Raw genomic sequence first — 72,089 nt, forward strand, 5'->3', positions numbered from 1 at the left:
TTACATGACCTGTCCACGTCCATTTCTTCTTCTTAATTTCTACTAATATATCTTTAACACCAGTTTGCTCTCTGACCCACTCCGCTCTCTTCTTGTCCCTTAATGTTACGCCTATCATTTTCCGCTCCATTGCCCGCTGAGTCGTTCTCAATTTAAGTTGAACCCTCTTAGTGAGCCTCCAAGTTTCTGCCCCGTAGGTGAGTACCGGTAAGATGCAGCTGTCATACACTTTCTTCTTCAGCGACAACGGTAGGCTGCTATTCATTATCTGAGAATGTCTGCCATATGCACCCCACCCCATTCTGATCCTTCTAATTATCTCTGCCTCATGTTTGGGATCTGGGGTCACAACTTGGCCTAAGTAGATATATTCGCCTACCACTTCCACTGCCTCGCCACCTATCTCAAACTGCTGTGCTGTCCCGAGGTTATTGATCAGTACTTTAGTTTTCTGCATATTAATTTTCAGGCCCACGGTTCTACTCTGTTCGCCCAGTGCGGAAAGCATGCTTCGCAATTCGTCCCCCGAGTTACTTAGCAAGGCAACGTCATCAGCAAATCTGAGGTTACTGAGGTATTCTCCATTAACCCTTACTCCCACCTGTTCCCAATCCAACGTTCTGAATACTTCTTGTAAGCATGCTGTGAATAACATTGGAGAGATTGTGTCTCCTTGTCTGACACCCTTCCTTATAGGTATTTTACTGCTCTCCCTATGGAGGATGATGGTAGCTGTAGACCCACTGTAGATATCCTCTAGTATTCTTACATAATGCTCATCTACCCCCTGGTTTCGGAATGCCTGAATGACTGCTAGGGTTTCGACCGAGTCAAATGCTTTCTCATAATCTATGAAGGCTATATATAGGGGTTCAGTATTATCAGCGCACTTCTCTATCACCTGATTGATCATGTGAATATGGTCCATTGTTGAATAACCTTTACGGAACCCTGCTTGTTCTTTAGGTTGACTGAAATCTAAGGTTGCAGAGATTCGGTTAGCGATTACCTTGGTAAATACCTTGTAGACGACTGACAGTAAGCTGATCGGCCTGTAATCGGCAAATCCTTCATGTCGCCTTTCTTATGGATTAGGATGATGTTCGCGTTCTTCCAAGATTCCGGTACCATTGCGGTCACTAGGCATTGCGTATACAGGTTTGCCAGTTTTTCAAATACAATTCCTCCGCCATCCTTCAAGAGGACTGCTGTTATCTGATCCTTTGCCCCCTTTCATTTCTTTCAAAGCCTTCCTTACTTCTTCGGTCGTTACTGGTGGGATGTCTATCTCCTCTGAACTGCTGTCTCGTTCGGCATTATCCTGTATGTCCCGGCTACTGTACAGATCCCTATAGAACTCCTCGGCCACTGTGACTATTTTATCCCTATTTGTGATGACATTGCCTTGCTTATCCTTAAGTGCATACATCTGATTTTTTCCAACGCCAAGACGTCTCTTCACTGCTTTCAGGCTACCTCCGTTCTTTACAGCGTATTCGATCCTCTCCATATTATACTTCCGTATGTCAGCTGTCTTACGCTTATTGATTAACTTCGAGAGCTCGGCTAGTTCTATTCTGTCAGCTGCGGTAGAGATTCTCATGGTTTGCCGTTTCCTGATTAGATCTTTCGTCTCCTGTGAAAGTTTATCAGTATCCTGTCTAGCCATATTGCCCCCGACTTCTATTGCACACTCCGTGATGATGCGTGTAAGGTTGTCGCTGGCTTCCTGTGTCGTATGCTCGGCTTCCTCGTTAATGGCGGAATATCGGTTCTGCAGCGCGATCCTGAATTCTTCCAGTTTACGTCTTACTGTTAGTTCGTTTATCGGCTTCTTTCGTACTAGCTTGTTGCGGTCCCTCCTCAAATCTAGCCTAATTCGAGATCTTACCATACGGTGGTCACTACACCTTACCCTTCCGAGCACTTCCACATCCCGCACGACGCCAGGGTTATCGCATAATATGAAGTCTATTTCATTTTTTTTTGTCGGATGTCGGTAAGCAGGGCTAAAGACAGATATAAAACCAGTCCTAAAATGAGCTGGAGACACCCATAGGAACGTCGATGCGAATACCTATTGATATAACCACACATAAGCAAAAGGCACCCATAGAGATGTGGAAAAGAAGAACTTAAGACAGTCATAGTACCCTCTATAGAAGACGCTAAAGACACCTATAGAAATTTCAATACGAATAGCTAAAACAGCCATACAAATGCGTATACCTGAATGGGCCAAATAGCCACAGGCATCCATCACAAGGATTTTTATAACCGGCCATACGACAGTTTTGTATGGGTAGTGTAAAACCAGCTCTAAAATTTCATTGTAAGCGGTGTTTCAGTATTAATCAATTCACTACTAAGGCAAGATTTTCATTTAGGGAAGAGATTTGTTACAAAGAAGAGCAGCGGTATACTTTAACAGAAAGCAGTTAATTGGCATTTTAGCTCCATGACTGTAAAGCATTTGCGGAGCTAGTGGAGCTTTCTGCTCAGAATAAGCGATAGCCAGCCGTACTACGTTGCGAACGATATCTGGAGCAGCTGGCCTGCCGCAGTCATCTTCCCACTGTTTTTGTTGCTTTTTATTTCATTCTCTCTTAATCCGAGTCGCGCCACAATGAAACAATCCATGCTAGTTGTGTCAGGTGTGACTGAATCCAGAGCACCCGCGGCGGTGGTATAGTGGTTAGCATAGCTGCCTTCCAAGCAGTTGACCCGAGTTCGATTCCCGGCCGACTCAAGTGTTTTTTTTATCTTTTGCATGTGAAGCGCACTTCAGCGTAAAGTCGTAGGTTCTAGAGCATTGGCATTGTTTTCCGAGCGCCCCACGGAAAGTCATAACTGGAAAAGTTAAGGCGACGAAGTTCCAGAATACTTCCTTACAATGATAGGTCAAAATGCGCCCGCCCTCTCACGCTAATGGCCGGAGGTTCAGTGACAGTGTGCTGTTGTGCCGGAGGACGCGGGTCCGATTCCCGGCCGTGGCGGCCGCTTTTCTGAAGGAGGTGAAAAGCAAAAACACGCGTGTGTACTAGATTTAGGCTCACGTTAAAGGCGTTCAAAATTAATCCAGAGCCTTCCACTACAGCACGCCTGATAGCCTGCATTGCGTCAGCGCTTTAAACCCTACAATTAAATAAAAATCAATCAGTGACATTCTTGAAGGGATGCAGGATCGATCCAGCCTGCTGTGGCGGTTTCTCTAATTAAGGCCAGAAGCGAAAGTGCCCGTGTGTTAATGTTTAGGCACCGTTACAGATTCTCAGCTGGCACAAAACTAATCTGGAGCCCTCCCCTACAGCGCGCCGTAAAAGTCAGGTGAAGCTTCGGCACGTAAAACCACCAAAATTGACGAATATTTTCACCTCCTCGGTTTTAGTAGCGACATACACCGTGCTATTTTGGACGAATTATGCTGCTATCATAAATCCACCATTTGTCGTACGGCATCTCATGGTGTTATCCTCAGCGCTCATTGCCATTTTAAATCTTCGACCCAGGGGACACAGTTATTCCCACGGGGCACAGTTAATGAAAAAAAATTCCGCCATCTCCACGAAGTGAATGATGATGAGAGGGGCGAAGCAAAAATGCTTTTCGCTGAAACCGTGAAGCATTCGCCCACACATCATATAAAGACTCGACACGTCAAGCTTTCACGCCTCCGTTGACAAGCCAGTCGACGACGTTGAGGCCTGGGGTGGTTATGCAGGGGTTGTTTTGGACGATGAGAATCTCCATGGGTAAGTTCGCGAATTCTGTGTGTGACATTTTAGCCACCTTGACCGTCGCCTTCTGCAGAGCGTCTTGTGTCGTGTACCCTCGGTACGTTTCTTGAGCTCGTAGGCGACGAACGACAACCTCTTCTTCTTCCTCTTCTCCTTGTTGGGTAGCAACGAACGCGTTGAACGTTTTGACCTCTTCGGCCAATCCTTGGTTGGCCAATTCCTAGGGGGATCCTGCCACAATCATAATTAATGTGCCGTGCCGTATACAGCAGCAACTAGGGACGGGATAGGGCCCGAGCAAGAGGAGCTTCACCCTTAAAAGCAGATCGCAGTGTCGACGTTGCTGTCACGATCGAGCGCAGCAGAAGAGGAAGGGAAGATCTCTACGCCCCTTAATTAGTACGCGGAATATCTGTTTAGCCCGTCATCCCTAACATCTATAGCCAGGCCCCAACGAAGGAGAGGAACGGAGCGCCGATGTGGGTGTGCGCGCTATCCATCCGGACCCCGAAAGGGTGACTGTTTGGTGCGGTCATCTTTGGATGGCCCTCCGGTTGAACTATGCCCTGTTCTATATATAGTAGTACGAGGAAGGATCCGTACCAGTAAATGCCTAGCAAATATCCGGGAAGGGTAATCTTTAATTTTTGAGAATATCTCTGTTGGAAAACCCCATGTTTTCTAGCATTAGGAGATTGATGGAATACCCTGGAGAGTACGAAAAAACTGAAAAACGCTGAGCTGGACGGCACCAACGCGGGGACCGCAATTACCAGCATTAGGAGAGCGACGGAACACGCTGGAGAGAACGGAAAACACTGGAAAACGCCAAGCTGAACGACAGCATCGCGGGTAGGTTGCTAGAAAGCATCGAATAACACGGGTACGTTGCCTCTGGGGACTGGGCTTCAGCCAGCGCGAAAGGGATAGCACGAACGGGATAGGGCAGTCTCATGCGCTGCTGGGCTGGACACGAGAAGGCCGCGCGCTGGTTACGTGGTCGACTGGTTGTATTTCAGCGCCGCGACCGACGCAGATGCTCCGAAACTTAGTGTTTGTGGTCCGTGCGGTGCCGCAAAGTCCAACGTTTTCAGCGTGCGCTGCACGGAAAGAATGCTGCGTGCGAGTGACGATCATCTCGTTCACTTGCATTGCAGGCGTCTATTGTAATAAAAGGTCGTTGTATTGCTGCTATTAGCATTCCGGCCGCTTTTGAAAAAACCTTCGCTACAAATTTGCAATTAACAACGCAGGTTAGCACAAATCACGGTAATGTTGGAACATCTAAGCGTAGCCCGTAACCAAACAAATGGTTAAATAACATTCACAAATGCCTAGGGTTCTTTGAGGGAATTTCAGTTGAATATGTTGTACCACAAAATATTCTTTGATAAACGAATCAGGCAATAAGGATAGCCCGTCGGCAAAACGGACGGTAAAGGACAAGCAAGACGTGCATTTTGTAGATGGTAATTAATGCAGTTTACAATCTGACATGCGGTTTTGGGCGTCTTTGAGAGCCCCATTTTTTGAATCGGCGTGCTGTTTTTTTTTTCTAGCGAGCACCCTTTTTATTTTAACGCGAACGATGTGTCCAATCAAGTTTGACTAGTGAAAATAAGTTTTTAAAACCATCTAACTATTTTTTAATATTTGCCGCTGCCTGTGTAAAAAGATAAGAAATTGCACCAGGGAACTCATTGCATTAACAAGACAGTTAAAAAATAAGAAACGTAGAAAGAAAACGTGCCCCTTCGATCTAGCCCGGCCGTTCGGAAGAAAGTTCGGGGATGCATCGCCCTGTCGCGCGACAGCACTCGCGGGGTGGGTGAGCCCAAAGTACTATGAAATGAGGTGGGTAGGAGGGGTCGCGGAACAAGTTCTCGTCATCGCCAGGGGAACACTTTGTTCTCTCCCGCTTTTCGCCTTTCGGTCAAAATTTGACGTTGCCTGCGTGGCTTAGTGGCTCGTTTATGTTTCACATCTGTGCTGTGTACTTAAAGTTACACGTAACGTTTTGGTAAAAACATGCATCTTATGTCTCCGGGAAGTGTCAGCAGCAACATGTAAAACTACGGAAGCTGTGATAAAAGCAACAACAGTGGTCCAGATTCCAAGCATCTCGAAGTGAGGACTCCTCGGGCGAAGACAAACCGTGGTGCCTTGGATTATTGGCACTTTGATGCGAGTGAATACGACATATCCCAGAGGCAGCGTGATTCGGAATACGTGCGATGTGCTTCGACGATCTAGTTAAATTGCAGTCAACCCTGCGTGACTTTGGCAGATGTCGTGCGCGCGTACTGTTCGACATAGTGCTGACCAACAGAGACGTGCGCTCTTCACCACAGGATACCCTTCCAGGCCTTGCTGTACGAATGCATTATCAACGAATCAACGTTCACCAAGGAACGGAATCCAGCTAAGGATTGACTGTCTATTATAGTTTTCTAGCGTTCTTTCACGTTTTGTTTTTAAATAAAACAGATGCAAGAAATGTTTGTTTACTTGTGTTTTAATTACCCAAAGAAATATAAGGGACCACTTTTCGAACGGTTATTGTCGATACTCGTTTTTTTTGCTATCAGGGAGAATAAATTTTCTTTCGAACCGATTGAGCGCCATGATAGAACAATGCAGTCACAGAGCGAAATCAGCTGAAAAGTGCAGAAATGAGTCTAGAGAAATTTTGTTGTGCTACATATTTTTCTGTGAATCCTGTTAACAGCCATGTGGGTTTGTAATTACACGGCTTTAAAGAAAAAAGGTCTAGTGCGAGCATCGGCCACGCTATCCGTTGGAGACGGCTTGGTCTCCGTCGTGTTCCAGCGTTACGTTCCAGCGCGCGCCGGGTCCACGCGTTTTCGCATCCGGCGTGTTCCAGCGTCCAGTGTCCGGAGCGCTCCAGCGTTCCCGCGCCCGCCGTATTTCAGCGTTAGGTATTCCCATAATCAGGGGAACGCTGGAGGCGGAGTTCTAGCACCACTGGATTTTCCGATAGGGATGCTCATTTAAAACAGGATTATAATTCCTGTTTTAGGGCGCAGCCCTATGGCACCAGGAACGTGGGTTTCGCCGGCGCAGACATTCGCGTAGCCGAGTGATCGTACGAGCCACTTTGGCAGAAAGAAGACGGAGAGGAGCATCTGGCAAGATTTTGATGAGGAGGGCGGCACTAGATGCTATGGCGCCATCTCACAGAGCTTCGTCACTGCTCAGTATGTCTCATTGCCTCCCTCTAACACCCACCGTTTGTGGCTCATCCGACCCACGTGACATTTGCACGGGACGTTCAAAGAGGATTTGCAACAGCATGCTCAGCGGCAGGGAACTGCTTCCGGATAAAGGGCAGGGTAGCGCGCGCTGATCATGCGGTCACTTGCTGAGACGCAGTAAATATGCTTCGTGGACGAGAAGATTGCAGTTCGCTTTGCTCAACAATATCGCATTACGGCGTATGATAATCGTCATTTGATTTTTCTGAATATGATGAGGGCGAGCTCACATTACCCTGCTTCCGCTGTAGATTTCGCCAGCTCAACTTGCATATGCGCCGGGCGGGTCTTACTTCCTCCACTCTTTGTGCTGTTTGTTGGGAATACGAGAGAAAAAAGCAATTTTTAGGGGCGAAGCTCCTCTTGCTCGGGCCCCCTCCTGTCCCTCGTAGCGCCGTGTACATACCGCTGATGATGATTGGGGCAGGATGCTCCTAGGGATTGGCCAACCAAAGATTGGATGAAGAGGTCAAAACGTTCAACGCGTTTGTTGCTACCCAACAAGGAGGAGAGGGCGAAGAAGAGGTTGTCGTTCGTCGTCTGCGAGCTCAAGACTCTTGTTCGGGCCCTGTCCGGTCCCTCATTGCTGCCATACACGGCGGAATGATGATGATTGTGGCAGGATCCCAATAGGGATTGGCAAACCAAAGATTGGCCGAAGAGGTCAAAACGTTCAATGCGTTCGTTGCTACCCAACAAGGAGGAGAGGACGAAGAAGAGGTTGTCGTTCGTCGTCTGCCAGCTCAAGACACGTACCGGGGGTGTGCGACACAAGACCCTCTGCAGAAGGCGACGGCAAAGGTGGCTAAAATGTCACACACTGAATTTGCCAACTTACCCATGGAGATTCTTATCGTTCGAAACAAGCCCTACATGATCACCACAAACATCGAAGTCGTCGACGGGCTTGTGCTCATAGCGATGGGAAGTCTCAAGCTTTGCGAGCAAGGAGTGGTAGTCTTGACGCGGCGGCACACGGTTTCGATTCCACGACTGTGTGGCCGCGACGGGAGGTACGTGGCGCACTTCCCACTGCGCTACAAACCGAGACGCGAGCATGGCTATGAACGCGCCTGATGTTTTTAGATGCAGAGAATCTGATTCACTCGCCTTGTCCCTCCGGCGTCGTCGTTGTCGTCGTCGACATTGTCCACCCCTCACGCATTCTCCTCGCCGCGCCAGCTGCGCTCTCCGCCGCTCACCCCCTCTCCTCTCCGATCGCGAACACTCTCTCGCGAGTGGCATTGGATTGGATTCAATTGGATTGGCTTGAATTGGATTGGCTTGGCTTGGCTTGGCTTAACTTGGCTTGGATTGGATTTGCATTGGATTGGATTAAAGTGGATTGTGTTGGATTCTGTTGCGTCATAGCCGCAGCACGTTGCGTCATAGCGTCGGCAAACGCGCTGGGGCCGGCGCATGTGCAGTACTCTCTCTTCCGCGGTTTCCTCTCCTTCGGGCGCGCTGCGCATATAACCGGTGTGCCGTTCTCCGGCGAAGCAACACCCACGCTTGGCTCAGACACCTAGAGTCCACGCGGCTTTACAAGTACGCCAACGTCGTCATCGACTGGGACCGGCTTACGCAGTCCCCTCAACGTTATGCGCGCTATAAAACGCGGTCCCTTCGCCGCTCCGCCTATGCGTCGCATCTACACAGGGGTTCCCGCGAGGGGAGGTGGAAGTTTTTCACTCATTCAGATGATGCGCGCCGTCAAGAAGATCTGTAGCAACGTGCCGAGTCTTTATGTGGTATGTGGGCGAATATTTCACGCTTTTACCGATAAGCATTTTACCTTCGCCCCTCTCATCATCATACACTTCGTGGAGATGGCTAGATTTTTTTTTTTTTTGCATTGTCGTGGTTTTTCTCTAATGAGGTAATGTCAGTTTGTCGCGCCATTACAACGAGTTGGACTTCCTATAGCAATTCCCGTACTGCTTTCTTTTGTGGCCACTACCATGGTTAGTGTGAACGTAAACGAACTGTGAACGAAATGTGAACTGTGAACAACCATCAACGAACTGTGTGACACCTTCCTGAACATGGTGTCGCGTTGGTCACGTGTCTACATCCCTGTGAAGCCCAGCCATGCGGGGTCGCCAAATACTTTGCAGGCCCAACAGAATCACACTGTCAAATGGCACACCGTCCTCTCTATCTATGCGCAAAAAACGTATACCGTATGGGCTGAGTGGGAAATCTTTCCGAAGTATACTTTGGAGGACATCCCAAAGAAACACCGCGGCCAAACAATGAAGAAATGTATGTTCCACAGTTTCGTGTTGTTTACACTTGGAACAGTTGGTTCCCTACGGCGCTGAAAGCCCCCTTTCCTTCATCCAGGTTGCGACTCAAAGGGGATTAGTGTGCAATTTAATGGGGAATCTGCCCCAGGTGACACTTTCAGCGATACCAGTGGTGGAACTAAAGTATATAACGTATAGCCAGTTTACATTTTTATTTAGTCTTAGCATTTCATGCAGCTTAGATGACTATTTCTTGTATAGCGCTCGTCCAGCAGCACCCCCCAAATTCCCACAATATCTCATGAAGAGCGACTGTTTTCACTGAGCTAGTTCACCCAACGCAAGAAATGCTTTCCACACCCTGGTTTCGCGTCGTGCGACCAAATGGTCTCTTGATTTCATTTTATTTGTACCTATTTTCGCTTACTCTTCTCTCGCCTTCAGTTGGCCTCAGATATTTCTACTGGCGTACCAGACGACGAAGCCTCGCATTTGCGCTTGTGAGGACCCACCATGACTTAGAGCTTGCGAGAGTGTACAGAATAACAAACTAAATTCACGTTTTTCAGTCACGAACGTGTCGTGGCTTAGTTTCAACTGAGCGAACGAATTGCGACGACCCGCCGGCGTCCTGCCGAGTACACTGGACCGACTGATTCTGTCGGAGGGTCGGCGAGGCGTGCTGTGGCGCAGTTATGCCAAGCCATCTTGTTTTGACGTCATACGAAGCACCACAGGAAATCTGCAAGGTGAATGCACACAGGATGACAGCATTTTCGAAATAATTTTGTAGTGAATAATGTTGTGTAAACGCAGCGAGAGTGGTGGAAACGAAGGCCCGAGACCTAGGACAACTATTTGCGCTTGCAGCCCCGGAATGTTGACAAATCACTTGACAATTGGCCATGCATAATAAATGGTATATAAAATCATAATCGCGCTGTACTTATTTCTGTTCAATCTAAATGTATTACACAGTAAGTTGCGAACTTGCGTCTTCCTAGAAAGCAGAGTTCAGGAAAGGAGCTTTTGTCGGCGTCGTTCGAGCCAATTCTCTCCCTTGGCTCAGTGACTGAGGCGTTGTGCACCTGATCTCAAAGACCCGGCTTAAATCCCGGCCGTGGTGGCTGGTTTTATGAGGGACGGCAAAAGTGAAAACGCCCATGTGTCCAGACTTCGGGGGACGTTAAAGGTCTCCCGGTGGAAGAAATTAATCCGGATCGCTCCGCTAAGGCACGCCTCACAACCTAGGCGCAGCCACGCCGCGTTGGAAACCCCAATCAATCGAAGCATTGCCGTAGGCTGGCGTTCGTTGAACACCTCGCCAATGTGGTCTGCCCGTTTAGAAATGCATTCCTTTATTAAAGCAGCTTAGAAAGCTGATAATTCTTGAGCGGCACATCTGAATGTGTTCGCACATGGTATTCAGAGCTGTTTGTGCGTTGCCTCATAGGCTGCTGTCAAATGCGTCCAGTTTCATATTTTGTAAGAAATAGGGGGCGCCAGTAGTGCACCTAATAATTGCGGAGCTATAGACTGGAACACAATTCGTGTCGTGGCTTGGCTTCAGCTCTTGAGTACGTCCCTGACGAAGTAGTGCTGAGTATTTCCCTGAGTAGAGTACATCCCTGACGAAGTAGGTACTGACGAAGTAGTGCTGGCCTCTTCATTGCAGTCCCACTTCGATGGCCAGGACGTCCTTGCACAGCAGGCCTTCGCGGAGCATTCGCTGTTCCGACACAAGGACTGCGAAGGTGACCATCCCGAGGGCGGGTCTTGAGAACCAGTAGCGAGGCACTGTCAGCTCGGAGGACGAGAAGCTCTTCACCAGGTGCCTCTCGTTGCCGCAACGGTCGAGCAAACGCAGGAAAAAGTTGAACTTCTTGCCGCACTTGGTCGCGTGAAGAAGCTCGAGGCCGAACTGCACCGCGTCGCCCTCTTCCTGGCCAGCCGGGACACCCAGGCAGGCCACCAGGCGAAGCACGCAGAGAACACTGCCTTCGCGCTCGATGCCAAATGGCCCGCTGTATAGGCGAGGCTGGCCGTTTCGGCGGCTCTCCTCCTGCACCGGGATGCAAGACAGATAGATTAAGGAAACGTGCTATGCGCTATCCTTGTTGTAAGTGAGGAATGAATAAAAACGAAGTGATAAATGGTTGCCTTGGTGCATAGCACGTACTGGCAGGTATTGCGGGCCACGTAAGAACTGAGGAGCGTAGCGGCACTACTCGGTCGGAAGCAGCGAAAGCATCGAGACTGCAGCAGACGTTGTGACCAGTGTTCTCACATCCTCAGAACAAAAGTCGCCAGAAAATGGCCAAAAGTAGCCCCGGAAAGATGCCACCTAGAGCTCAACGTTCAAAAAGAGCCAGAAAGGTCGCCATTGTGAGCAAAAAGATGGTACCAATTTCTTGTCGATTCGGTGGCCTGCATAGAAAAAAAGGCAGAAAGTTGGAGGAGTAGCGGAGCTTGGAATGAATATTATTCATTTGCTACGGATCGGAGAAATAACAGTAGTTTTTTGTGTTCACCTAAAAAATATTTTACTTAAAGTAAATTATTCAAACAGTATGAATGATCATACAGCCTGAGTTCGCTGCACAGTTTTTCACCCGTTTTATTGCCTCCTTACTTTCCCGTACCTATTATAAATTGTCAAACATGCTCACCCCCCCCCCTCCCCACATGAAACTCAAGCGCTCTTGAAATGCCAATACATCACACCTCAAACTGACAGCGTTACTTGAAGTCTTCGACGCGATTCCTAAAGCAGGCGATCGATATCTAAAAAAAGGAACGTGTTTGGCATTGCGCTGGTAAGTAGCAATGTAGTACGTTGGAGCGTTCAGCGTCACTCTAACGCCTGGGGCCTTATTCTCCACTTTGCCATATCGTTCCCATTTTCTTGTTGGGAATGGCTTCTAGTTTCACCTTGACTACTGAAAAGCATTGGACGACCAAACAAAGCCCCCTTATCCGTATGCAAGGTGTGAGAACAGTGCGGAATTATATAATAGCAATCAGCGCTCAAGCGAGCCAGAAACAAGCCAAGTCGCCGCTCTAATATTTCAGTCGGTACGATCCTCTAAAAGTCGCCAGTTTGTGTGCGCCAAACTTACCAACCCTAGTACTGACAGTGGAAAGAAAAAGAAGCACGAAACGTAGGACACACAGCAAATACGAAAATCAACGCCAACCGCCAGGGGTGTGAGCGTCGAAGATAAAAGCTGGCTGTTTGGGTACCATGCTAGCAACAAGCGAAGCACGATACGCCTCCTTATTTCCCCCACGGAAGGAGTTCATGCCAACTACCCAAATGCTCGGGCTGAAGTGATTGAGATTTCCACACTGCCGGCTAGAGACACGCTGCAGATATGTGCGCAATGAGGAAGATTGTGCACTAGAAATTTCCTCCTGCCTCCACGAGGGCCATGGCGCGGACACGTGCATGGTTCTGAATCTGGATATATTAGGGGCAAGTACGGTTCCTAGCGAATGATCCTGCTTCACCTCTGCTGAGAAAACACACAATGTCACGTGTCTAAGCAACCCGCAAGTCAGCAGACGGCAATCATGCAGAGCAACACGCCGACGTCTGTAAAGATGAAGCCCTAAGATGCCCTGGTATGGATAATTCTGAAGAATTTTGGCAAGCTAGCTTAGGAGTTATTGTAGACACTTAAGTACAGTTTGCCTCTGCAATTTTACCTATTGCAGAGTGACCTCAGGTGTCATCCATACAGGTGGAAATAGCGTTACTAATATTTGCGTTCTGAAAGACGTGTGTCGTTCCGCGCACCACTACTAGAGCGGCGCATGTGCTCTGACCAAAGCGGCCCGGACCGGGTCGCATTCCCCGATGATCATTGTCAGTGCAAACAAACTCCAAACCTACCCCCAATCGCCTTCCCATCTTTTGAGCAGTGGATGGCTCGTCTGGTCGACCCGGACCTTGGACACCAGCAAAAACTGTTTAAGAGGGCCTAAACGGCAAGTCGCAGCCTGGGTATACCGGAATAAGGATGTCCTCCGAGGGACGAGTGCCCTGTCATCAGCACTTTCGCTCAATAAAAGTTTATTCTCCTCTCCTCAGAGGGAGCCACCTAGCATGCTCCGTCTACTCTGTTGAAGCCCGGAAGTGTCAGATACTGTATTTTTATGATTCTAACGCGCAGGTGGGCTTACGTAGGAAACTTTGGATAAAATAACTTCACGCTTTTTGTACCACGCAGATTTTAATTTGATTTTTGTAGGGGTTCGTGTCAATGGCACTGCTGCTGGCCGCTTTGAAGCCGATGTCTGCTTTGAACCTGGTTGTAACACGCACTCAATATTGAAGGCTCACTTTAGCAAAAAAAAGTGCGTGGTACGGTCGAGCAAACGCGGTACCTGTGGTACATTTAAGCATTAGAGAATAAAATGTTGAACAAATGAATCCACCCAGAATATCAAGTAATCGGGAGAAATAAAACGTGGAACTGCACATCTTTTGATTACGTTATTTAAACGCGGAAGCATTATAGCTTGCTTTTTAACGCAACATCATCTTCGTGCCCTAGTGTTCGCTTTTCTTGCATCGTTTTTGCTGCTTACTACACCGCAGGCCAGGCCAGTCGCAATTCTATACTAAGGCGCTACCAAGTTTTGTTACGGAATCTTCCCGGAACCGGCACTACAAACACTCCTTGTAACAGTAATGCAATTTTATAAGTACGTAAAAGCAATCCATAGCGCTCCTGCGTTCAAATTATGTCAGCATTTTGTTAAGTACGCTAGTGAAATTATCTTTCTACTGGTTTCGGTTGCACGGCTCGTATCAGTATACGATACAGTGTGTTCCGTAGGCATCCATCAGATTTTACGACTGCGTTATCGATGATAATTTCTTTAGATATAAACTGCTGCGCTACAGCACATTTGGTGAGACGGTACAATAATCAATCATAAATTAATTATACACCTTGGTACTGATACAAAGTAGAACAATTCCCCAGTTACCGACAGCCATAGATACTCGGCGTATGGGCCTGAATCGTTTACCTGTAAAAGAAATTTCTTTATATTTCGTTTCAGTTGCTGAGTTCTTCCTTACTGACAAAACAGAATTCCATTTTTGGCTAATTACGCTACTGTAAGAATTTTATAAAGTTCGTCTTTAGAATAAACAGATTTCAGATTTCGTATTATGGGGTTGATTGAATCCTTGGCGATAAGGCGCGCTGTAGGGGAAGGCTCCGGGTGAATTTTTAACATGAAAGTATTTTATGCCGGCTACAGCAAGATCTCACTGACGTCATATCTGTCCCGGAAGTGACGTTGCAACGATAAGGGAAATTGACGTGGCGGCGCCCGGATTCGAGCCCCCGACTCTCTCGCCACAAGGGGAGGTTCGTGGCGCTATGACCACAGCGCTATGAGCAGAGACGTAGCAGCTCTACGAACGCGCCTTATGTCTTTTACTGCGAGTCATACGATTGGTGCTGCCGCCTAGGAGAGGCGAAGTGAAGTAGCGCATCATGATGCTAAAGAGCGCCGACTGTTGGCGCCTCGATGCTAGCGCCTTCGTATACGTGGCACGCGCGTGAATTGAGGCACCCTCCGCTGTCGCTTTGTTCGCATGTTATGTGCTTCAAGCTGCTGTTTCTGTGCATGCCATTTTTTAAGTGCGAAGCGACCCCAAACCATCCACCGCCGGCGGCGGCGGCGGCGGCGGCGGCGTCCACAGTGCTCCTCTATATTTAAAAAATTCCGCCATCTCCCCGAAGTGAATGATGATGAGAGGTGCGAAGCAAAATTCCCCCGCATTTCCCCGAGGGGGAGAATGTGAAAGTGCGAATGCACGGTTGTCGGCCCGCTTGCGGCGCTTGCGCTCGGCCCCCGCAGCCCACCGCCTCGCCGCCTTCTCTTCCATCTCTTCCATCGGGTTTGTAGTATCACGTGTACACCACGCAGTTATCAAGCCGCTATAACGCCGCTGAGTCGCCAACGCATGCCGCTGACGACGTAGTTTGAATGCGTTAAAGATATAAGGCGCGTTACTGACACCGATATCAGCGTCGCGTCCGTGGCTTATTCGGTAGAGCGTCGGGCTGCGGCCCGCAAAGTCCTCGGATGGAAACCTGGCGCCGGATGCTGTTTCTTCTTTAAATATAGAGGAGCACTGCGGACGCCGCCGCCGCCGCCGACGCCGGCGGTGGATGGTTTGGGGTCGCTTATAAAGTGCGCACTTTATAAGCGACCCCAAACCATCCACCGCCGGCGTGGGGTCGCTTATAAAGTGCGCACTTTATAAGCGACCCCAAACCATCCACCGCCGGCGTCGGCGGCGGCGGCGGCGTCCGCAGTGCTCCTCTATATTTAAAGAAGACACAGCATCCGGCGCCAGGTTTCGATCCGAGGACTTTGCGGCCGCAGCGCGACGCTCTACCGACCAAGCCACGGACGCGACGGTGATATCAGTGTTAGTGACGCGCCTTATATCTTTAACGCATTCAAACTACGTCGTCAGCGGCGTGCGTTGGCGACTCAGCGGCGTTACAGCGGCTTGATAACTGCGTAGTGTACACGTGATACTACAAACCCGATGGAAGAGAAGGCGGCGAGGCGGTGGGCTGCGGGGGCCGAGCGCAAGTGCCGCAAGCGGGCCGACAACCGTGCATTCGCACTTTCACATTCTCCCCCTCGGGGAAATGCGGGGGAATTTTTGGTTTTGTTGTCCCGGAAAATACCGGTTATTCTTAAATGCATAGCATTTTAGTAACTCACAATGTCACGCGGCGTCGGCGCGCCTTGTCGTAGTCGGCAGGCGCGCCTTGTCGTAGTCCGCAGCCAGGCCACTAAACTATAATAGAAATAACAGTTTCCGGCGCCCGGTTTCGAACCCATGACGCCGCGGGCGGAACGCAAGGTGCCCGGCGCACTACCGACTGAGCCACGAAACCGACACAGATTTCGATGCACCGAACGCGCCTTATATCCTCACTCATTTCTGGTTTGTTTCGAAAGCGCCACAAGTTGTCCCGCGCCTCCGAAAGGTGGCGACACGGGTCCCGCGATCGAGAGATACGACTTGCCGGCGCACCCCCTCGGAAATGCTGTGCATTTAATCGTGCCCCTCGCGAGGGGGATGTCTTTTTTGTTTCTTGCGTGTTGGCGTACTCCGTCTGGCGGATTTAGGCTCCAGAACCCTTCGCGCAACAAGGAGATTTCTTTACAATTCAACTGCTCCTGTGAAGGCACCTTTCACTTTTATGCTTTACCGATTCCTATGAAAGGGGAATCAACCACAATTTTTTTATTTGAAGAATTTTGTTCCTCAATGATGGCGTCAGCGTTTGAGCAAGAATCACTGCAGAAAAGCCAACTATACACAGTGGATTTCACAAAATGACGATGATGATGATAGCCAAGGAACATCAAGCCCCTCAATAAAAAAACCTTTCTCGTGGTCGGAATCGAACCTGTGTCCCCCGCGATATGAAGCCGGCGTCTATCCGATACCGGCATTGCGACACTCTTGAATCAGTTTGTGTTTTAAAGTGTGACTCTAACTTAGCTTGCACGGTAGAAAGCGTGGGGTTTTAAATAGCGTAATACCGGCAATTTTATTTTTGATGGGGGGATCTCTAACGTGCACTCAAATCTCATCAAACGGCCGTTTTCGCTCATCTTGCCCACCTGAAATGCAGCTAACGCGGTCGGGATCCAACAAGTGTTGTTGGGCGCAGCTAAGCCACCGCTGCGGGCATTGAAAAAATGCATGTCCTACACGTAGGGGAAATCTAGGAAAAATTTACGTGCTACACGCATGCCGTCATGCGCTTGTGTTGTGCAGCGTACCTTAAGCCTCTGGTACCCCGTGAGGGCCCATCGGTAGGGCGCGTCTCTGGAGCTGCGGATGAGCGGGAGTTTCTGGAAGTAGATCTGGTTCAGTGGCGTCCACGGCTCCGCCTCGTCCAGCAGCCTCTGCCGAGACTCGGCGGAACGCTGAGCTTCGTGCAGGGGCGCCAGGCGGTCGCCGACTGCGGCGTCCAGTCGTGCGTCAAGAGACGTCTCCTGCGGTAGAATTGCGGCAATGAAAACACGGTTTCATAAACTTTGGAATGAGGCAAGTAAGTCTGGCGAGGCGCCCGAAACTGCGGTTTATGATTGACCGTTTCATCTGCAGACGTTTAAACTTATCAGGGGGGAAAGGTTTTATTGTACTCTTAATGTTTTGGTAATGATTGATCCTTTTCGCACTGAAGAATTTAATACAAGCGCAGACAGGAGGAAGGCAACGGCTGTTCCCCTCTTTGATTTGTTCTTTTTGCTGTGTGCAATTGCATTCATAGTAAAATATTTACACATTAAATGCTAGCCAAACCTGAATGTGTATTTTCTGGAACCGGGTGTTCTAGAGCTGCGAAATCTAAGAAACGTAGCTTTTGGCAATGGCCCCGAATGGTAGCTTTCTCATTTTTTGTCTCCACAAATTCCTTAATAATGATGCGACGTAAGCTTGTTATGTTTTCTGAGTTTAGAGTAAGACGGGGTCTATTTCAAAGAGCGTTTACAATCGAGCACATCAAGTCATATTGAAACGTTGGTTCTTGAAAAAATAAAATAAATCTAGAACTCATTACTCCTAACATAGCTGAAAGAATGTTTAGCAGAGTTAATGCAATGCTGCGAGTATATTCTTCACGCTTTGAATAAACGTTTTTTACAGTCCCTTATCCAACTGCACCCTACTTAGCGTTTTACCATACCCGATGCTATGCAGGCGGGAGCTTTTTATGGCAATAAATCCCGGCACGCAGGAAGGTTGATGCACCAGTAATGATATTCGGTTAGAAACACCACGAGGTGGGTAGGTTCGAATTTTCGGCACTAAGAACGCGGATTTCCCATAATGGTTGGCATTTAAGACCCAGACATATACAGGAACTGAGGTTGCGTATACAGTTGAAGCGTGATCTTGAGCAGCCTATTGCATTCTCCATTGACAAGATGTTCACTTCTTTTGATGACTATGGGGTGAACACGACACCACAAGATCCAATCTGCTACGTTGAAATCATCGCACAATATTTTTGTGGTGTCCACTTGGAAAGTTACAGCCTTCCATAAATGAGTGGGATATATGGAGATTTCAAAACGGAAAGAGCTTGACAGAAGAGCCCTTCTTTCCTCGCCATTATACACGGACAATTCATTCGCACGATGCACAACGGCGCTATCAGCTGCCAATTATTGGTTTGTCAGAGGTGTCATTACTACCAGAACATGAATAGGCAATGTCGTTTCCAAGAGCTACTTTTAGCAGCCAAGGATGCAGCCGGTGGAGTCACGTTTGCCACCATTACGACACCCTGGCGCAAAAAGTGGACATTTTTAAATTATCTCCTGTGTTATATTCAAGTAAAACCCCATTTCGTGGCTGGCATGAAGCTAATTTAGCAACCAAAGAGCAGTATTATCAAATTAAACACAAAATTTGCTTTCATGGCATCAGCCAAAATTTTTGTGAACACATACTTTGAGTATGCTAGCTTAACACCAGAGACACTCCGTAATGGTACACCCCATCCCTGCCGCCTCGATGTCCCTTCTGCGCTTTCCTCACACCCGCCAATCTCCAGAAACTAATTTGCACTGTCCGAAATTTACGCGTTTCAGAACCTTCAACCCTACTCCAAATGCCTCCTCCTCGTACATCGACCCTGGTACACTGGAACCCCCCACACAGACTTCAAATGCTCACTACTCTCTAGAAAGCGGTCTAGCGCGAGCAGTTTACAGCCGGGAGCCTTGTTGTCCTCACCCCACGTGGCCTCTTCCGCCTTCGTAAGGAGCCAACCAGCTTCAACTTCAACGCTTTATTTTCAAAATGTCCCAAGCTACGAAGATCCCACCGTCTACTCCCGCTTCCCCCACCTGACCTAGCGTTGTCCTGATGTAATAAATGCTCTCTCTCTCTCTCTCTCTCTCTCTATCTTTCATGGCCCCTTTCCAGGCATTCGTGTACCTGCTCGCAAAGCGTGCACCCACCTGTTGCTCAGTGAGCGCCTGCAACGCATCGTGGATGCGGGCCTCCAGGCTCTCGCGTTGCTGGCGCAACGAGTTGGCAAGTTCACTGGACAACTGCTCGAACTGTGCCCGCAAGCGTGACTGCTCCAGAAACAGCTGCTGCCTCGATTCAGCCGCCTTGCGGTACTCGGCGTCGGCACGCTCCAGACGAGTCCGCACATCTTCCTGCTCCTGCTCCAACTGCAAGTAGCGAAAGCATACTGATTAAGGCAATGGAAATATTGTCGCGTGGTTAACCCACGCCAGAGCACAGACAATGGTTATGCGGCGTTGCCTCATCGGCTGCACCAATCACCCAGAATGGGCGTGCGGCCCAAGCCGCTCTCATCCTCGGTAACGTCCCGTCCGGAAGAAGACGATGACAGAACCCGTTTTTCTCACGCACTCGTGGAAGACATGATCACGCACTCGTGGAGGACATGATCTGCGAGGGCGCAGTATATAAAAATGAAACCCCTGTTCAGTTCCACTTTATAGCTGTAGCATCGTGGCAATATGATAGGTTCCGATTCTTTAACAAGGACACCGTTACACTTGGGGTTGAAGATGATCAAGGCCATCACGCCTTCAGACCACCTCACCTCCTTCCCCACCCTGACCCGAGCACAAAAAATCTTCTTGAACAAGTTCCTCACCAACACCTGTACGGCACCAGAAACCATTCGACAATGGTATTACCCTGAGCACGGCCCCCGATGTCCCTACTGCCACCACTCCATCGCATCCGATCTCCATCACCTCATCTGCACTGCCCCAAGTTTTCTCTCTTTCGCCCATTCACTCCCCCTCACCACGACACCTCAACTTACATCGGCCCAACATCCCTCTGACACGACACACTCTTCGAAATCACCATTTATGCCACAAAAGTGGCCAAGTGCGGGAACTTTAGCTGCAGTCTGCACGACTTCTGAAGACATCCTTCGAAGACAGCGTCATAAGGACTGTGGTCCGCCCTGCTCATCCCTTCCTCCCCCCACATTGCCTTTGGCCTTCCTTTTTAATAAAGTTTACAATAACAACAACTTCGCTAATATGTACCCGACATAAGCCTCCAATCACCGAGAGTGGCTTCTTGCGGTAGTGTTGTTCCCGAAGCCACTATAATAACAGAGGAGCTGTTGTTTCTGGCCCTAAGTTCGCCGTTGCAGAAAACAATACCAAGAAAATTGCGATCATCGCGAGGACCACCGAGCATCCCAGCACGCGCAGTGGCTTTTGCAAAAAAATGGCAAAAACCTCGATTAGCGAGAAAATGGCGAGCGCTCGTGAGCGCATGCCGGGGGCGGCAGCCGAGTCCACGGTTCGCGCAGAGGATTTCAGAAAAGAAAAACCCTCAAGTGTTGTCGTCAAGCGCTACCGTGCATTTCAAAAGAACTCCAGCGCTAATGCTAAAGTTAACAGACACACTGCTTGGGCGAGCTCACAGCAGCGCCGCATTCTCTAGGAGCCATTATGAATAATTTTACACATGGCTAGGAGTGTGCCAATCTTTTCCGAGATGCCGCCACCGCTGCCTCGAGTCGATGACGAAGAGGTGGTGCAAGTCTACACTGCTGAGGATCACTTTGCATCCACCATTCGCCGCCAAAAAGACCACGATCTCTTCGATGGTAGGACGACGATTACTAGCACACAACAATGCAACTAAACTATGGCACCAAAGCTAAAATACGTATCCGGGAATGATCACCTATAACGGCTTCGCCAATCCAGTCTTGTGCGTGAGTTCAAGCTTCCCTGAAGGTTTTACAACGCAACTCAATATTAATTGCGCATGGAAATAATATCACCAGTACCTGCACAGCAGGACCCTAGGCTTTACAAAGGGGGGGGGGGGGCGAGATGTGGCGAGAGTGTTTTTTTGTAAACATCCCACACAGCGCCTAATCACCTGCGCTTAGAATCGTTTCATTGTTTTGTTTATGTTTTGGATGGAGCTCCTGGCCGAACATGGTTCTCTTATAAGGCCCTGAAAGTGGAGCATCGGCCTGTTTATACCACTTCTGGGCCGTGCCTGGCTTTCCTGATTGGAGGATAAAGGTTTAACCGGTTAGTTATTGACATAGCCTGTTCTTCCATTCAAACACTTCGAATACCGCGCGGAGGCAAGGACGGAAGAAATTACAAACTGGAGCGCTGCCGAACAACTGAGAAACGATTTATTACATGAGATTATTTACACGAACAAAACACAGGACGCAAGCCTGCGTCCCTTCAAGGAGAAGATATCATTCCATATATACAATGAAAGCTTACATCAGTCATAATATGAACCAAACAGAAAGTGTCAAGGCAGATTCAATGGGCTAGATATGCGATCTCGTTCTAAATGTTCTATGCATGGCGTGTTCACGTATTGTTAAGTGTGCCAGTGAAGTGTTAAATATGCGCGCCCAACTAGCCCAACTTCAAGCCTTAGTACCGTTCTTCCTCGTTAAAGAACGTCTTCCATGCGGTTGAACGATTGAACGTTTACGCACGAGAGTGCGGCCAAGGAAATTGCACTCGCGCCTCAAGCGTGAGTGTAATACTGTTCAACAATGGTCGAGTGTGCCCGTAATAAGTTGAATGATTCTTTCGTTTGTTATTGCTTGGGCTGGATTCCGCAGCCCAATTTCGCTCCAATAACGGGTACTGATTAACTATCCGTGCTAACTGCTGGAACAAAAACACAGACATGCAAAAACAACAACAACGAAGGCCGTTTTTCCCACAAGGTGGAACTTAAATATTTCAGCTTAATACAAGCCGTGGATGAAGTACGGCGAAAAAGAAATGAGAAACCTAGGAAATAAAACAAGCCGTTAGCACGTAGTTCTGAATTCGTCACTTGTAATGTGCATATCAACTGATAACGCCTAAAACAGCTATAATAATTCTTATATCATCTGAGCGGCCCCAATATTTTGAATAGACTCAAACAAGGCAGCTGAGCATCCCTCTGACACGACGGAGCTTACCACAGTAGAAAATAGCCTCTATAATGATATGATCATTGTTGAAGCTTGATATTATCGCTGACAAGCGGCTTCCAGCTTTATTGTATTCCCGATGCTCACGTGAAATGTGCTCATCGAGTTCAAGCAGTCCACAGTTGTTACAGGATGGGTTCGTGTTTGGCCATTAAATTACCGGCGTGAATCCGTGAACATGCCTTCAATATGCACCTGATGGTAGTCTCTGTGCCGGGTGTGCAATTCCTTCCCGCAGTCTTTATCTTAGGTGAAAATATACATGCTATGGGAAGGGATTCTGATTTGCAGCGACAGACCAGAGGCAGTTCAGCTCGTTAAAAAGCTACCTCCCTGGAGCTGCGCTTTTGTAATAGAAGTTTTTCCCAGATTTTTAAATTGTAATTCTCACGGAGCAGGCCAGGCCGCGTTCTTGTTGCCTCAAATTCTAGAATGTACCAGAAGCCGCTGAAATGCCACGCGATGTCCGGTTAAGTAGGCCAAAGGAGGCAGGAGTGTGAACAAGCGGGGTACAAGCTAAAGAACGCTGATACCGATAGCCGTCGGGCCGCTCGCCACGCGGCCCTCAAAATTTTCAAACCAGCCCAAGGTGCAGGCGGATGAGGAATATTGTTTGGATGGCCTTTTCAATGAATGAATGAATGAATGAATCAATCAATCAATCAATCAATCAATCAATCAATCAATCAATCAATCAATCAATCAATCAATCAATCAATCAATCAATCAATCTATCTATCTATCTATCTATCTATCTATCTATCTATCTATCTATCTATCTATCTATCTATCTATCTATCTATCTATCTATCTATCTATCTATCTATCTATCAATTAGTTAATTAATTAATCAATTTTTTTGTTATCAAGAACTATACACTGGAGTTTTATACAGAAACAGATCCCCATTGTAAGATACTGTACGGAGCCTGTGCACACACTTTTTAAAGAATATTGTAAAATTGTAAATATTTATCAGCGGACGCAGACCACCTTACCCATTCGAGGCAGCACGGTGACCCTTGTCGTGTTGATAAAATAAAAATTTATCAAAACAGTGGTAAAGCGTAGATGATTAGTCAGTCAATATTTCAGCCATTTAACAGTAGGACGTACTGATGTGGACACTAGTAATTGGACGGAAGAAAACCTTAGGCATACTCTTGGAAGAAAATCCAGGTATATCCATTTTGATGCAGCGATTGAGAGTCCAGGTTGGGTACTAAGCCAGCATACTTCCTGGGGTTAAGAGGCATAAAAAATTTAGTAGACCTCATTGATTAAATGGAAAGCTTCGTTCCGAAATTTCCACACTGAATCTCTTTGCGTAGTTCACTGCAGAGGAAAGCGTTACAAGGTCGTAAAACTGTGTATAGCATTCCCCATTGCATAGCATCAAGCACTACTCCAGAAAACTGTTTTACTGCTATTATAATTTTACATTTACATTTAATTTTTGTAAAGAAGGGCAATGACTATCTACCGGGCCTTGCTTCAAAGTTAGGTACCATGTATTGTTTTTGCCTTTATATTGATAATTTCTATAAATTACACGCGTTGTTTAGCAGTTCATTCACATATCAAAATGGCCATCGCCTAAATAGAGACGACGCAGTAGTCTTATGAACATAGGCTTGCATCTTGAATTGTAGCAGGTCACGTTTGCAGCTGGCTGTATTCTTTAAGACAATCGACCTGAAGCTCCTATTGATTGACTGGACAGGTGTAAGTCTTCGAGAGCCGTATCTTTAGGCAACTACTCTAAAAGTGCTTGCTTACCACTCCGTGGAATTATCATGCTATGCTGTGTATTAGGGCTGGTGCTAACAATAGCCTTGTGTCTTTGGGAGCTCTCCAGAGACTTCTGATAACGGTGTGCTCCCGCAAACTTCAAATTGAGCGATATCTCTTCCTAAGACACGTTCAGACGAAAACATACCACAGGGAAAAATTAGGGGTTCAGGATAACTGGGATGCCTACCGAGGTTTAGGAGCACGTGTGAAACTTACATTCGAATTGAGGAATCCATAGCATTATAATGTGACTCCGAATATTGTTGCCCTCCGGCATGTCCGTCCGTGGACAGTCATGTTACACACTAAGCAACAAAATACAAATGTTGTTGTTTCGCTGATAACTTCGCCGGTGGCCTCAAATGTGTAAACTGTAGTTGCAAGTGAAGAAATCAGAAAGTGAGAAGGCACCCAAAAAAAATCCGTCTTGTCAAGACGTGGCCAGCCCTTTCTATTTATTTTTTGAGAAAAGCCGTCAAGTGCCTTGCACGCATGTGCGGCTTCGGGAGGAGGAGGACAACAGTCCATATCCTACTTGCGGGATGTTGCCTATTGCGACTACATTCCTACTAGCAAATACGAGACACGATTACGGGGAAGGAAGGGGAGAAACACTGACGCAGCACAAAGAGCAACCAGCTGTAATAATTTTGAATTTTATAACTTTGGAGCAAAATTTTGCATTATGGAAGGTCTCCGGTGCCGGATGCATCCGCACACGTAAAAATCTACCCCTCCCTCGCGCAATGCCAAAAAGCGATAAACATTGGACCGTGACTGCCCGTCCACTTTATTTGAACAGACGGCGTCTGACGTACTCCGCTGCAGCAATCAGCTCCCATTTTCAGCACGCTCGCGCGCGTTCATATCACTCTTGTAATGACACGCGCCATAATTATGGGGCCATTCGCTCATGGATCTTCTTCCAGAACTTGGGTATGGCTATAGGCACGTTGCACCACCCAGAGGCCGCTGTGAGCGCAGCACTTTTGCTACTAAAGTTATCTGCAGCACACGCTAGGGAATCAATAAAGGTGCGGCGATTTCTCGCGCAGTTATCGTCCTCGGCCTGAAGCATACCGTGGCAACAATATAAGGGGCTGACACTGAGACATGGTGTAAAGAGAGACGGCCTTGATGAATGCATCTGGTCGTCCTTGCCATTTGTATTATTTGCAATCTGAGTGGTCGGCTACAATAGCAGCGACTTACGTATTTTGGTCTGCGGCACTGTTCGTTCTTCTCGGCCTTGTTATCATGACGTTACCTCAGATGCCGTCTTTGTGTGGGCGCCCGTGCGTGTTTCATGATAATCCCGGTGGTTGGTGACTGGGACAGAGCGTCGACACTTACGCAATTCGAAGGCTACGAACCAAGCCCGCGATATGCGTGAAATCTTTCACAACAGAAATGACCCCCTGAACCACGAGGATATAGAAAACGGAGCTGCTGCTTGCAAGGCAGGTATCAGCGCAGCGTGCCTATATGGCTATGCGCGCCATGACAAATTCAACGCGCCACTCTCCGGTTACGGCAATGCACGCTCGGCTAGATAACGTTGGCACTTCCCTTTTGCCCGCAAAACTTAGTAATGTGTTTGCTATCACCATGAGTGGCATTGGTAATTTCAGAACATTTCTGAAGATTTTTGTATTTCCTTCGCGACGCGGTAAAATATCGTTCATTGAGGGACAAGCCTGAGAGAAGTGTGACGGGTGGTCACCCTAGTTTTTCGCACTACTATTCCATGAGCATTAGATGGGAAACGCCGGCAAAATTTTGTGGTGCTCTTTTCATTTTCGCATCGTTCAGTCAGCAAAGTGAGTGATAGAAGTGAAAATACTGGCAGGTGGAGGGGGCGCGCGTAGAGGGCTGCCTACGAGAGCACAACCTTCGCAACCCTGGAGATGTTGCCATGGACACGACAAGTTGAAGCGCAGCGCTCCAGCTGCCCCTGCCCGACGGATGTTTGGACTCCCGCCACCGCTGCATGCGTTGTAGAATCAACTCTGCAGCTAGTTCAGGAGGTCACCTCACAAGAAATAGAAATACGGCGATGAAATTCCGGTACCGGTGGGCAACACAAAGCGACCAGATCCCAATGGCGGGGCTAGAAAAAAAAATCCCTAGCCATCTGAACTAACGTCAAACCTGGGGTGGGGCGAAGCATGCAGTGTAGAAGTGTATTTTTGGCGCCTTGCCGTTTCCGCCAACGGAGCTGAAATCGTTGGGGTGTACAGCTATACGGCTTTGCTGCAAAAGTATTGCGTCTTTGAAGCACGAAGCTTTCTAGAGCGAGGCGTAGGCAAGTGTCCCGGTGTTTTTATTACGCGTTACGAAGCACTCCAGTGCGAGGTGAAAACGAGTGTCCCGGTGTTTTTTAGTGCGCTTTACGTTCTAGCGCGAGGTGTAAACGAGTGTCTCAGTGCTTTAATACAGTGACTACATGAGACGGCGATTACGACGGCGCGACAGGAGACGTCAACAACCCCAGCCCTTAATGGGCTTAGCCCCTAACGTACCAGGCAGAAACTTTGTGTCTCACTGAGCAGTTTCAAAGTAAACCAGAGTGTGGTCAAAAATCCTGTTGAAAAGAAGGTGCCAGAGATAACATTAGGAGATCGCAAAACAGCAGCGTGGGTTAGAAAACGTAGTTGGATGGCATATGTGCCGTTTCATACAACGCAAAAGGAGTGGGCCAGAGCAAATTATGTAATGCTGTTAGTTGCAACAGTTTGGCCATCTGTTTAACAAAATGATGTACCAAGGAATTGTAAAGGGGTAAGGGGAAGATCATGAATTTCATGGAGAGAGAGATAGAGAGACAGAGAGAGAGAGAGAGAGACCAGAGCGAGAGAGATAAAGAGAGAGAGATAAAGTGAGAGAGACCAGATAAGAACGTTCAGGGGCAAAGTACGGATTTAAAAAACAGAAAGCCTGTGACTAGAAATTTTGGGTGGAGGCATTAGTCTTTTAGTGGGCACAAATACGAAGAAGATGTAGGTGGGGTAGTGATCAATGATCAATAAAAGGGCATTTCTGTCTCGCCGGTCGCATGCATGCAACTGCACGCATCTCACTACCCACATATTTATCAGACATTTTAAGCCAACGAACTACATAAACGTTACCCGTGCAAGTACAGAATATTTTATTTTTGAAAGGAAACCACGACCTTAGAGTACCTGGTGTTCTTTCGCCACGTTGCCCCTGGGCAATACTACACAGCCATCATCCTCATCATTCTGCGTAGGATAGGCGGTACGAGACTCGCATTGCTTTTACCTCAAAGCTGGGCATCAAAACCATAGCCGACTATTGCGTGTCCCGCAGTTATTCATCGTCTGGGGTCCCATATTAACACCCTGCGGTGCTTGCATAGCAGTGCAGCTTCATAACACGGAGCAAGAACATAAATACCACAAAAAGATAGTTTGGCTTCTCTACCCAAAAAATAACGCGGTAATGTGTGATATGCTTTGTCACTCAATAGATGGCACGACTGTTACTGATATCATATCGATTGCTTGTCGTAAACGGCTGCATTTTGCGAATGGTGGCACCAATATTTTGAAATTTCCGAAGGATAAGGTTTCGGGCAAGGACTGTTGCCCACTATCGCTGTAGAAACACATTTTCATAAAAACCCAGGGCGGATGTGCGCTTTGCCTTTACTCCACCTCTCGTGCTTTTTTTGGAGAAAGCAATTTCGTGGAAACGACGGCCTGCCCGACCACTGTATTGTCAAGTGATTGCTGCAGAGAGTATCGCAGCTGTGCATTCTTGAAAATGAACGCGCGCATGCAAATTCCAGCACACCGATAAGCGCGGACAATCCACACAATTTTCATAGCATCTGACCTTCGTGCGTCATTTTTAGATTTTTTATACCGATAAAAATGTGGCAGCGCAGCATGGCCTCCTCGTGCGGAAAATGCAGATTTCATGAACGCGGTACGCAGTAGCGAATGCCTAGGAAATGTCGCCTCAAAGCAGCACCTGTGTATGAGGCCTACGCTCTGTGATGTGATGAACGCTCTGATGGCAAACACCACCGCTTGGTTCCTCTAGTAGCCTGCCGCATGCATGAGAATGGCCACCGAATAGCTGCAGAGCAGAGATATCTGCCACGAAAATTGATTGCGCAGGGGAAGGCGGAAGACTGCTTAAACCTGCGAGCCTGTCAGGTGCCGCCGTCACAATCCGTTTGCGATAAACGTGAGAATGGCTGCGTTTTAAGGTGTTTTCGTACTACTGTCCATATTAAGAACATGGTCCCTTAAACTGAAGTTCGCGTTCTGGTCGCACTGACCACAACTGGTCAGTGCGGCTCTGAGATAAACTAAGATGTAATTACGCAGCCCCTTCAAACTCCATCAGTTATAATCATTTCATGCCTATTAAGTTTTTTTTTTAGTGCGGCATCTTACAGCACGAAAAACGAGGAGTCTTGTTTTGATACTTTTAATAGGTTGGTGACAGAATCTTTGAAGGCCTTAGCGTTCACGTAATGGGTGTGACTGACCAGAATCAGGAATAGGGTTGTGTATTGCAAAAAAAAGCGTATTCGCGGATTAAAAATAAAAATAAGTGGTATTTGTAGCAGTATCTGCCGTGTGGTATTCGGATGTATGCGCCAATATGGCTCGTGTGCTAAATGGGAACAGATGTGGATGTGGAGGTGAGCAGTGGCTTCTTAAAATAATTACGCCTTAATATGCTGCGCAATGTCAATAAAAAAAATGCCGCCATCTCAGCGAATTGAATGATGATGAGGGGGGCGAAGCTATAATTCTTTTCGGTAAATCCCTGAAACACTGGCCCGCATATCATATAAAGAACCGACACGTCAAGCTTTCCCCCGCTCTGTTGACGAGACCGTCGACGACGTCGATGTTTGTGGTGATTATGTAGGGCTTGTTTGGGACAATGAGAATCTCCATGAGTAAGTTGGCGAATTCGGTGTGTGACATCTTAGCCACCTTGGCCATCGCCTTCTGCAGAGCATCTTTTGCCGCGTACCCCCGGTACGTGTCTCCAGCTCGCAGGCGACGAACGACAAGCTCTTCTTCTTCCTCCCGTCCTTGTTGGGTAGCAACGAACGCGTTGAACGTTTTGACCTCTTCGGCCAATCATTGGTTGGCCAATCTCACGGGGATCCTGCCACAATCATCATCATTCCGCCATGTATGGCAGCAACGACGGACGGGACAAGGCCCTAGCAAGAATCTTGAGCTCGAAGGCGACGAACGACAACCTCTTCTTCTTCCTCTCCTCCTTGTTGGGTAGCAACGAACGCCTTCAACGTTTTGACCTCTTCAGCCAATCTTTGGTTGTCGAATCCCTAGGAGGATCCTGCCACAATCATCATTAATTTGCCGTGTACAGCAGCAACGAGGGAAGGGACAGGGCCCGAGCAAGAGGAGCTTCGCCCCTAAAATAACGCCGAGGTAACCTCGAGCAGGGGCACCGCTATTTGAGGCTGATGCGCACTTTGAAGTATTAAGCCATGAGTCGTAATTACAAAGGGTAAATAAGCTCGACTAAACAAAATTTGGTGGCTTAAGCAACAAGAAGATAAGGAATACATTCCCCCCTCAGCGTCAAACATTACAATATGGACGAGACATTTGGCCCGCGTACACGCGGTAGCGTATCCCGGTTAGCAGTTATGCGAGTGAATGAACTGGAATGGTTTTAATGGAGAAAAAACACTTCAGCTGATAAGAAAGCTAGAGGCCCTGTCAGAACTCCGTTATTTCCTCCTTTCACGCGGTGTTAGGGACCAAGTGCTGCCAAAACTCCATTTACACTTGCCATATACAACCTAAATTGCTCCATCACACCAAACATAAACGAGCGTCCGATCGACTTTGACTTCAGACCGTTTCGTATACCTCACGGTTTATCGAGGCAAACAGAGTGTGCTATACACCGCCTGCGCCTCAAAGTAGCCTATACAAAACCTTTCTTATCAAAATCGGTCTGATGGCATCACCTCTGTGTACGCTTTGCGGTGTACGAGAAGACACTCAACAACTGTTCTGCGTTTGTCGACGTTTTAACTCGGCGCAAACGACAGCGCGAAGTCAGCATGGAGGGCTTTTTCGGCCCCCAGAACAGCGAAGATGGGGCGGTGCGGGGTTTTAAAGCTCTTGCACGTTTTCTCAGAGACTCTGGACTCAACTCCAGCCTGTGACTGCCTCTTAATTTTTTGCTTGTTTTTGTTTTTTACTTGTGTTCGTGTGTCTGTCTGGTATTATTCATGTAAGCATATAACCCTTATCACATGTTCGCCAATCATCTAAAGTAGCAAGCCCAGCATTATGCAGGGCTGACCTCTTCGGTCTCATTAAAGAATTCGGTCTCTCTTCGGTCTCTCTCTCTCTCTCTCTCTCTCTCTCTCTGTCTCTCTCTCTCTCTCTCTCTCTCTCTCTCTCTCTCTCTATCTTCGCCATGACAACGAATCCCGAATAACGAGCGGGGCGATGAGCCTCATTTCATCACCCTTCTTAGAATGGTGAGCCTAAGGTCGAGACTAACCGTACCACACAGTGATCCCTATTCTGGTTATAAATCTGCTACCATCGCTACACAACAGATGGCTGAAGCGCCATTCTCTGACCCTAAGAATAAATCGTAATCCTGCTCTTCACCCAGCGGCTCCCACCAGTGAAGTGCAGAATAAATTACAAGTCACCCGGCACAGATAAAAGGCATTCGTGCTGTTTCAAAGGCTCCACAACTCCAGAAGCAATCCGTAAACTTCGTGCTAAATAGGAGGCCTCGATAAACGTTCTCGAGTTCGCGTTTTCGTTAAACTTGTTCATAAACTTTTTCCAGCTGGCAGTAAGCATGTGATAGCGTCTTGTCAGTAAGGTGTGCTCCTTTCTGAGATGTTGGTGCCTAAGTGAAAATTCAGCTTGGCGTCTAGCTCTTATTCATATCATTGTTGGACAACATCCGCATCTTTCCTTCCGTAATAGTCATAGCCATTACTGAGAACATTGGCGCAGACATCATGCAGGAGTCATACAATTTGCCCACAGTGCAAATTGCGCCATGGGGCCTACAGGGCTCCCGCAATAGCCGTGTTAGCTAGCTCGTCGCAGCACACGAGTCTAAGTGGCAAGGGCAGGCTCCAAGTGCCATCACTGCGTTGGAGTTCGATAAGAAAACAAAGGAACATATCTTCGCATTCTCCGATTGTCTCAAAAGGGAAGCACCTGACGTTAGGTGCATACCCAAGCTTCAGATTGCTGCGCAGAAAACTCGGGCTCCACACGATCCTTGATGTGTTCGCTTTTTTTCTGTCGCTTGCATTAGTGCGCAAAACAAAGATTACACTATAAAAACGTTGAGAATGCTCAGCAAACAATGATTGCTCAAAGCATCTGCGCGTCTTTTCGCCTGGACTTAACGGCATCGATTCCCTCTACCGCCCAGGGCAATTGCGGCAATTAATTGCGGCGCAACATTTTTCGTTACGTGCACAGTGCACTGAAACAGACACAACTGTGATGTGTGAAAGTATATCCGCGGCTCTCCGCATATAAAAACCGTTTAACTTATATGAATGTAAAGCGAAAACAGGCAAACTGCGCGCACAAAAGCCTCGCGCAAATGAACAAGGTAAATGAACTTTTTTGATCTTCAAGAACGATATCGTTTTCATATCAGGTATACTTAATTTCTGTATCAGGTATACTTAATTTTTTCTCCATATGCGACCTACGTTCGGATAAATAGCAGTTTTCAAATTTTCGAAGAACACGGCAACTTGTTTTCTTCCGTAAATCAATAAACAGGGCGTTTCAAGCTACACAAATGTGAACACGAATTTCAATGGAATATAGGGAAAGGTCTGAGGCGAAAATTAGAATAGGGAAACATAGGACACGAGTGGGGGGCGATCTGTAGCGAAGAGGCCTTTGTTCTGCAGCAGGCTTCTATACAATAATGACGATGATTAACAGGGGTGAGCGCAATTTCTGAGTGTGCTTATGTTTTCACTGTAAGCGAGAAGGGTTTATGCAATCAAATGTCACGAGGCAGACCAAAAAGAGATAAGCCGCCTATGACTCGTGATCGCAAATTATCCCCCTAAGTGACGTCAGAATACGTAAACAGCATGGTCAGTTAAGGTAAGAATCCGATGGACTTCCTGTTTTTATTTTACTAGAAAACCTGTGATCCGTTGAATGAGCGCTTGAATGATTTGGAAATCCAATAACGCAACGCTTTACGTTGTGTGTCCGCAATTATTTCTTCTTCAAATGGTTGAACATTAAAACCAACACAATGATTCCTTATGGAATTGGATTTTCTCTTTTTACGCATTGAGCGTCTTCATAAAATGTGAAACGAACGTTTTATATTTATGAAACTATTTCCATGGCCATGCTAATATTAACTTGTTGCCTAGCAGTGAACAAGAAATATTTCTTCAGTATTGCTTAAAACGGTCATAAGAATACTTAACCCGGGGGAAGTGGCCACAACCAGGGACGCGTTGGGTAGAATAGGCACTGTTACATTGGTGACCGAGTTGTGAGAAGCTGAATGCGCGAAACGTGACTGCGAAGTTGGGCTAGCCTTCAGCAGGTTGGAGTTACCTGCTCTTGGACATTTCTGTTCACTGTATATTGTTAACAGAATTTAGTATCCATGAAGAATACACAAGCTTTTATAGCCATTTTTCTATGAAAATGGTGGAGATGCAAGCACGGGTGTCATCAAGTTATTTCGTTTTCCTCTACTTTCTTTTTTGCATTTCAACAATTACTCTGCTCTAGGTGGCCCCGCTTTTTTTTTCTACTGTAATTTTGCTGATATTTGTTGGTAGTGTACAATAGAAAGCGCGCAATCTACAATTAAATACCAACAAGTGGCGGCGTAGGTGTGTGTTTGGCGGAGCCATAGGAGTATTAACACCAGAGAAAAAGCGAACAAAACTCTCAGTGAAAGAGATCGCAGTATGCAAAGTATACACCGAGACAAAGCCTCGTTCCTGTTCTTTCTGGTCAGCTGGTAAACCACAGATTTTCAATATCACCAGTTTTGAACTGGGCACATTCCAGCAATTATAAAACATCGTTTCTCATAAGTTGATATATTTTACTAAAGTGCGGGACGAGCAGTGGATGCCTTTTCGAGATAGATTTTATGGCCCTGATTTTTCTGCATCGTAAATTTATTGAAAAGTTAATCGCACAACAATAAATGAGAATGTCTTCGTTATAGTTTGTTGGCGCAGAGGTTATCATTGTCATCGTAGCCCACAATGCATTTCGGTCTAACGCAAAAAAGTCCTGTCTCGAAGATTTACGACAACTAAGGTAGGGGATTTCTGAGTCCATTACATGCCCCAGATTTTTGCATTTCTCCTTTGCGTGGGGTGTTTTAACTTCCGGTATTTCTTTTGCACTCCCTTGCTATCCATTGTGTTCAACGAATAGTCCACGAGGTGTCCGTCATTCACATGGGATAAGCTACCAAATTCTTATTCTCACCATTAAGTTGAACCAAAGTCTCTTACCATGTATTTTTCTAATAAATAGCGCACTTTTCATTTTCACAAGGGCTAACCAAAGAAATATCCTTGACGCGGCTCGTTGCGCATGTTCATGTGTATGTGTATGGAACGAATATGTATTTATGTATATCTTTAAAGGTACTCTTTATAACTCAAAGTTTTTGTAGCATATTCGTATCATTTTTGTATCATTTGTTTCATTTCTTTCATTAGTTTCTATGAAATTTCTCCCTCATTCAATTATAGCCCGTAACACTATGAACATATGTGTGAACTCCAAAACCGGAGGTTTTGTTAACTTTATCAGTGCGAATGGGTATCCTTTTATAGGCATGTGCATATGGCGTTTTCTTTTTGTTTTGTATTTGTCAAAAGATTTTTGCTTGCATTGGTATTCCCGAGTGAGCATCCAGTGTCCCGTGACCCGCCAACAAATGACTTGCTTTTCTGTCGGCACGAAATGTCGTGGAATTTGCCGTGACATAAACTTGAATTATGCATGTATATATGTATGTATGTATGTATGTATGCATGTATGTATGTATGTATGTATGTATGTATGTGTGTATGTATGTATGTATGTATGTATGTATGTATGTATGTATGTATTTATGTATGTATGTGTGTGTATGTGTTTTTGTACGTATGTATGTATGTTAGTATGTGTTTATGTATGTATGTATGTATGTATGTACGTAGGAATTCTCAGATAATCAATGGCAGCCTACCATTGTTGCTGAAGAAGAAAGTGTATGACAACTGCATCTTACCGGTACTCACCTACGAGGCAGAAACATGGAGGCTCACTAAGAGGGTTCAACCTAAATTAAGGACGACTCAGCGAGCAATGAAACCGAAGATGATAGGTGTAACATTAAGGGACAAGAGAGCAGAGTGGGTCAGGGAACAAACGCGCGTTAAGGACATATTAGTAGGAATTAAGAAGAAGAAGTGGACGTGTGAAGGGCATGTAATGCGAAGGCAAGATAACCCTTGGTAATTAAGGAAAACTGAGTGAATCCCTAGATAAGGCAAACGTGGCAGGGGGCGGCCGGAAAATAGATGGGCAGATGAGGTCAAGTTCGCTGGGATAAAGTGGTCGCAGGTAGCACAGGACCGGGATAATTGGAGATTAACGGGAAAAGCATTTGTCCTGCAGTCGGCGTAGGTAAGCTGATGATTATGTATGTATGTATGTAGGTATGTATGTGTATGTATGTGTGTATGTATGTATTTATGTATGTCTGTATGTATGTGTATGTATGTATTTATGCATGTATGTATGTATGTATGTATGTATGTATCCCCAGAAGCACACGTTGGTCGTATACCGGTCCCTTCGGTGACAGAGGTCGCTTAGTGCTCATAATTTCCTTAATGCTTTTAGCGCTACTAGTGCTCGCCTTAGTGCTCATAATGAAGTGGCGCAGTGGGAGTGATGGCATTAAATGATTTGGGGGCGGGCACTCGACGAACACATCGCCAGCGCATTTTCGGAGTAGTAATGTCACAGGTGCAGTTTCTTTCATGCTGGCCGCAGGTACTGAGGACGCACAACACCGCGCCACTCTCTGGGGTTATCTGACAGCATTTCAGCGCTGACACACCGGTCTAAGCTCGTGTTTCTTAAGAACTTCCCCCAAGGCATACCGAGTTAGCAAGACTAGCTCTCATTTTGGGCTGTTATTAAGGCGACGTATTTATTGAAGACTGAGCCCCTATTTGGAAAACACCCTAGCGGAAGCTGTACAAATTTTAAGTGAAAGCAGCGAAAAAAATACCTCCATGTGAACGCCGAAATTTTATAGGACGACGCTCGCCACTATCTGTGAATTAATCGCTCCGAGAGGTAAAAGGTTAATGAGGAAGATGGCGGCCCACTGTGATGTCCTCACACCTAAACGCACCCGGGAAAGTGCAATATTTTATGAACAATCGGGCGCTAGAACAACCATGCATCTTCAAAACATAAGACGTGATACTCAATCAATATTCCCTATTCTACTGGGCCGGCTTAAAACGTTCAGCAAAGTCTTCAGCTTGAGACAAAACATCCACCTCGCTTTATTTCACGGGCTAACCGCGTGCATCAGTGTTGTTCTTTATATTTATGGTATGTGGGTGCCGTTTGTTACATTTGACAATACAGAACATTTGGCTTATTGCAATAGAAGTAGTGCACATAGCATGTGCAAATAGTACGTAGGGGGCACGTCGCATATATTTTATATATTTCCAATCGGAGCTTAATTTTATAGCATTCTGCCAGCAGTGGGCTGTTCCGCACTACGTAAGAAGGAAACGGCGGATTAAGCTTGTTTTTTATTCCAAAATAACTAGAGTAGACGGGCAAGGCCGTGCGAAGCTTACAGCTTAGCGCCTTCAGAACGAGATAAGCGAATTGAAGAATGATTTGTTCTGTAGCTACATTACGAGGTACACCTCATGTAACATATACCTATACTGTTTACAGTACTCCAAGCCATTTTTTAACCTGCGAAAAAGACGAACACAGCCAGCAATCCTATACTGACTCATGGTCCACCTGCAGGCACGTCCATTTAGTTTTCGGAGTGATTTAGTGTAGTATGCGAAGACATTTTCAAGACGACAATCTTGCTTGGGCAACTTACATTCGAAACTTTTGGCCTGTCTGTCTGTACTTCCATTCACAAGGTAAAATGGAATCACGAAGGAGAAGTTTATACAGGCGAAACTTTTCCAAATCGCCAAATCAAGGAACGTGCTTTATACCTGTCAACATGTTCGCCAAAAACCAAAACAATAGGCCTATTTGTGCAATCACATCAATACACAAAGGGTATTTGCAGTATTCTTTTAAATACAAATACACTTACAGGTGGGATATTTTGGCCGTAACACAGAAATACCCGTTAAACGCAATATTTTGGCAAAAAATACAAAGAGAGCATGCAAAGAGTTTGGCCCTTCAGGGGGTGTTCCCAGTTCTATGGTAACGAAATGTTTCATCAGCTAACGCGCGTGCTGTAAAACGCGCGAAAATTCAAACAATGAGGGGAAGAGCGTGAGAGGTCGGCAAGGGAGACAAGCGAGACCTTTACGTGCATGGGCGTCTTTCCACGACATTTGCGTCGCAGTGAGCAGATCTGCGCCCATTTTATTTCTCGTTGCCATTGGGTTTGTGTTCGTTCAAACTCAATTTTCACTCAAGTGATTTAGGAACGCGCTGGGGTTACTTTGTCTATAAGGCATTGATTGTACATCTGCCCATTAAAGCGGGGCAAGTGTTACTAAGTCGTCGACTATTTTGCAAGTTTTTGTAAATAATGAATTGTCAAGACACAGAGGAATATATGTCAATCAGTGTTGCATATGGTAAATTGTTTTTCGCAGGGAATAAACGGTGTCCAACCTTTTAGGTACCGTTTTTTCTCGGTGATATTGCAGAACTACGGAAACATTTTCAGAAACAGTAACCTCTGTACTCATTCATGCTGCAGTTGTATCAGATAAGGAGGGCTGAAGTCTATAATTAAACATTTGTCGGAAACTTGTGGGCGCGTACCGTTTAACGCAAACGAATTTGTACCTTATGAGTGCCATATGTTCACAGCCCTTACAGTTTTTTTATTTATATCCTTTGCTTTTACGTAGGCCACCAACTTAAGTATGGCTTTATTGCATCAACGTTTTGGTGCTTGGTTTTCCCATTCCTATTGCCAGTGTTGCAGGAATTTATTTTATAGAAGTGCGTTCATGTACGGGAGCCGCGAAATGTCTAAGTCACTGCGAAGTGCTGCCGCACCGGCGCACTGTTTGGAGATTTCGTTTACCGTGGTTACCAGATAGCCACTAAACTACTACTGTGATGGTTTTAGATGATCATGATTGTTGTTTACTTGCGCAGTGACGTTTTCACAACCAGAATGTTACGAACATGTTTTTGTACCCTTCCCCAGCTGGAGCACTTTGATGACACTGCAATTTCATGTAAATATAAGGATCGGTTGTGTTTTGTGTAGGTTCTGTGTTTCACTGCGGCTAAAGCTTCGTGTGCTTCCGCTGCAAGAAAATAAAATACTCGTGTTATAAAGGAGTTTCTACTGGACATATAACGATATCGAATGCCTAAAAATCGCCTGTTACAACGATGTTGCTGCAGCTATGGCCTGTCAGGCTAAGGCTTCTGGCATCACACTGCACTGTTGGTTCCTCGAAGGATCTAGGGCATTAAAATGCGGAGCAGTGCCATAGTTCTTGTGCGGCGATGTTTCAGCTACACATTATTAAACCTAATCAAACTTTACAAGATCAGATGAAGTCTACAGTGATGTGCTTTTCCAAAACCGGCTCTGTTTTAACGGAAAGCATGCCGGATTCACAATGAATTACTTACACGACAACTGAACCAACCTAGCCCGTGTCTGGCATGATTTATTAGTTTTCAAGCAGCAAACTAAATATTCGTACTGGAATCCTTGAATGGATTAAAGAATTTCTTTTCAACCGTTCCACGTTAGTTAGGGCGAATGACCACTTATTCGCTTTATCTCCGGTAGAATCAGGTGTGCCACACGAATTCGTACTAGGACCACTTCTTTTTCTCGTTTATATCAATGATATTGTAGACTGTGTTCGATTCTCAAACATTAAGCCATTCGCAGACGACTGTGTAATTTACCAGAGTTGATAAACCCGCGGATATTGAAAATTTGCAAAATAACATCAATAGTGCTACTAAGTGGTGTAATAAATGGCTCATAAAAAAACTTACCAAGGCAAAAGTATGGTAATATGCCGGCACCCTAATAACACATACGTGCATGATTACTTTCTTCACGATACTTCTTTTGTGCGTGTTAAGTCCTACCAATATCTTCGTGTACGCAGGTCTCATAAACTGTCATGGAATACTTACAATGATTATTCAATCAAAAACGCTACACGCATGCTAGGTTATTTTCGCCGCAATTGTTCTTCTGTACCGCCTTCCTTTCAATAAACACTGTACATAGCCCTGGTACATTCCAAATAAGAATAAGCATGCTACAATTTCATCCCAACCAAACCACGTTCAGCAAAACCGCGTTCAACCTATTGAATCAGTCCAAAACCGGGCAGCTCGTTACATATTACCATCCTACTCGCGCCTTGGCAGTGTATCACACAAAAAATTCGCGTAATCTCGCCAACCTTTCATACCACCGGAAATGCTTCCGTCTTTGGTTGTTCACCATACGCCTTCTTCAAAGGATATTTATCAATACCCTTCGTTACGCGTCAAAAGTGACAACTGCAGCAAAGTTGGCGTGTCACATTGTCGCGATAACATGTATAATCAGTCTTTTATCCCCAAAACCAGCCTAGAACGGAACCATTTCCTTCTTCCTTCCCACCACGGCTGCCATCAGTGACGACGCTCACTATAAAGCAGTCATACGTAGTAGTCTTTTCTCAACCAACCTTGTGTAATTTGTTTTCCTTGTGTGTTTGAATGCTGTTTTTGCAAAAACAAGTGCGCGTTATGTAGGTAGTTCCCCACTCCTTTCTGTTCTCGCCTATTGGTTTTCATAGTGTGTAAATAAATAAATAAATAAATAAATAAATAAATAAATAAATAAATAAATAAATAAATACCAGCAGCGTGCGCCTTTATACGGTGTACAACTCGTATGCACCATAAAAATTTGTCCGAACAACACAAGCGAACTTGCTACGCCTGAAAGCGAACATTCGAGCTAAGTTCCTTAGCGGGATATTTGTTTTCACTATAACAGCAACCGGGATCGTGTCAACAATGCCTATTGCCTTACTTCTTATGCATCTTCATTATGGTCTATTTGCTTGTGGGCACGTGAATATCGCGATATGGGGCGCAGAGCTTTGTTATAGTCGGGTACTCCTCTTTATCTGTGGAAGAGAATTTCCTCAAAGAAGATGCGTTCCCCGACGCAATAAGCATGAAGGATAAACTGATTGCACAGGTGAAGTACGTTTATATGAGATTATGAAACGTGGTACCATGGTTCTGATGTACGCACCTAAGAGAGTGGTGTTACAAAGCAGCCAATGTCTGCAGGCAAATGAAGTCTGTACCATAGGAATGACGTCATTAAGTAAAAATTGTTTACCTGCTCGGTTTTATGGGCTTTTAGAAGTGTCGCAGCATAGCTTGTCCGCGCGACAATAAATGGCTCGGCTTAAGTACAGTTTCCTTTAAGGTCTCTAAACCAGGTTCTTAGTTAAGGTACATTAACTAGAAACTCATGGACTGACTCAAATAAAAACAAACAACGATCTCAAAATAATGTAAAGAGTGGCGACATAAAAGCAAACGCGAAACCAAAACAAAAAAAATAGTGGGCTGGAGCTCTTTTAAGGTCATCAGGACAACAGTATCAAACAGCTTGCGCGCGGGTTATGCAAACGCGGGAAAATTGAATGGAATTTGTAGACCTTCATTTCACCCTTCAGGGGACAAGTGGAAGGCGAAGAAGAGACCATCAAAGCTGGCAGGAGGAGAGAGGAGCGCAAGTCATGTACATCGCTGGGTTGGCCTAAAACTAGCTCCTTTCGGGCAGATATGCAGCTTTAAAGAGAGTAGATACGGGGCCGAATTGTCGTTTTCGTAACCGACGCAAGTCTCGTTCTGGTAAGAGATTTGAAATTATGAGGGGAGTTTTCGTGAAGACACAAAAACGAAGACCTATCACGGATGTGTCTGCAAGCATCACTGTGTTAGTCAACTTTGTTTAATGCAGCTGGTAAGACTTTTTCTGCGGAATAAGTAGAATCAATAAGAGGGTTTTAGCTTATGAAATTCCACTTGCTAATATCATAGTAAAGTTAACACAAGGCAATGTTATGATCCTGCGGGTAATTTCGGAGCTCTTTAACAAGTGGTAGGAGAAGAATAAATCGTTAACGATGACAACTAGTACTCCCTACTGTGTAGAATTCGACCAATTGAAACGGAGCCGACAACAAAAGTGTATACTACATACCAGACCCACAGGGCGTGAAATGCCATGATTGGCGGGAAACGTGTGATGTTCTGTAGAACTGAATGTCGCTATTATAGCCACAAGTCGATAGAGCCACGCAAATATTTACACATCGTACTTGGCTCAAAATGTCCCAATCTGCAGCCTATGCTTCTTGATCTATTACGCGAAGCAGCGCACAAAACGATCGAAGAGACAAACTGCAGCGCACCAGCCACATTGAGTCTACTTGGTTCCGTCTAGTGTAGTAATGCGCAATGTAGAAGGTTTACCCTCCCCACCTTTTATATACCGGGTGTAAAAGGCAAATGGGAAGGTGTAGAGGGGGAAAAGCCGCAGGTATGTGGAAGCATTCGCAGCATCTCTATGTTATATAGGCTGTAAAGTTCATTCGAAGCCCTCCAATACACATTCCCTCCTGGCCCAAGCTTAACGCACCAATTTCAATTTGCATGTCTGTAACGCTGAACATAAAACCGTAAACAGTAAATCTCTGCATGAATAAATACATGGCTTGAATGGATGGTAGCGGAAATGTGAAACGATCACTTCCGCTTTTGTCTCAGAGAAGACACAAGCTACAAGACACAGTAAGTAGCACGATAGATGGAGAGAAAAAAAACTATTTTAACGGCGGAGTGGAGGCGAGTGAAGTTCAGGACAGAGTCTGACCTGAGCGACGCGATCGCTGCTCTTGCGCAGCTGCAGCCTGAGCGCCTGCAGCTCGCCCCTGGTGGCCTCCAGCTGGGATTGCATCTGCCGGGCCGCCTGCACGCTGTCCCTGCAGCATCCCGCCAGCAGGCCGATATAGGAGCTGGGCGCCGCCATCTCGTCCAGCTGCTTCAGCTTGTTCTCCAGCGTTGTCCACACGGCCGACTCGCCCGGGCTGCGCAGCACCGGGATCCGCGACGGCTCGGGAGAAGAACGGCCGCGCCCCATGTCGCAGCCTCCTGGTGCGATGCTGAGAAGAAGAGGGAGGGGTCGGCGGTTGGTGAATAGACCTTGATTAGAGGGAGTGCTTTCTCACAACAAAATTGCCACTGAAGCAAATGGTCTCTGTGTCTGATATATTTGACGCGTTTGCCCGAGCGAATATTTCCAATCGGCGCTTTAGTCAAATAAATGTTTGATAGATTGATTAAGATTTCTAATTCGCCGACGCTGCACAGGTGCTGAGGCGTGTCTTACCGGAGGGCGCCGGATATTTTTGAACACCTGGGGAACTTAACGTGCGCCGAGTCGCATAGCTTTATCATTCTCGAGGGAGCGCTGACGGTGCAAATTGGAAACGAGAATAAAGTGGTGTAATGAATTGAATTGGTAGCCGAGCAGAAATCCCGCGAAAAGCATTGTGGGGGAGACGAGGTAATTCTGTGTGGCGGAGCACTTTCGGGGTGTATTTTTAGAAACATATTTACATGGTTTATTGCGCAACGCTTCTTGTTTCCGAGGTTTGCATTGCACATCTTGTTACGACGTACCTAGCTGTGTTCTATAGAGTTAAAGTAGATATCAAGCTCAGGGGCGAAATCGGAACCATTAACCTGTTAGAGTATTATCGCCGGCTTTAGATGCCACATGAAATAGGTATTTGATAAGAACCAGAGTAGGTTTACCATTCATCCGTTCCTTAAAGGGAAAAATGGCTCTTAGAACACACAATATTATCACAAGCTTTAAAGACTTCCCCAGACGTACACGTGAAAAAAATGGCAAAGTGTCATCACAGAAACATGTGGATTGCCACCATATACTCAATGGTTGCGATTCTATTGTTCATGCGTATGTGATTTTAACATTTAGTTTTTGCACATATTCGACATAAACTGTGCACCCTTGCCGTTATTATTAGCTATTGTTTGTATACAGAACTTCCGCAAAAAAAACACGCCTGGTGGTTTTTCCGGCAGCGCTCCAACCACGCCCCTTATGTACTCTCTTCTAAAGAACGTTTTGGCAGAGGAAACCGTGTATATTTCTCAAAACGTGTTACGATCCCACCTTCTCGAGGTGCAGGGTTCGAGTGATCAAGAACTGCCGGCTACAGCCTTTCGCGTAGAGGCACCGACTACGACTCCTGTCTGCGACCCATCCCCGCACCCTCGTTCCGATAGATAGATAGTATAGTGTGCGTACACAAGCGCGCAATAACGAAGCCGAGTGAGCACGCTCTCAAACGTACGCTGTCGCTACTCTTCCCTCACCGTCCGTGCCGTGTTGAATGCCAGGGCGCTCCCTTCCCCCGCGGTTGTTCCCGGGAAAACGTGCCGCGGATTGTGCGCGCCACTCGGCTAAGGATTCAGGGTCGTCGAGGAAGCCTTTTGCGAGAGCAGTTTATGATATTCACTGGTTGCATGCGGGTGCAGCCTATTTGAGGCCCACTAAGAGTATTCAACTTAAATTGAGAACGCCTCAGCGCGCAATGGAGCGGAATATGGTAGGCGCAACATAAAGGGACAAGAAGAGAGCAGAGTGGGTCAGAGAACAAACGCATGTTAAGGACATATGAGCAGAAATTAAGATGAAGAAATGGATGTGGGCAGGGCATGTAATGCGAAGGGAAGAGAGAATGAACGCCTTTAATGAAAGCTGAAGAGGTCAGCCCCACTAACTGTAGGGCTTTCTACTCCAGATGGGGTGAATACAGTGAGGTGACAGCGAAAAATAGAGAAAAAAATGAACATGAAGGAAAAAAAGAAGAGTAAGATGGGAAATGCACACATATCCGAAATGTACATGCTCAGAGGGTTCACAGAATCTCTTCTAGCCCTGTTTCCGCAAGAAAAGTGCGCAGTGTTTTTTCTACCCAGCACTGCCTCCTCACGGTTTCGCCAGGGTCCAAGGAAGTGTGAGGGTACTAGAGGACACCGCGTCGTAGTCGCACAAGTGCTTTCGATGCTGTTGCCCGCTTACTGGCATATCGCGAACTGTGGCTTAAAATGTGCCTGATGTTGTCGGCAGTAGAGCACACTGTACACAATGACGACTCTACCCAGCCAAGCTTAAACAAGAAGCTTCGGGTGCATGCAAGATTAAGTCGCAGCCACTGTAGCACGCCTTCAGTGCGCTTTGGCAGGCCCCGTGGATACGGAAATCGCACTGAGAGTCAATAGAATGGACGGGCGCATAACTGCTCAGACGATCCTGCCAAGACGGCAGGTGGAGTTGCCATCCTAGATCAATTGCAGCTGCTTTCCTATCCTCGTTGGAAAACGGCATTCCAACGGTGAAGTTGAGGTCGTGGGCTTCTCTGGCAACCGCATCGGAGATCTTGTTGCCCGTTTTACCAAAATGACCTGGTATCCACTGAAGCAAAATTTCATGTCATTCGCGCGCCGCACTTGAAAATATTTCGGTCATATCGCAGACAAGTTGATGGTGACAATCAGGCGGCTTATTTAGTAGTTGCAAGGCTTGCCGGGAATCGGAAAGAATTACCTACCGTCGAGCGGGACTTCCGCTTATGTAAAGAAGTGCTGCTCTGACAGCTGGTAGCTCAGTGGCCGTGAAGGATTTTCTGTGGCTGAGCTTTTCTTTAATGGGCCGTCCCGCTGACGGAATCCATACGCCGATTGCCGAAGAGGCCGAAGTCACGGATCCATTCGTGTACACTTAGACGTGGTCTGGATAACGGGTATGGACATGCTCCAGGACAAATTATGTCAAGGCAGATGCGGGCATAGGCGGCTTTTTGCCTATTCCAGGTACAGTGGTGCACACAACCCATGCCGCGTACAACCACGGTGGAGTAGCAGGCAGTCTGGGGTGGAGGTAATTAAATGGCAGGACGTGAGCCACGCCAAATGCAGAAGCGGCAGCCAGTGGATGAGCAAAACATCGAGAAACATGCCGAAGGCCAGTACGAAGCAATTCTTGTGAACGGAGAGTGGTCACAGAAAAGCACCTTGCCTCACATAAGGTTCCCATCGTGGAGGTGAATTTTGAAAGGCCCAGACATGTTCGCAGTGCTCAAGCTTGCAAGCCTTCCAGTACCTTCAAATTCGTCCTGGACACAGCAAAGGTAATCATTGGTCATTAATGGTAACAGAGTGGATCACTAGAGAAGGCAAGCGTTGCAGGGGGCGGCAGAAAGTTACACGGGCAGATGAGATCAAGAAGTTTGCGGGGATAAATTGGTCGCCGTTAGCAGAGGACCGGGGTAATTGGAGTATACTGGGAGAGGCCTGTGCTCTGCAGTGGGTGTAGATAGTCTGGTGATGATGATGATGATCTACAATGACACGGCGGGCACCCGCAGAGCTGCGTTTTCGACGACAGTCCTTTTCGCTTTTAATAAAGGCACACAACACCGAAAAATTCTTCAAAGCAAACGGACGTGATCAACGTGTTTTTCCCAAAGCTATTTAAGCTAATAGTTAATCAGATTGACCCTTTTCAGAAGAGCCACCGTTTAGAAGAGCCCGCGTCACCAGATCCAGGTACGGGCCAGCAGACAGGCTTCGGCAACCGGCCCAGCGGCCGACGGCTCTCCGGGAACAGCAGCGGTTGAGACCCTGGCTTCTAGCTCCAAGCGATCACAGGGCCGCGCTCACTCGCCAAGCGCTTCAAATGCGTCCGCTGAACCCTTGCCGATTCGATTCTTCTGCACGCTCGAACGATTTTCTTCAGGCAACCAGGCGGCTCATGTGCCGCTCAGGAATGCTCCCCCTCTTATCCTGCACTGGTGCCTGGGGTACGGCCGTCGCGGTCCCCCTCTCCCTCCCAAGCGATGCGTATTTACCGTAAATACCCGCGTATAATACCAGGTTTTTTTCTAAATTTTAGCGTCCTAAATATCAGCCTCGTACTATATTCGGATCCAAACAAAACAACAGAAATTCCAACTTTCCGCTTCACGTTTTGGTTTCGCTATTGCCTCGGGGCTGCGGCTTGGCTTCGTTGCTACGTGGCTATCCAATTCTAGCCCTAGCCAGTGCTAGCTACCCATTTCTTTGTTGATGGATTAGCGTTTGGTTCGGCAACACGCATGCGCTCTTGTGAATCACGCTTTGCGAAGTTCTCAGTAGTGGAGTACGAGTATGTCGTGGCCACGCAAACAGTACTCCGCTGCCTTCAAACGAAGGGCGATTTTAGCTGCAGAAAGCGTTGGTAACAGTGCGGCCGAGAGGCAGTTTGGCGTCACCGAGGGAAGCATTTGCGGATGGCGACGGCAGAAAGAAGCCATCTTTGCGTGCAGCGGAACGTGAAGAAGCTTTCGCGGGCCGAAGAATGGGACGTTTCCGGAAATCGAACTCGCGCTGACGGAGTTCGTGAGAGAACAGCGAGCTGCGCATCTGGCTGTGAGCGTGGAGCTCATGCGGGCGAAGGCTCGGGAGCTTGCAAGAGATTTTGGCTGCGGCGGCGAACTTCGGTTTCGCAGAAGCTCCCCGAAGCATTAGAGGAGTTGCTGATCGCTTTCCAGCGCCACGTTATTGCGTTGCGCAGATCGAAGGACTTCCACCTAGACCAAATCGTCAATGCTGATCAGACGCCAGTTTATTTGGACATGCTATGGCCCCTCACCGTTCACGAAAAGGGGTCGAAACAAGTGTGTGTCCGGACCACCGGGAATGAGAAGACGCGAGTGACCGTCATGCTGTCGTGCACGGCAGACGGCCACAAGCTTCCTCCCTATGTGGTCTTCAAGCGCAAGACGCTTCCTAAAGGTGAGGACCTGCCAAGAAATGTCATCGTGAGATGTCATGAGAAAGGTTGGATGAATGAGGACCTCGTCCTGGACTGGATCAAGTCGGTGTGGTGCACGCGGCCCGGAGCACTCTTGTCCTTCCCATCCATCCTCGCGCTGGACGCATTTCGCTGCCATTTGGCTGACTCTGTCAAGAAGCTGCTTCGCGATTGCGTCACTGAACTCGTTGTCATCCCGGGTGGGATGACATCGCAACTACAGCCGCTTGATGTCTGTGTAAACAAACCTTTCAAAGACGCTGTCAAAAGGTGCTACGCCGAGTGGATGCGCTCATGTGAGCCTGCTTTCACACCGACGGGGCGGCTGAAACGGGCATCGCCAGCCACTCTGTGCAAGTGGATTGCGGATGCGTGGGCGAGCACCCCATAAGATCTTGTATGTCGCTCATTCAAGAAGTGTGGAATATCGAACGCCCTCGATGGTACAGAAGATGACTACCTTTGGGAGGACACCTCGGACAAGGAATTGTCGGAAGTAAGCGCGGTCGAGGATGACAGTGATAGAACTGCGGGGACTTATCCTAACTTGTGTGATACGAGCGTGAACACCGCGCCGGTAAACTAACACCGCTCCGCTAGGACATGAACCAATAATTTTTTTTTCAATTTTGCATCCCTAAAATATTACCTCGTATTATATTCGGGTTCGTATTATACGCGGGTTTTTACGGTACCAGCACATGAAGGACCGGCGCATCCGTCTAAAAGCCCTAACTCCAGCTGGCTACCTCAGCCACCTACCTCCTATTCCTCGCTCGGGCGATATTTTTATTAACAAATATATTGCAAATCCAGCGTACACACCAGAAACACTTCAAAAGTGGTATACCTCTAAACTGCCCCCTCGATGTCCTCACTGCCGTACCACGACTTCATCAGACCTCACACACCTAGTTTAATGGTGCCCAGCTTTCGCCACGCACGGTACCTTCAAATCTCCCCAACCCCATCCCGATCCACAACAAACTGATGCACAACTATTATATGAAATAGCAGTTTATGCAATTAAAAGCGGTCTGGCACGGGTTGTTTGAGCGGGTCCTCCCCCGAACGAACTGGTGAACATGCACAAACCAATAGCGACACCATGAACTGGCCCATGAATTGCAGGTTCCAAGAATTGGCCCAGTTATTGAGTCTACTGAGAAGGACCAGCATTAATGTGTTTATTTTCTCTTACCCTCCCTCCCCATTCTTTTCCCCTATCGTGACATGTGGTCATCCTTTTCGATTAAAGGTTGTCTCTCTCTCTCTCTTCTGCACGCTCCGCGCGCTGCTCGGCCCGCTTCTTTCTCCTTCACAGGCGCCTCATCACAGTGATACGATGGTCAGTTGTGCCACGATAGTGTTGGTTACTCAAAAAGTCATGATTCCGCTCATGAATGTGACAACCTTCTCTGCAATTCAATCACACCCTCCGCGCACATCTACGAGCGAGTGCAAGTCGGTCGTGGCACAAATTGCAACGTGACCGCAGTTGTTCATTTGACAGCAGGAACTGCATCATTACCAAACTGTTGCCCTCTGAACGCAAAGTAATACCTCTACGACAAGTGCTGTTGAGTGCAGCACAGTAAGATCTACCTATCGCCAGACGCGTATGAAGTAGCCGCTGCAGATCGGCGGATTGCCAGCCGCCGCGTTAAAAATTCAGACGTGAGCTGTTTGGCTGGGTGTGAAACATTTAGCGCACGAGAAAGCCAGTGCTAAATCGGTGTACGCGTGAACCATTTCTCCAAAGAAATTATTCGGTTTTTGTACTCAACCACGCATTAGAAGGCACCTACAAGGCATAAATTCGTGCATGCGGTGCGCGCGCACTTGCGTCGACATCCGCGGCGGGAGCCAAATGCCGCGTCGGACTTATGCTGCTCATACGCGCCGTTCGCAGCCGCGGTTTCATCCTCCGTGGATTCGAAGGGCTCGAGGGTAGGTAGAACCCCACCACTTAATGTGAGTGCGAATAATATTTTATCTGTTGACGCCACTACCGATAATCGGGCTGAAACGCAGCAGACGATGTAGTCTGGTGTTTTTTTTTTCTGCTGTATGCGGGCGCAAAGCGCATGCGGTTGCACGGTGGCCACCGACATGGCGGTTTTCAGTGTTGCCAAGCGGAGAAATCGCCCGCTAAACTTTTCATTGAATACCACCCATAGATACAGATTCAGTTGGAGAGAGAGGGGGGAGGTTGTTGAGAGTGGGGACGGAAGGAGGACAGCAGAGTGGTTCAACGGTCGGTTGAAAGGAGCGAAATAGTAAGCAAGAAACGGAGGTGCGGTTATTGCGACAGGACCCCGCAATAGAGAAAAAGCGAAGAATACGAGAGAGTCGGGAGAAATAGCGGGGAATGGTTTAAGCTGGGCTGCGGTGGTGTCCAGCGACCTCAATGGAGTTTTCCGGGAAGTTTGGGGCAGAGAGGGGCGTCTTGCGGGTGCGATTGCAAGGTTACTGAACTGTGTGTAAGAGAGAAAACTCGTGAACAACAACAGCCCGTATAGTCCGAAGAATTCCGGCTCAGGAAGCCAGTGTTCGCAGAAGAATTGAAATGGTATGTGCAGGTACAATTCACGGAGAGCTTTGCGGTAGATTCAAGGACTTCTTTTCTATTTTCTTTTTTCTGCTCTTTTTCCTTTTTTCGGGTGTGTGTAAAGCACGTAGTACGACGAAATGGCGAAGGTCGAGGAAGGGCGTTTGTCTTGCCAGCTGTAGGTGTGTGGATTTCGTCGGTCGGACTAACTATAAAACAGACAGTCACAAGACGTCGTCCACTTTACTAAATGCTAATAAAGCGGCACTCCTTCACATCACTATGTGATGTTAAGCAGTCCGTGAAGGAGTCCACTATGTGGGGTCCGGCGACCTCAAAGAAGTTTTCCGGGATGTTTGGGGCAGAGAGGGGCGTCTTGCGGGTGTCATTGCAAGGTTACTAAACTGAATTGCAAGGTTACTGAACTGCACTCCTTCACATCACTATGTGATGTGAAGGAGTCCGTGAAGGAGTCCACGTGATGTGATGGAGTCCACTATGGGATATGAAGGAGTCCACTATGTGGTGTCCGGCGACCTCAAAGGAGTTTTTCGGCAAGTTTGGGGCAGAGAGGGGCGTCTTGTGTGGATTTCGTCGGTCCGACTAACTGTAAAAGAGACAGTCACAAGATGTCGTCCACTTTACTAAATTCTAATAAACCGGCACTCCTTCACATCACTATTAGTCCCGGTCGGCAATGGATGAACCTTACCGATTCGCGGCCAGCCGTGCAAGCACTGATGAAGCCATCCCACCACTGCAGCCAAATTGCGCGCGAGCTACGCGCATTGCACACACTTGGACTACGAGACGGGCACCGCATCTCCCTTCAGTGGCTACCAGGTCATTCCGGCATCCTGAGGAACCTTGTCTCTGACGCAGCAGCAAAAGCGGCGCACAATCTGCTTCTGCTTACTGGAATCCCGTATTAGAGACAAGGCGGAAGTACCACCCTGAATGCACTGGGAAGGAAACTGCAGTTGTCAGCTTGGCCGGACTCTCTCAGAGTACCCTTGCCTCTGCACGCAATTGACCCTCAGTGCAATTTCCTGGTACCGCGCGCCTAAAAAAGCAAACTGAGGGTGTCCTTCGCTGACTACGCCAGAACGTGGTAGGTTTCTTTTAATTGAAGGGCATATCATGAGCCAGCCTTGTCGTCTTAGCTCGCTAATGGTCGATGTGACTGCCGATCCGACTGGAGATGCGACGTAGCGAGATAACGGACTCAAGTAGAGCCTCCTGTACGAGCCTCCTGTACGCGCTCGAAATGACGCAGAAAGGCGCCAGCTGCCCCCCCCCCCAAAAAAAAATGGCACTTTTGAAATGTCGTAAAAAGGATCCAGCCGCTCAAGGAAAACATTACGCGCTCGAAATGACGCAAAACAGCTCAGCATACGAAATTAAAGCAAGCGCAAAAAGCGCAAAGAACAGATCTTTGACTGGCGAAGTTTCGCTGGAGCAGTTTTGTTGGCGCAGTTCGCTGAGAATTTGAAATGCAGCAGTGAGCGGATAACAGTGCTGCAGCCCATTATGGCAAATCACTGCTCTGCACTTACCACAACTCTCGCATTGAGTGTAACGGCTTTATTTTGAAGATAGGCGGGCGGACTCGCCATTGTGATCTGGGTGCTCTGTGAAAGTAGACTTACGGCATGTCTTCTGCTACTTCCCGCAGTCTATAATTTAACGCGATACAGTGAAAAGAACTCTTGGGTGACTGTTACGCGGACACACGTTACAGCTGCATCATTTAGTTTAAGTCAAAATCACGCTTATGGGGAGCGAGGACAACGGCTCTCTTAACTTTTTTGTCTCATTCAAATTTTTTCTCCTAGTGCTGTAAATTTTTTCTAAGTTCCGAACTGATTTTATTTTCTTCTCCCGCTTATCCATTGTAGCTGCGTACTTCTTTCCCTCTTCTTTTCTTTTTTGCCGCACAATGTTCACCCCCCAACTGAAGTAGCAAGCCCCGCCGTTTGTGGGGCTAACGTTTTCAGCATTCATCAAAGCTTTCCCCCTCTCTCTCTCTCTCTCTCTCTCTCTCTCTGAGGAAGTGTACGCTTTCCCGCAAAAAAGACCGAACGCGCTATTTTAGCAAGATAGTCCTAGCTAACTGAGGGCTTGGCAAAACAGCGACTACCCGTTAACCGCGCCCACTTGGTTCTGGATTTAGTCAGAGTGAGTCACTGAGCGAGAATAAAATATGAGGGGGAAGTGAGCTTCCTGGGGCAGCCTGATAACGTCCCAAGCACTTGGCGAACGTCCAGTTTCCGGCATCTGGCGCAAGCGAAGAAAGTGCGCGGTTATCGCCACGGCCGGCACGCGTTCTGTTCGCGCTCGCCAAGTCCAATCCGGCCGCGGCATCTCGTCGGCATTTCGCCGGACCGCCGAAACATTCCGTGGCCGAAGCAAGAGTGTGTGCGCTCTTCTGCGCTTCCGTTGGCTTAAGAGCCCACCTTCGCGATTAATTTTCTGTCAAATTTAAACAGGCCGGTACGAGCGAGTAAAAGGGGCATTTTCTTTTAATACGTAAGCAATCTTGCGTGAGCACAAAGCCCAAAATACAAACCCGTAAACGCCCGGCCTTATCTCGCGTGCTCATATTCAAAATGTAAATGCGCGAAAGGCGGATACAAGAAAGGACACGGACGTCTTTCGCGCAGTTAAATTTTGAATATGAACCCCTTCCAACTCGCCCAGCTGTCTCTCAATCTCGGGTGCAATGTGCTCGCAGCCATAGAGTTTCTTACAGTATACACTAGAGGGGAATCTGGCGCTAGCGTCTATGCGGCTCACATTTAGGTCGTCTGTGTCGTCATGGACCGCCATTATACATCGCGCTCGCCTGAGTTTCATCACTGGCTTGGATTGAAACGTTTTGGTGAACGCAAATTTAAACAAAGTACCACAAAAACGCTAAGAATAGTGTTCAATTATATCAGTGGAAAATAAAAACAGGCTGTTTTAAAACTAACAAAAAAAGAAGTAAAGCGTATTTTTGCCGGATTGGTTGTGCCTGCTATTCCGCAGGCCAAGGTTGTAGTTACGAACAATGTTATTATTTGGGGGGTAACTCATTAGAGACCGTGATTTTATTCATTTTACCATTATTTCAAAAAATGAGTTGTTTGAAGAGTTTCGAAAGTTTTTTGAGCGTGCCTTTGAAAACGTTGCCTTCGTGGTGAACCGGTGCACCGCGACCGCCAGCTAGTTTAACAAGAAAAAACTCCCAAGCATTTCCCCGAGGGTGAACATGGTTAAGTGCGAATGCACGGGGTGATGCTATGAGGGGGAGTAAAGTTAAAATCCGTTGGCATTCGCCCGTGAGCGCGCGCGAGCCGACCCACGGAGGTCTGGCAGTTTATCGCTGCATATATAGTGGGGTACGCCGCGCCGAGAGCGCCAAGCCAGGTGGCTGAGAGAGGAGGCGAGCGCAAGGGGAGAGGGAGAGCGGCGCACGGCAGCTGCAGCCGAGCGAGGGGGAGAGGAGAGAGTGTGACGTCACGGTGGAGAGAGAGGCGCGCGGCAGCTGCTGGGGAGAGGAGGCGCTCTGTGACGTCATACCATGACGTCACGGCGCGAGGAGCGGTGCGGGGAGCGGCGCGCACCCGCGCAGCCACGGCGAGGAGGCGGAGCGAGCGCGGTCACGTGGTGAAGTGACGTCACCGCGCCGTTGCTACCGACGCTCCTCTCCGCTCCACGCCGTTGCTAGGGAGAGGAGGACTGCGGACGCCGCCGCCGCCGCCGCCGCCGCCGCCGCCACCGGCGGTGGAAGGTTTGGGGTCGCTTATAAAGTGCATTCACACTTAAAAATGAAAACGTGGCGTTAAACAGTCGTGGACGATGACAAGATAGGACGCATACTAGCGCCCGTATCTGCCGTATCTTGTCTTGGTCGAAGTAAGTTTTGTTTCTTCTTTTCGTCGGCTACAAATTTCGCGGCGGCATATTACCCGCTCAGTCATACGTCCTTCGACTGCGGCATCAGCAACGTCAGGTGCGATCACGCATTGCCTGCTGTTTCACTGAACACGGCGACCACAGAAACGGGAAGATTTCGGTTTCGCTGTAGCTCGTAAACGTGTGAATGCATAGTGAAGAAACCAAATCTCAAAAACCGCTTAAGAATCCAGTTGTCATGCAAACCTCAAGCCAGAAAGGATGTCTTCCCTTGAACCCCCGCGACGACATGGCTGACGAGGCGCAGTTTCCTCTCTAGTATATTTACTAAGAAACTCTATGCTCGCAGCGAGTTGAGCGCACCGGACAATTTATAACGGGCGCACGCGCGCGTGCGTGTTGCGTCCGAGATAAACGAGCGTTCCGTCCCGGCGTCGCGCAGCAGCTCGAGCGCATAGCGATTCACGCCTTGTGGCGAATGCTGCAAACAGTATTGCTTTTAATACATTGAACCAGGTGCCGCTGTCAAATTGTTCGCCACCGCAGCGGCGGAGCTCCGTCGGTAGCCGTAGTTCTCATTGTGACATTATCTGGTCGCTCGATGGCGCCTGGCGCCGGCCGCAATGGGCATTTCCTATCATATATATTCTGGCTCCGTGTACTGGGTAGTACGGCCACTGAACCGGGCTCTGTGAATAAACGAAGTCGTTCTTTTCTCTGATTCGGCTGCCTGGAATTCGCTAGTGGACGTCGAGAGTGCTCGTTAGAGTGCGTTCAAAAGAGCATCTGGAACAAGGCCTTTTCCTGAGACCATGAATAAAGGTATCATGACAAAGGGACACGAAGCACGAAAACCCTTTTTTCGCCGCGTCCCCGGGATGCAGAATTTCTGGTTATTATAAAGCGCTTTATCTTTATTTTTTTGGAACTTGACTGCCAGGGCAGGTATCCACATTACCTACTTTGGCACATTGTTCAGTATGGGACTGTTTCAGTTTGAAAGCGAAGAATTCTTGGTCTCACTGAGTGCGGTGTCGTAACGAAAATGCACTGGAGGAAAGCCAATTTTACACAATAAGATGGCGCACGATGAAACAAGAAAAATAAACGCTTACCGTGGTCGGATTTGAACCTCGGTCACTGGGGTTATGTAGCCGACTTCAACGCGATTGTCCCATAATCTTTTTTGTTTACGACATAATATTTATTGGACTACAAGTCAATGTAAGAAATGATGTTGACAACACATATTTCAACGATGTACACATATTAATCGCATTGTGGTCGCTGGGGATTTCCTTTGAATTCGGTGCGCCGGAGTTGGCTTTCGCCTTTGGCAAAGTTGAAGTGACCTTTGGCTTTGCACTTTGGCAGCTGGAATTTTGGACGGCGGCCCGCCAGTCTGACGACTACGGTGGGAGGAGGGAGCACTCAGCTTTCTTGTGAGGGATTCGTTTGCTGTGGTCTAAGTGTGGACTTTCGCTCGTAAGCCGTTCGGAATTTTCGTTGACACGTGGACTTTGACTGTCAGGCAGTTAGAACTTGGATCGTTCACGGTGTGACTTGATTGCAGCAGCTTCAGCTTTGGACTTTGCTATTTCATTTTCGCGGGCAAAAAACTCGCATTTCGAGCACCGCCGCCTCAGACGTAGGAGATTCTGATTTCTTTCATTGCATTGTTTCACAAAACTGCAATGCATATGAGGTAGTGCTGTACGCCTTGCTTTCCGGCACAGCCCCATTAGTCTAGCTCACCTGAATTCGCATAAACGTTTTAAAGCTCCATTCCCAAAGCCTCTCCTATTTTTCTAGATTATAACTCTTTCCCGCAAGGTTGATTGGCATAAGAAAGAGTGGATGACGCGAGTACGCCTGACGTCACTCTGGCATATCCAACGTAGTTCACCATTACCCGCAGATCGTCATACAATGATTTTTGCGTTCAATTACCTAACGTTGAGCGTAAACAGAGAACCTCAGGCATAGCCTCATTATTTAAAATATAACGCCTGAACCAGTACCCATAAAAATCACTCATCACACTTACTGTAACTCTTAGAGACCGGTATCGTTTTGTATATATGGCATAAGACCTCACAGTGAAACGTTAGGGTTAAGCTCCGGCTCCTGGGTGTAGGGATCTGAACATCGCGGTGTAGGACATTTCGGTGCGGGAGATTTCTGTGCACGGACACTTTGGTGCGCGATGTTTTCGGTGCAAGGACTTTTCGGTGTAGGGACGATTCTCGTGCAGCTCGTCAAGGTGCAGACGTTTCGGTGCACGGGATGTCCCAAGCATTTCTTTAACATGGTAACTTCAATATTTTGAATTCGTCACTCGGTATGATGTCAACGTTCGGGAGTTGTGTTTGGGCCGCACTGCGCGGAAGAGAACAGTCAACCGAAACGGAGAATCAGCGCGTAATACTCCATTATGATAGTACACGTTAAAAATTAACGTTGTTAACTTGCTTCCGTTGAACCTTCTTTTTCATTAGCATTTATGTGAACAGCCGTAAATCTTAATCTAGATTACACTGAAGCGCTTTGGTTTCACTTTGATGAGCACTACACGATGCTGGTTCCTTTATTCCATTCCCACCGCAAAACATCCGAGAAAAATAAAGGAAAGGAAATGAGCTAGATTAGGTGCGTGTGTATTTCCTTTTTACTATTTTCTCTATCAACTTCATATTCGTTTTGTTCGCTGTCGGCTGCACTTGAAAACTAACCAAAGATCGCACTTCGTGTCGTCGCTAAAAGAAAGTGGGGGGGGGGGTGGTGTTGCGCCGGGGGGTGTTACTTGCCGTGAGAGAGAGGGGCTAGTCACTGGAGCTTCTCCAATGCATAAGCTGGAAAACGTGAAGGCGAATGTCGCAGCGCTCGCCAAACGAGCCTATTCGAACTTCTTCCTCTTATAACTGAGGAGAGCGAGGAATGTCTGCGGTGGCCATTATATGCACGACTTGAGGTAATTGCCGATTGGGCGACCGAAGACGAGAAAAAGAGCAAGTAGTGGACAGGGGCACCATCGGTATGACCTGCGGTTTGACTGCCACACACGAAAAAGTGTCGGGAGCAAGCTTGTTCTTCGAGTTGTGGGGAGAGGGGGTTGGGGGAACCAGGGGTCAACGATACTGGTCATTGTATCTTCAGCGTCTTTTGGGTGGCTTTTTTGTGAGCGCAAGGTCAAATTATAGCTTTTTATTGCATCTTCGCGGTGATACCTCTGAGACCGTGAACTCCGTTAGGCCTCCGAGATTTTCAGAGGAAACCGAAAATAGTATGTTATAAATGAAAACTCGGGGAGATTGAAACATGAACTTGGGCGGTGGTTACTGGGATGAAGAAAAAAAATGAGGGGAAAGTAAGCGGGAAAATATGACACGAAAGTTTGTTTGCCCCGAATACGGGAATGAGTGGAAATTGTACGCACAACGCGGGAGCGGATTATCAGCATTGAGGAGATATCGAAGCTTCTGCGGATTTCAAAAAACCCGTCCCTTTTCCACAAAAATATCGTATACTTTTCCGCAAAAAACAGCTGGCGACAAAAACATTTAGCCATGCATTTTAGCGTGGCAGCGCAGCCTGCATAAACGTCTTCATAGGATTTTCTCCATTTTGGGGGGCAACCAAACGTTTGTAAATCTGGTTTCGGCGCATAGTGAGAGTGGGCTTTTATTTATAACACACTGTATAAAGAATGCATTATACCATCCCTAGCACCGGTTAATTTTCTTAGCTGATTTATATGCCGCAAAAAAGAGCGAATGAAAACTATGTCGTGCCGTAAATAAAATGAACCTATTCTGAAAATTAAGTCGATTGGCTGCATAACCGCTCTTTCCTGAATGACATAATAAACAAAAAGTACACAAATGTTCAATTTGTAAAAATAACCGGCCAAACTGAAACACGGCATCCACTCAGAAATGCAATCACTGTGCTGGAAGGTTGTCCATAACCCACGCTATGCGGAAATAAAAATAATGGCTGTTTCAAACACCCAAGTGCCCTACAATTGGATCGCCGAAACGTTTACCCACAAAATGTCCACGTAAAAGTGTCCTACAACCCTCAGTGCATACCCGACAGCTGGTGTTTTTATTCCAGCAAAGCCATACACAGGCACAGGGGTGCACAAATATGCAGTTGGGCATTGCACAACGTTATACAAACAGGACTGTAGGCTGCCAGAGCGCGTAGTGTAAAAATGAAAGATAGTGACTGGGGTAACTGTACTAAGTCAATTATATTCGTCAACAAAACGTTGTTTCACTATCTAATCGCACTGCTTGCGCAGAACCCAATGCATTAACAGCAGTGACCACCTATAAATTTTTAGCTGTATAAAAAAATCTCGCATGAACTGGATGCAGGATTGGCATGTGTAAAACAAGGTGTATTGCCAGAATACACTGAAGTTATTCGACGGCACAGTGAAAGAGTTGCCAGTTCACGAAGCCAGACCTGATCCAATCCTTCCCATCCTGTGTACTGCCCGTTTGTCCCATAACGTCCTTGACCCTTGCTGCGAATGATGATGGTGTGGCTCCAGGTAACCTGGGAGAAAATAAACGTAATGAAACCCTTGTAGCCCTGAGAAATCTTCGCCAACAATTATTAAAGGTACGTTTCGGGGCACTGTGTAAGCGTACTGCCGCAATCACTGAAGGAGACCATTACGGTAAACCCGAGCGTTTTGTTTTCATGCTTAAGCTTAGTTTTCCCGTTTGATGCCGTGGTTTATTATAGCATTGTATCCCAAAGAGAAAAAAAAATCTACAAAACTACAGAATTTAAATCTCAGCTGTATGATGCTAGATTTCCACACCCTCTTCGGTGCCCTGATATCAAAACTCCCTGGCCTAAATGGGTCGTTGAACCGTGAGGCGTTTCATTCTGCGAGGCATTTCATACCCACAAATTTAGGTCGGACGAAGATAAAGTAATCGAGCAACAGAGCAACGCGTAGGAAAATGATCGAAGTCATAGAAAAGAGTAAGGACGAAGCGGATCGCGACGAAAATTGTGCGAAGCGGCCGGGGGCGAACTTCTAGAACGAGAGCAGAATTTCGAGAACGCGAAACGCAAGCAAAGCGTAGCAGGTTCCTGGTTACAATGGATGTCTCATCGCTGTACACCAATATCCCCCATTCAGACGGCATCAGGTATACCGGTAAGGCATGTTGAAACGCTGATATGGCACTACAGATGAATGAGCACGCCCTTACTACCCTGCTCGACCTGGTGCTTCGTTACAATTATTTCCAATTCGAAAAGAAACATTACGTTCAAATTACCGGCACAGCTATGGGCACAAAAATGGCACTAAATTACGCGAACTTGTTCATGGCGGCACTGGAGGGACCCTTCTTGAAAGCTCAAATCGTTCGCCCACTCATATACAAGCGATTCCTGGATGACATCTATTTTGTCTGGCCGCACGACGAGGTAAGCTTCCATAAGTTCCTTTCGGATTTCAACGCGGTCCACCCTTCCATATATTTTACGCATAATATCTCAAGGACATCGGTAAACTTTCTCGACGTCACCATTCAGGTAGAGGGCACGACCACGATCAAAGCCCTATACAGAAAACCCGCTTATCGCCAGCAGTATCTGCACTTTGAAAGTGCCATCCACGGCATTTCAAGATAAGCATTCCCTATTCCCAGGCCCACAGATACCGCAGAATTTGCTCTAACAACGCCTGACCACAATTCCAAACAACTAAAAATGCCCTTATTCGTCAAAAGTACCCAGCAGCAGTGGTCGATGACTCCATCAAGAGAGCTCGTAACCTAAATCGCGAGGAAATTCTACATGGAGGAAATCCCAGGAATGAAGGAAGCCAGACAAATCTTGTCCACACCCACTCATCTGCGTTGCCTAAACTTAATAACATTCTTTCGAGACATTTTAATATACTGCAACAAAGTAGCCGGCTATCTTCAATTTTACAAAAGCCCCCCCCCCCCCCCCCCCCCACCGAGTTGTTTATCGTCGCGGAAAAAACCTGAATGATTTGTTAGTCAGAGCCAATACGACTACCATTGAGGGCACTCAACGGGGATGCCAGCCATGCAAGAAAACACGTTGATAGGTCTGTTCACACATGACAACCACCACTACTGCTAAAGCCAGCTCCTCTGATTACGCATTCAAAATAAATGCGCATCTAAAGTGTGGCAGCCATAATGTGGTATAATAAACTAATTTGAGGGTGGGACGATGCAGAAGTCTTGTCTCGTTGGCTCTCCGTCTCGACTTACTGGACCGCGCGAATTGGTGCTTCGTTCTACTGCTGCTGCTGGTGCTGCTGAAGAACAAAGCCTGAAAACCTTCTTATAATTTTGGTGGAGGGGCAACGATCTTCGTTCCTTTACGCTGGAGCTCCGCACTCTGAACCTCGACCCTCCCAGAATGTCTCACAACGATGGCCCCCCACCTACCCCAACACCCATCGTCTGCGCGGCTGCAATTCGTGAGCGGGACCCTCCCTCATTCAACGGCACCGACGAGCAAAACGCAACCGACTGGCTTGCTGCTTTTGAACGAGTGAGTACCCAAAACCACTGGGACGATCGCCCCAAGCTGAATAACGCCAAATTTCCCTTGACTGGGCTTGGAGAGCGATGTTTTTGTAACCATGCGGAAGGCTCTTAAAACGTGGCCTGAGTTTACAGACGACTTTACAAAAGCATTCGGCCGCCTCGCTGCTCGAAAACTGCTGTCGGAGCAGCGTTTGCGTGAGCGTGCGCAGAAAAGAGTGAAAACTTCACTTCTTACCTTGAGGATGTCGTCGCCGCTTATTCGCCGATGACATCTATGCCGCCCGAGAGTCGTGACTTGGGAAGCCGTCGGTCTTATATCTCCGCGGTGCCGCTCCCTATCTCCCTTGCGTCGTCGTCCTGTTTCAACGAAAGCGGAACACTAGTCGCCGCAGTTCCGGAGGAAGGAACTGAATCTTGAGGGCGAATCCTCACGTTGCAGTTCCTTCTAATTTGGCACTCCATAGTGCAAATTTAAAGCGCCACAAATTTAGACAAACGACGAATGACACAAGGACAAGCGCTACTATCAACAGGAAATTTTATTTACGAAACAACATATATATTCGAAAAGGTGAAAAAATACAACAAAACCAGTGCATGTGCGCATCGTTCTAAACTAGAGTATGTGCGCACTGTAAATGCGCACACACACTCCCTATGCCATGGCCGTACCCTGGAAGGCTAGCTCTTTTGCTGATAAAGACACGGAGGTCGTGCTCACACAATATTCGCCAACACAATGTATCTCAGACGCCTCCACAATCTCCCGTGTGCGCTGATCGGGATCGCGAAAAACAACCGTACATTCATAAAATCGAGGCGAACACTTGCAGTTCTGGCAATGACTGGCGAGGTCCCCGTCCGTGCCTTTTTCCACTCCATTGGCATGCACACAGAGGCGTTGATGAAGGCACCTTCCTGTTTGTCCAACGTAGGCCCTATGGCAAGACAAAGGGAGATTATACACCAGCCTCGCAGTGCAATCAACGTACTGATTTTGGTGCTTCTACCCGCACCTTTTCTTTTCTTTCGGAACCGGGCAAGTAACAATGCAAAGCCGTGACAGTCTTTACGGAGCAGACATCAAAACTTCGACGTTAACCCTTCCATCAATCTTTTTAAGATTGTGTGAAATGCCGTGTAGGTAGGGAACAACCACCACCTTGTTAGATTGGTAGGTCGCCTTCTTATCTTGGTCGCCTTGCCCGATGCCAGCCCGTCTTTGCAATGAGCGAATTGCGTCGGCCACCGCTACAACCACGTTTGCGGGGTAACCAGCCGACCTTAGGCGACGCACTTGGAAATGGAACTGGTGTCCATAAGGTGCTCGCATGATTTGTTCAAGGCACTGTTTGGTGTGAGCAGACCTGAACGGCAGTAGCGGCTTCCGGCTGCGGGGGTCATACATCCTACAGTCGTGTGTTCAGGTCCAAGAATTTGAGACTGCACTGCTTAGGGACCTCGTGTGTAACCTCTAGGGGGTTAAGACTTGCCTCAAAAATCGCCAACGCTAGTGCCACACCTAGGGAAAATGCTTCCACGCCACTGTCAACAAACACCAAGGAATCGTTAACATAACGGAACACTTTTACAACCGTTGTCTCCTTTAGCCTGTCAGCAATTAACCTGTCAAGGTAGGCCATCACCAGGTTGCTCAAAACAGGGGCAACACATGAGCCTATACAGACTCCTTGCGTTTGGATGCACACGTGACTATCCCACTGGACATACGTTGATTTTAAGTAGAGCCCCAGGTAATCCAAAGAAATCTTGAACAGAAATGCCACATTCAGTCTGAAGCGGTACTGCACCGAAAGCAGAAATGGCATCTTCAACACAGGTTAGCATCAGGTCATGCGGCAAGGAGTAGTATAAGTCTTTAACATCGACAGAAAACCCATTAAACCCCACTGCCGAATTCTCTCTCAGATATTCAACCACCTGCTCCGAATTCCTGGTACCAAAAGAGTCATCTACATTCAATAGGTTCAAGTTGCGCTACAGAAAACCCGCTACACATTTCTGCCATGTCTGCCTTTCAGACACGATAACTCAAAAGGGCGTGTCGACTTTATGAGTCTTAGCGCTGAAAATCATTTCCAGGCCAACCGCCGAGGTTGAGCTTACTGCACAGATCCTTTGCTTCCCGTTTAACTTTGCGCAACGAGACATTGTCACAAACACGAAAGACAGAACCAAAACTAACGTGCTTATCCCTCGACTAAAATTGGTGGCCTCATAACTTTTATAACAATGTTCATTTATCCTACCCTTGAGTTTCTTACCAGAATTCGCAGAAACTCTCCAAACACAGCAGTTTATTAGCCTAATGCGGCTCAACAATGTCATTTCTCCTTGGGAAGGAGGCCGCGTTCCCACCACCTCTTAGGAATGTTTAACCCTGCCTATTTCCTGTTCAGTTGCTACCTTCTGTGCAATGATCTTTTGTGCGCTGTATCTATTCTCTCCATCCGCGGGGGCACACCCATCTCCGCTTCCGGCCCAACCGGTCTCCCCAACCACTGAATACCTTACCGTATACTATTCCCTTCCTTTTGAAACCGCGATTGTCCAGTTTTCCACACTGTCTGAACCTGCAGCCCAAGCCGCGTTCGTTGCCCCGTCATGGTGCAACCTTGAACGCTGCTTTGTTAACACGACCCCTTTCTCTCTCTCGCTCTCTCTCCTTTCTTTCTTTATTTCTTTCTTTTTTTGTTGTAACATAGGCCTAGCCCGACTGCACGCATACTGTCCGTTTTCGAAACATCTTCGGCTCCTTCTCAGTTTTATGCAACGCTATATAAGAAATGTGTTCCAAATGGTTGCGACCGCAAAATCACGTAGCTGTATTCTGATGAAGGCAAGTCACCTAGCTGCTCCGTAAGTAAACCTTTTGTTATTGTTCTTGCTGCGTATCCGACCCTTTACTATATATATATATATATATATATATATATATATATATATATATATATATATATATATATATATATATATATATATATATAGTCGTGAAATGGAGTCCTTAGTTGCTGCAGGAATACGCACGAAGTAGAAGTACGCTCTTCGGAGACTTTATTTCCAACGTTTCAACCTGAGACAGGTCTTCCTCAGGAAGACCTGTCTGAGGTCGAAACGTTGGAAATAAAGTCTCCGAAGAGAGTACTTCTACTTCGTGTGTATAAATATATATATATATATATATATATATATAAATATATATATATATATATATATATATATATATATATATATATATATATATATATATATATATAGATATATATATATTGCCGCGAATCATACATTGGGTTTGTTTATTTGTGTTTTGCTTTTACCGCCCGGCTGCGTAAGTTATCTCTGCGCCAAGGGAAGCGCGTGTTCCATTCTTTCTTTCTGTGCCGCATGTATTATCTGTTGTGATAGGGAGAGCATTCCGATCTAACGTGAACAGCCCAGAATAATCTTCTTGGATCTACTATGTTCTCGATGCGAATCGACGTTTCGAGAACCACGCGCGCCAAAAGATAAAAAGCCTGCAGTGCGGACGCCGGGGCATTCGATTCGGCGACACTCGCCTGTGCAAGTCACTTTGTTGACCGCTGCTTCGCCGCCTCTGTATACTTTTGAGTTGTTAGGGGAGCACAAGTTCGCTCCAATAAACGTGTTTCTCATTCAACACAACTGCATCGTCCTTGTCTTCGTGACATCTGGTGGAGGTGCTGGGTACGCACCCTTCATGCCCACTACAACCTCGAAAAGCCGCCAAGCCAGTCCAACAAGAGCCAGCCCCCGCCTGCAAGATTTACCGCCCGAGTTCGGTTTGATGCCAGAAGGGCCCAAGAAAAGGAACGCTGCAACCAACACCATGATGCAAGAAACAACGTCGCCAATCGTCCTGCAGCAGCCCCGGGAACCGCCATCGTTCCGAGGAGCCCCCGCAGAAGACCCAGAAGAATGGTTGGAGAAACTGGAGCGCGTCCGGAAATTCAACAGGTGGGACGACGCAGAAACGTTCCGGCACGTTTTCTTTTACTTGGAAGAGTCGGCTCGCACTTGGTTCGAGAACCACGAGAGCTCCTTGACAAACTGGGCTCAGTTCAAAAGCGAGTTTACTAAGACCTTCACTACCGTCGTGCGGAAAGAAAGAGCCGCCCTTTTGTTGGAAACGCGCACGCAACACCCCAACGAAGGTGTCGTGATCTTCGTTGAGGAGATGAAGCAGCTATTTTGCCGCGCGGACCCCGAAATGACGGAAGAAAAGAAGTTGCGCTTCTTAATGCGCGGAGTGAAGGAGGAACTGTTTGCTGGACTTGTCCGAAATCCGCCCAAAACCGTCGCCGAATTCGTGACTTAAGCCAGCACCATTGAGAAAGCCCTCGAAATGCGTGCTAAGCAGTATGACCGCAACTTTGTTGGCGCGGCCAATGCGAACGACTTTGGCAGCACGCGGATCCCGGCCGACAGCCTACGCGAGACTATCCGCGCAATTGTGAGAGAGGAGCTGCGGAAACTTCTCCCAACGCCGCCGCAGCCCCAAGTCGCTTCCCTCGACGACGTGATTAGAGAAGAAGTGCAACAAGCGTTGGCAACTTCTACGCCATCCGAGGTACCCCGAGAGCCACAAGCTATGACATACTCCGCGGCTGTTCGTCGACCCCGCCCTGCTCCAACACGCCGTCAAGAGGCCCCGCCGTACCGCCGCCCACTGTCACCCGCCCGACCCCCGGTAGCCCGAAACCAGACGCCGAGGAAGACGGACGTATGGCGAACTCCCGATAACCGTCCTCTGTGCTACCACTGCGGAGAGGCCGACCACATTTACCGTCGCTGCCCATACAAGAGACTCGGACTGCGTGGTTTCTCCGTCGACGTACCTCGCCCTCTCCCTGGCCAACGACCACGTGAGATCGACGAGTATCTATCTGAAACCAGCCGTGGCCCAGTGCGTTTCAACCGTTCGCCGTCGCCCTACCCCTACCAATCGCCGAACCGCCGTAGCAACGCTGACTTCGCCCGTGGAAGGTCCCCCAGCCCACGCGGGGGAAACTAAAGGCGGCAACCTCTGGAGGTGAAGTTGCTCTACGGCGAAAAACTAGAAACCCTCCAACGACGCAAGGACGCGCTGAAGACAGTGATTCACGACATGCCCTCATCCCGACGACCCGACCTAACCCTGACGAGACTCCCGAACACGACGACAGCTACACGGCGCGACGCGTACCCGACCTGACCGAGACGTCCGTTGAGAAGACGACGACAACGAATGCACAGTGCCCGACCATCAACACGTACAAGCAGAGATACGACGCCCCGACGAACCCGGAACTCGAGGACGACTGCATCTGACGTCAAGGTGTCCATCGACGGTGTCCATCGAACACCAATCTCACGTTTTGGTCACTAATTTCACCGAAGAGTACCAGCATTTAAACAAGGGAGCTGCAATTGTGTTCCTCGAAGAAACGCAAGAAGCAAGTGATGTGATCGCAGTCGCCGACTTTGAACGCACACCCGTAGAAACATTCAAGCTCCCGCAGCCATTCGACGTGAATCCGGCGCTACCGCAAGAACAACGGAAAAAATTATTGGCTTTACTGCGTCGCTATAGCGAATGTTTTTCGTCGAGCGCAAAACTACGTCAGACCCCTCTAGCGAAGCACCGAATAATAACCGAAGATGGAGCCCGACCTACCCGACAGTCACCGTACCGCGTCTCTTCACACGAACGGGAAGCCATCCGGACTCAAGTCGACGACATGCTCAGCGACGACATTATACAGCCCTCGAAAAACCCCTGCGCTGCGCCCGTCGTACTCGTAAAGAAAAAAGACGGCACATTAAGGTTTTGTGTTGACTACCGGCGACTGAACAAAATCACGAAAAAGGACGTGTACCCCCTCCCCCGAATCGACGACGCCCTCGACCACCTCTGCCACGCGAAGTACTTCTCATCGATGGACCTGATGGACCTGAAGACCGGCTACTGGCAAATTGAAGTGGACGAGAGAGACCGAGAGAAGACTGCATTTATAACCCCAGACGGCCTATACGAGTTCAAGGTGATGCCGTTTGGGCTGTGCACAGCACCAGCGACGTTTGAAAGAGTCATGGACACTGTGCTAGCTGGCCTTAAGTGGCACACCTGCCTCGTATACCTCGACGACGTAGTGGTATTCGCCCGGACTTTCGACGAACACCTTGCAAGATTGGAGTCTGTACTCGAGGCCATTCGTACGTCGGGGTTGACGCTGAAGCCTGAAAAGTGCCGTTTCGCATACGGGGAACACAAGTTCTTGGGCCACGTCGTTAACGCCGCGGGAGTCCTACCTGACCCGGCAAAAACTTCAGCCATTGCAAACTTCCCAAGGCCGAAAGACAAGAAGGGCGTGCGGAGATTTCTCGGGCTGTGCGCATACTACCGGCGCTTCGTCGCAAACTTCGCACGCATTGCAGAGCCACTCACGCGCTTGACGAAAGATAGCACCCCTTTCAGCTGGGAAAACAACCAAGAAAAAGCATTCGGCGAGCTGCGAAAACGCCTGCAAACCCGCCCGTGCTCACTCATTTCGACGGAAATGCCGAAACGGAAATGCATACGGACGCCAGTGATATAAGCTTGGGTGCCGTCCTTGTCCAAAAGCAAAGCGGCTGCGAAAGGGTAATCACCTATGCAAGCCGTGGTCTGTCGAAGGAGGAGAAAAACTATTCTGCCTCTGAGAAAGAGTGCCTGGCTATTATATGGGCGATTTCAAAATTTCGCCCATACGTGCATGGATGGCCATTCAAGGTTGTAACAGAACCCCATGCGCTGTGTTGGCTCGCCAATTTGAAGGACCCCTCTGGCCGTCTTGGGCGATGAAGCTTGCGCCTGCAGGAGTTCGACGTTATAGTCGTTTATATATCCGGCAGGAAACACTCCGACGCCGACTGCCTGTCCCGCGCCCCCGTCGACCCACCACCACAAGACTCTGATGAAGACAGCGCGTTCTTCGGGATCGTGACGGAGAGCGACCTAGCCGCCCAGCAGCGTGCCGACCCCGACTTACGCGTCATAATTGAGTACATCGAGGGATGCAACGTTGCCGTTCCTAGGACCTTCAAACGCAGCTTACCAGCATTCAGCCTGAGAAACTCCGTCCTTGTGAAGAAGAATTTCAGCCCAGGAACAAGAGCGAATTACCTCCTCGTCATCCCCGCGGACCTTCGTGACGAAATTTTGGAAGCGTGCCACGACGACCCGTCTTCCGGACATCTGGGCACAGCCCGCACTATTGGAAAAATCAAGGCGAGGTACTACTGGCCCGGCCTTACCTCTGACGTCACCAACTACGTCTGGAGCTGCCGTGACTGCCAGCGACGAAAAACGCCGCCGACAAGACCCGCCGGACTTCCGCAACCGATCGCCGTCCCATCGAGACCATTTCAACAGATTGGAATGGACCGTTTAGGCCCGTTCCCTACGTCACGATCACAGAACAAGTGGATTGTCGTAGCGACAGACTACATGACGCGCTACGCAGAGACCGCCGTTCTTCCGAGGGGGACTGCACAAGAAGTGGCGAAGTTCTTTATAAGCCAAGTTGTGCTGCGACATGGAGCCCCGGAAGTCCTAATCACAGACCACGGAACGGCATTTACTGCGGAGCTGATGCAAGGAGTATTACGCTACAGCAACACGGATCACCGAAGAACGACGGCGTACCACCCCCAAACGAACGGACTAACAGAACGTCTGAACAAGACAATCGCAGATATGCTGTCAATGTACGTTGACGTTGAACATAAGACTTGGGACGAAGTGCTCCCGTATGTCACGTTTGCGTACAACACTGCTATCCAGGAGACGACACAGCTGATGCCGTTCGAGCTTGTCTACGGTAGAAGGCCGACTACGATGCTCGACGCCATGCTTCCGCACGTAGAAGACGACGACCTCAACGCCGACGTCCACGGATATCTTCAACGTGCGGAGGAGGCCCGCCAGCTCGCTCGAGTTCGTATAACGGACCAGCAGCTGGTGGATGCGGGCCGCTACAACCTCCGACGCCGAGACGCCGAGTACCAACCAGGGGATCGTGTGTGGGTTTGGACTCCCATCCGACGACGCGGACTCAGTGAGAAGCTCCTGCGACGGTATTTCGGACCCTACCAGATTCTACGACGTGTTGGCCAACTTACCTACGAAGTGATCCCCGATGGTGACTCCGGCACATCACGACGACGCACGCGGCCTGAAGTCGTCCACGTGGTTCGCTTAAAACCTTTCTACGGACGATGACAAACTTTTATTTTCATTTGTTCGGACTGTCGCTTATGTTAGCATCGGGTCGATGCACTCTTAGAGGGGGGGGGTAATGCCGCGAACCATACATTGGGTTTGTTTATTTGTGTTTTGCTTTTACCGCCCGGCTGCGCCGGTCTAAGTTATCTCTGCGCCAAGGGAAGCGCGTGTTCCATTCTTTCTTTCTGTGCCGCATGTGTTATCTGTTGTGATAGGGAGAGCATTCCGATCTAACGTGAACAGCCCAGAATAATCTTCTTGGATCTACTATGTTCTCGATGCGAATCGACGTTTCGAGAACCACGCGCGCCAAAAGATAAAAAGCCTGCAGTGCGGACGCCGGGGCATTCGATTCGACGACACTCTCCTGTGCAAGTCACTTTGTTGACCGCTGCTTCGCCGCCTCTGTATTCTTTTGAGTTGTTAGGGGAGCACAAGTTTGCTCCAATAAACGTGTTTCTTATTCAACACAACTGCATCGTCCTTGTCTTCGTGACAATATATATATATATATATATATATATATAGTACAGAAAAAAGGGTTGGCAGTCAAGAACACCTCGTAAAGCAAAGGGGAGATTATGGTAGGTCGTATAAAAAGATAAAGAATTTGGAAAAAAAGAATGTGGAGAAAAAATGCCCGCCAGGCGAGATTCGAATCGCACCTGGCGGGCATTTTTTTCTCCACATTCTTTCCAAAAACACTCTGGGCGCGTGTTTTTCTTTCTTTCTTTCTCACGTAATAATATTAAAAAATAATGTAACGTCACTAACGGTAAAAAAATATTCTAACCATTCCCCTATGCCTTCTTTGGCGTTGTAGATTGCCGGCATTTCTTTCTGTATATATATAATTATATATATATATATATATATATATATATATATATATATATATATATATATATATATATATATATATATATATATATATATATATAAATATATATATATATATATATAACACAGAAATAAGGGTTGGCAGTCGAGAAAACCTCGGAAAGCAAAGGGGAGGATGTGGTAGATCATTGAAACAGATTAAGAATTCGGAAAGAAAGAAAGAAAGTGAAGAAAAAATGCCCGCCAGGTGGGATCCGAACCCATGACCTCCAGAATACCGGTCTGGTGCGATAACCACTACGCTACCGGCGGGGCGATTTTCCCATTCACTTTCTGGGGTATTTATTTTAGGTATGTTTGTTTCCTGTGCTTGGGGGTGGTAGCCAGTGCCATTCGGACTAATCGGGGTGAAGGGGACCTTCTTTTTAACCCCCGGGTCGTGACTCGAGTGTCTACGACATGTCCAGAGTGGTCGACCAGCTTTGAACCCTCTTAAGCTCCCTTTGGCAACAAGACTGCCAGAACAGAGGCCCTCGCTATGCATGTAGCGAATCAGAATAGGAAATGAGGGGCTCGTTGAAAATAACACAGAAATAAGGGTTGGCAGTCGAGAAAACCTCGGAAAGCAAAGGGGAGGATGTGGTAGATCATTGAAACAGATTAAGAATTCGGAAAGAAAGAAAGAAAGTGAAGAAAAAATGCCCGCCAGGTGGGATCCGAACCCACGACCTCCAGAATACCGGTCTGGTGCGATAACCACTACGCTACCGGCGGGGCGATTTTCCCATTCACTTTCTGGGGTATTTATTTTAGGTATGTTTGTTTCCTGTGCTTGGGGGTGGTAGCCAGTGCCATTCGGACTAATCGGGGTGAAGGGGACCTTCTTTTTAACCCCCGGGTCGTGACTCGAGTGTCTACGACATGTCCAGAGTGGTCGACCAGCTTTGAACCCTCTTAAGCTCCCTTTGGCAACAAGACTGCCAGAACAGAGGCCCTCGCTATGCATGTAGCGAATCAGAATAGGAAATGAGGGGCTCGTTGAAAATAACACAGAAATAAGGGTTGGCAGTCGAGAAAACCTCGGAAAGCAAAGGGGAGGATGTGGTAGATCATTGAAACAGATTAAGAATTCGGAAAGAAAGAAAGAAAGTGAAGAAAAAATGCCCGCCAGGTGGGATCCGAACCCACGACCTCCAGAATACCGGTCTGGTGCGATAACCACTACGCTACCGGCGGGGCGATTTTCCCATTCACTTTCTGGGGTATTTATTTTAGGTATGTTTGTTTCCTGTGCTTGGGGGTGGTAGCCAGTGCCATTCGGACTAATCGGGGTGAAGGGGACCTTCTTTTTAACCCCCGGGTCGTGACTCGAGTGTCTACGACATGTCCAGAGTGGTCGACCAGCTTTGAACCCTCTTAAGCTCCCTTTGGCAACAAGACTGCCAGAACAGAGGCCCTCGCTATGCATGTAGCGAATCAGAATAGGAAATGAGGGGCTCGTTGAAAATAACACAGAAATAAGGGTTGGCAGTCGAGAAAACCTCGGAAAGCAAAGGGGAGGATGTGGTAGATCATTGAAACAGATTAAGAATTCGGAAAGAAAGAAAGAAAGTGAAGAAAAAATGCCCGCCAGGTGGGATCCGAACCCACGACCTCCAGAATACCGGTCTGGTGCGATAACCACTACGCTACCGGCGGGGCGATTTTCCCATTCACTTTCTGGGGTATTTATTTTAGGTATGTTTGTTTCCTGTGCTTGGGGGTGGTAGCCAGCGCCATTCGGACTAATCGGGGTGAAGGGGACCTTCTTTTTAACCCCCGGGTCGTGACTCGAGTGTCTATGACATGTCCAGAGTGGTCGACCAGCTTTGAACCCTCTTAAGCTCCCTTTGGCAACAAGACTGCCAGAACAGAGGCCCTCGCTATGCATGTAGCGAATCAGAATAGGAAATGAGGGGCTCGTTGAAAATAACACAGAAATAAGGGTTGGCAGTCGAGAAAACCTCGGAAAGCAAAGGGGAGGATGTGGTAGATCATTGAAACAGATTAAGAATTCGGAAAGAAAGAAAGAAAGTGAAGAAAAAATGCCCGCCAGGTGGGATCCGAACCCACGACCTCCAGAATACCGGTCTGGTGCGATAACCACTACGCTACCGGCGGGGCGATTTTCCCATTCACTTTCTGGGGTATTTATTTTAGGTATGTTTGTTTCCTGTGCTTGGGGGTGGTAGCCAGCGCCATTCGGACTAATCGGGGTGAAGGGGACCTTCTTTTTAACCCCCGGGTCGTGACTCGAGTGTCTACGACATGTCCAGAGTGGTCGACCAGCTTTGAACCCTCTTAAGCTCCCTTTGGCAACAAGACTGCCAGAACAGAGGCCCTCGCTATGCATGTAGCGAATCAGAATAGGAAATGAGGGGCTCGTTGAAAATAACACAGAAATAAGGGTTGGCAGTCGAGAAAACCTCGGAAAGCAAAGGGGAGGATGTGGTAGATCATTGAAACAGATTAAGAATTCGGAAAGAAAGAAAGAAAGTGAAGAAAAAATGCCCGCCAGGTGGGATCCGAACCCACGACCTCCAGAATACCGGTCTGGTGCGATAACCACTACGCTACCGGCGGGGCGATTTTCCCATTCACTTTCTGGGGTATTTATTTTAGGTATGTTTGTTTCCTGTGCTTGGGGGTGGTAGCCAGCGCCATTCGGACTAATCGGGGTGAAGGGGACCTTCTTTTTAACCCCCGGGTCGTGACTCGAGTGTCTACGACATGTCCAGAGTGGTCGACCAGCTTTGAACCCTCTTAAGCTCCCTTTGGCAACAAGACTGCCAGAACAGAGGCCCTCGCTATGCATGTAGCGAATCAGAATAGGAAATGAGGGGCTCGTTGAAAATAACACAGAAATAAGGGTTGGCAGTCGAGAAAACCTCGGAAAGCAAAGGGGAGGATGTGGTAGATCATTGAAACAGATTAAGAATTCGGAAAGAAAGAAAGAAAGTGAAGAAAAAATGCCCGCCAGGTGGGATCCGAACCCACGACCTCCAGAATACCGGTCTGGTGCGATAACCACTACACTACCGGCGGGGCGATTTTCCCATTCACTTTCTGGGGTATTTATTTTAGGTATGTTTGTTTCCTGTGCTTGGGGGTGGTAGCCAGCGCCATTCGGACTAATCGGGGTGAAGGGGACCTTCTTTTTAACCCCCGGGTCGTGACTCGAGTGTCTACGACATGTCCAGAGTGGTCGACCAGCTTTGAACCCTCTTAAGCTCCCTTTGGCAACAAGACTGCCAGAACAGAGGCCCTCGCTATGCATGTAGCGAATCAGAATAGGAAATGAGGGGCTCGTTGAAAATAACACAGAAATAAGGGTTATATATATATATATATATATATATATATATATATATATATATATATATATATATATATTGTAGTGGGGTTTATTTAGACAGCCGAAGAAGCAGAGCAGCCAGCACTGAGCACGATCACGCTGCGAATGCTGTGCGCTTGATGCGTGGGGATTGTCCGTGGGGATTGTCCTGCTTCCGTTTGGATTTCGGCCGGAGCTTTAATCCCTTGACCCGGACCTCGCTTCTTCGTTACAATTACCCCCGGGTGACAAGGAGCCATCCTGGCGACTTCAT

General features: G+C 47.7%; 1 protein-coding gene across 1 annotated transcript; it reads right to left on the reverse strand.

The window, feature by feature from the left end:
* Nucleotides 1-10,298: 10,298 nt before the first annotated feature.
* Nucleotides 10,299-41,603, reverse strand: LOC144167086 (uncharacterized). Its single transcript, XM_077696475.1, has 4 exons — nucleotides 41,295-41,603; nucleotides 19,294-19,512; nucleotides 17,101-17,316; nucleotides 10,299-11,323 (listed from the first exon to the last, which is right to left on the reverse strand). Exons 1-4 carry the CDS (start codon nucleotides 41,559-41,561, stop codon nucleotides 10,928-10,930), a joined length of 1,098 nt encoding a protein of 365 aa, XP_077552601.1. The 5' UTR covers nucleotides 41,562-41,603; the 3' UTR covers nucleotides 10,299-10,927.
* Between the last annotated feature and the right edge of the window lie 30,486 nt (nucleotides 41,604-72,089).

Source organism: Haemaphysalis longicornis, unplaced genomic scaffold, assembly GCF_048455015.1.
Source record: "Haemaphysalis longicornis isolate Haplotype H1 unplaced genomic scaffold, Haemaphysalis longicornis Haplotype H1 scaffold_2, whole genome shotgun sequence".
NCBI lineage: Eukaryota > Metazoa > Arthropoda > Arachnida > Ixodida > Ixodidae > Haemaphysalis > Haemaphysalis longicornis.

Excerpts from the sequence above, each read along its gene's own strand:
- LOC144167086 (XM_077696475.1), bottom strand. The coding sequence starts at position 41,561 with ATGGGGCGCGGCCGTTCTTCTCCCGAGCCGTCGCGGATCCCGGTGCTG. Across the intron at positions 19,513-41,294 it reads GCAGCGATCGCGTCGCTCAG|TTGGAGCAGGAGCAGGAAGA; the intron begins GTCAGACTCTGT and ends CGCTACTTGCAG. Across the intron at positions 17,317-19,293 it reads AGGCGCTCACTGAGCAACAG|GAGACGTCTCTTGACGCACG; the intron begins GTGGGTGCACGC and ends ATTCTACCGCAG.